The following is a 70,415-nucleotide window of genomic DNA, read 5'->3' on the forward strand; positions in this document are numbered from 1 at the left end:
TCCAAGACATTTCTACAACAATGCTGGCAGATGATGGGAGGGTGAGGCTCAGGGCTGGGACCTAATTTGATCTGATTTGATCATTATTTTGGTGAAAGTAATTACTTGGCTGAAAGTTTAATGGCTTGGTTTGTAGGCTGTGTTAAATGTCCCTGTGTAAAAAAAGCCCCATGAAAATGTCATTGACAACTCAATCCTTATCATATCTCAACCAGCAAGTAGTCGTCCTTGTTGTCTTTGTTGTCTTTGCTGTGTAGCAAAGTGGTTTTTCTGGTTGGTTGTGGGGAGGGATGGGTGCTTACTTAGTGAGGCTGAAGAGGGTCCTCTTTGACTGATACAGTAGTGCTGCTACTCAAAGTATGCAGAGTGCACAGCAACATCAACATCTTATTGTTGGAAATGCACTCTAAGGCCTTATCTTGGACCTGCATTTTAACAAGACCCTCCAGTGATTTGTGAGCACAGAGAAGTGTGAGCAGCATTGGTACAATGGACATCTATTATAGTATCTTCCCAGATTAAAATGGCACCCCATTCCCTCACCAGAAGAAGGGGGTGGGGCTGGAAGGCACATTGAATAACATAACCCCAGCTCCCTGTCACATTTGATTGGATTGGAGCTAATCACCTAGCCAAAGCTGGGAGAATCACAGCTTTTCTCTGGGAATTTGGATAGGAGTGTGTGTGTGTGTGTGTGTGTGTGTGTGTGTGTATGAGAGAGAGAGAGACATAGAGAAAGACACAGAGAGACAGAGACAGGGAGGACAGGGAGAGACAGAGAGGCATTGAGACAGAGAGAGGTACACACCTTCTTCCTGGGCAGCCAGATGTTTAACTTACACACTTGAGAATGGGATGTCTTTTACCAGCTACAGGGCCGTGAGCAAGGGAATGTGTTAGACAATGGATAGTGCTGGCGTTTATAGACCATAAACCATATAGCCCCATGTTGAAGCACAAGCTCAAATTCCACCATTGGGTTCCATGAGGCTACCCTGCTTCCTAATAAATTCCCCTTGTCAACCTAGCTTGGCTTGAGTTGGCTAACTATGTCAGCTGGGATTTGTGGTGGCAGCAATGGAACCTGACTCTGGCTATCTTCCATCGGAGAGAATCTCTTGGTTGTGAAGGCTCTCAGGGTCTCATGGGAGGCAGGTGCACCAAAGGAGCTGGGTGGGGGGCAGCAGAAGACACAGTCAGAGCTATGCAGCAAGGACAGTCCAGTAAACATGAACTACTGTCACCTGGAAGTGGTCCCAAGCTGTTCTTCTCACCCTCTGTCTCTCTGTGGCCCTGTGGCCCTGATGGTGTGGGGAAGGGACAGATTTAGTTGATTTGACTCTCTTGCGGGTGCCTGATAGATCCACCTCCACAGATCTGCACACACCCAGCGCATGGTAATTTCCCAAGAAAATTCGGTTATAAAGGAAGAATGGCTGCTGGACAGCCCCAAACTGCAAAACTCTGGGTCCTAATCAGAGCCTGGGGCAAGCACTTGAGTGGAGGCAATTTATTTGGGGATGATTCTAGAAAGTGGATGGCAGGAAGCAGAGAGTGAGCCTGGAAGGAGGAAAAGACAATAAAGGATGTTATATCTAGGTCACTTCTATAGGCAACAGGACTTGGCTGTACATTAAGAAGCAGGCAGAATGCCTTTGAGAACAATCCACTAGAGAATGGGGGGGGTGATTCCCATGGGACCCACAGGATCCTTCAGTAGTCACCCAACCCTACTATGCTTCCACTGTGCCTACTCCAGACTGAACAGGTGCTATGACTTAGTGGAAGCCCTGGGTGGAAAAGCAGAGGACACGGGCCAAGCCTCTGAGAATGGCCCTAGGCCAGCATCTGGAAGCATCCACCACAGCTGGGTAAAGCCCAAGAAGACTGAAGGAAGGTCTGTATGGTGCAAAAAGCATCTGTTGCAGTCACGACACACCGACAGGTCATGTTTAAATGACCTAAGTAACTAGGATGTGGGAACATAGTCGATGCCCCCAAGTTGGAATGATGGAATAATTATCTGAAAAATCATCTGTCAACGATGTGAAAATTTCCCTTTCGATCTTGACCAGTGGCATAAATTGGAAAATTGGGAACTTTATTCATAGAAACAAGCAAGGACAAAATCTCCGATCTTTCTGGTCTCATGGGATACTTTCTACAATTTCTATTCTATAGAAAATGTATACGGTAACAATTCAAATGCCATGCATCTCTTTAATAAATAAAAACCAACTGCTGAAATATTTCCAGCTTGATAGATTATTTTCTTAGTCCTTGCCTCCTGAAATTTAGGGGGAAATGAAAATTTCTCATTTATTTGACTGATTTTTAGTTTTTAACATGGTCAACAAACACATCTCTTTGACCTGGACCTGCCTATTCATAGTCAAAACCTCCACTGGGCCCATTTCTGTGATCCAGGGAGTCTGTGTGCAGAGAACGCAAGGCTCTGGCAAAGCTAGGAGGAGAAGAGCTGGCGTTGCTTGAGTTTTTTTTGACTGAAGGTTTCCTTGTTATTTTTGATTTGTGGTGTGCCTGGCTTCCCCCACATCTGTCGCTGTCATGACAGGTGCTCTCTGATTCACGCAGCACGGCACTGTCTCCCAGGCACTGCCGGCATGGAACGGCTCAGAACAAGCCACTCCCTGTGACTGGGTCAACTTTCAGCATCACTGCGTGTCTCGGCCCTGTCCAGAGATCTCTCCATGTTCCTGAGTGGGCTCTGAGACTCCCACATGGCTCAACCACCCTGAGACCACCCTGAGTTCTCATTCCAGCAGCTCAACACATCTCGGAAGGACGTGCAGTGAGGCCTCCACTTCTGGTGACAGCCGCTGTGAGAAAGCACCAAGTTTTGCCCAAATGACAGCAGCTCTGGTTGTCGTAGGGGAAATCCCGCTGTGTCTGTGTCTAATAGGGCTCTCTGAGTGTCAGGGGGAGGGAGGGAGGGCTCTTAAAGCCCAGCTTAAATGCCACTTCAATTCAATTCCATGAATGTTTGATGAGCCCCTGCTTCCCTTCCCCACACCCCATCACAATGAATTATTTCTCCCCCTGGGTCCCCTTCCACCCCATTATTGTGCCTATCTGGGTCCAAATGGAATTCCAGTTAACTGTGGATGTGTTCCTCCCTGCTGCTGGGCCGCCAGCTCCTTCAGTGAATGGTGGAGGGGATGTCCTTGCGTAGTCAGCTCTTCTTCCTGTACCGAGCTTGTGTGGAATAATAAACAATGTGTGTTTGAGTTTGAAATTGAGTAACAGTAGCTAATGTCACGTTCTGCAGACCTCATGGGTCCATGTCCCCCAAGACACCCCGTATCCCTAACCTCTTCTTCCTCTGAGTCTGGTTTGCTACCAATCCTGTGTTTGGGCCAAATAGAATTTTTTTTCTTTTTGGGTGGTGGGGTGTGGTAGATCACCCACCTCAGATGAACCTCAAGCTCCCACCAAGTGACCTGCGGCAGGCTCGGCCACCATGGAGCCAGGTGTGAAAAGCACCACGTTCCTGGAAAGCCCCTTCCTAGAGGAAATGTCCTTCTGAAAACTACTGGGAAGTTACATTTTTATACATAAATCATCCTTTTTGTGTGCAAGAGTTGCTTTAATTAAAAATATCTTATTGCTTTTATTTTATTATAGAAGTGGTGTTCATCACGGAAAAGTTGAGCCTTACAGTCAGTCACTAAAACCACCCACGACGGAGATATCAATCCTTAACACCCTGGTGTATAACCTTCCAAATCTGTGTGTGTGCGTGCGCACACGTTTGTCTGTGTGCACAAGCACACATGTGCTTATATTCTCTGTATAATAAAATTAAGATTCAAACTTTATTTTGAACAGGCTGCAGGAGCTTGCTATTTAAGGGAATTCTAAAGTAATTCCTTTGGGGACATAGCTCCTCTGGGATTTATTGGTGCTACTTGCTCAGGTAAAATCTAGAAGTCATAAACTGTTTATGGTTGGGGTGTGTATGTCTGACAGTCTTTGAAAATTTCTATTTCTGTCTCCCCCTCCATATCCATCCATCCGTCATCTATCCATCCACCTAACCATCCACTCATCTAACCTTCTGTCCATCCACTCACCTGTTCATCCATCTGTCCATGCATGCATCCATCCATCCATCATCTATTAGCCTACCATATATTTTTTAATTGAGTTGAGAGATTGACATAAAAAGGCAGGCAGAGAAGCCAGGGCTGGGTTGATCGAGTGCCCTCTACAGGGAGCCTTGCACACGCAGTGCCACGCATTTATGGGGTTCCCCAAGGGCTGGATTACACCAGGAAAGATTAACAACCCTGCTGCACAAATTAAAAATACTCTATTATTTGCAGCATGAAGCACACTAGCTGAAGATCGGCATCTTCTCTTTGAACAACATAATTGAATGTCTCTCAGCCTGAACCTCTCGCTGTATTGATTTGAATTAATTATTTGTGCATTTGTAATCTGGCTTCCCCAGCCCAGGAGTGCCCCACGTCACAACACTGCATGGCCACCTCCCCAGCTGTCACCGCTAATCTAGAAGCCTTTGACAGTTCTAAGGACAATTAATCAGTCAAATGGAATCAGTTTTGCTGATAAAGGAGAGCCTTCCCTGTAAAACTGACACTCCATTTTATAGGATTAACATTCTGAAAAGTTGGTGTTAAAAGTACCAATTCATTAGGACCCTATTTGGAGAAGCTGTGGGAGGTGGTGGTTGGTGGGATCAAATTTTTACCATTGAGGGTCTTAGAGCTTGGTCATTGGAGAGGAGCTTGACAATACCAAGCTTTTAGGGATTTAGGGAGCAGGACAATTGTTGGCTGTAAACAGGGCATTAGTGGGTTATGTAGATAAGAGTGTGTTGGTAGATTGTGCTGCAGACATACTGCAGACCTTCCAAAGCAGAATGGAAAATTTCATATACTATAATTTACTGAAAAAAAAAAAAAAAAAAGCACTGAAAAATCAACATTTGCAAGGAAAAGAAAACTCAGGTTATCTGCAATCCAATTTAACTTCACTGTGTTCTTAAATCGAAAACTGGATACATGTTCTACAGGAACATCAATTACCTGCTTTGGGAATGGAAAGTAGTTAACCCTAAAACTTCTTTTGCTTCAGACCCCTTTGGGAAGTATTCTGAACGGCACAATATCTTCTGGCCCTGAAAGGCTAGGAGAGTGGACACAGCTGTTGGAAGCTGCTGAGGGCAGAGGCAGAAAGGAGGCTGGCAAGGGGCCTTCTGGGGGTGGGGGCGGCGCTCACTGGCCCCAGGTGCTCACAGATTCCAAACCTGCATGAAGCAGGCCGAGTGGGGCAAGAAGGGCTTGTCAGGAAGTGGGGAGACCATGCTCTTTCTCAGGGAACAGCTGCTTGGCACCCATCTATTGTGACCACACAGTAATGTGGGCCCCATGTGGCCACCTATGATGATTTTCTCAAGAGAAACCAGAAATTTGGATTTTCACATGAGAGTTCCTGCTGTTGTAAAATAATAATCAACATCCTTGTGCAGGCCAAGCAAAGAAAGTCTGTGAGCCAGAGGTAACTCACGTACCTTCGGTCTGCAACCTCGGGGCGGGAGACTGAGGAAGATGTGGGTTTGTCTTGCAGCCTGTAGAAGGGGAGCGCTGAATGTGACTTCTCGAATTTAACAGAAATCCCTGATAGGACGCCGTCTTTGCTTCTTTTGTTTTTAACCTCATCTGGGTTGAACTGGTTGATCACGGCCCTCATTCGTGATAAGTTCTTATCATTGATTCAAGTGTGGTAACATTCACTCGTTCATTCAAAATGATGCAGTCAGTGCCCCACCTTAGTCTGAAAACTAAGGTCTTGACAATCCCCTGCATCCGGCTGTGGGTTCCTCCTTCACCCCATCTCTCTGCCTCCTCTAACCAAGATAACCATGGTCCTGTGGTTCCATATCCTTATTCATCACTCTCTTGCTTTCCTTTTAGATAGTTTTATCTCATCTATGGGTTTTTTAGAGAGTCCATCCATTCATCCATCCATCCATCCATTCATGCTCCATCTATTGGCTCTTGTTGGGTTTTAACTTTATAAAAAGAATATTATACTGTATGTAATCTTTTGGGACTTACTATTTTCAACTAATAGATAATAAGATAATAGTTCAATTTTGACTCTTGTGTAATATTCCCTGATGAGAATATTCTACAGCCTATTCATCTGATCTCTTGTTCACGGGAACTTGTCTGTTTCCAGGTTATGCAAATGGCTGCCATTAGCTTTTGTGTATACGTTCCCTGGTGCCCATGAGGAAGACTTTTTCCACTCAGAAGTGGAGTTGTTGAGGGATGCCTGGGTGGCTCTGTTGGTTAAGCGGCTGCCTTCAGCTCAGGTCATGATTCCAGGATCCTGGGATGGAGTCCTGCATCAGGCTCCCTGCTCAGCGGGGAGCCTGCTTCTCTCACTGCCTCTCCCTGCCACTCTGCCTGCTTGTGCTCTCTCTTTCTCTGATAAATAAATAAATAAAATCTTTAAAAAATATATTTTAAAAAAAGTGAAGTTGCTGGGCCACAGGGTATGGGATTTATGTTCCCACAGTCAATACCTGAGAGATCTTACAATCCACATCCTAACACGTGGTATTATCAGGCTTTCACACTGTTGATAACTGAGTGGCCATAATTATTATGGATTTGTTCTGCATTTCTGTTGTCACTAGTGAGGTGAGGCTGAACACCTTTTTCATGTTTACAGACCATATTTTTTGTGGCTCATGCTTTCTGTCTGTTTTCGCATTATGCTTTGCTTACTGATTTCCGGGAGTTCTTTGTACATGCTTGATATTAATCCTTTATTGGTTGCGTTTTGTAAGTCTCTTTTCCCTTTCTTTTTGGTGGCTTTGGATGAACAAATGCTCTTCATGATACTTGGTCACCATCATCCATCTCTTCTCTTAAACTTACCGTCTTCGGGAGTTATTTAAGAAATCCTCCCCCTTGGGGCGCCTGGGTGGCTCAGTGGGTTAAGGCCTCTGCCTTCGGCTCAGGTCATGATCCCAGGGTCCTGGGATCGAGCCCCGCATCAGGGTCTCTTCTCCGCGGGGAGCCTACTTCCTCCTCTCTCTCTGCCTGCCACTCTGCCTACTTGTGATCTCTGTCAAATAAATAAATAAAATCTTAAAAAAAAAAAAAAGAAATCCTCCCCCACTTCAAAATCTGAAAGATATCATCCATATTTTCTAAGATTATCACTGATTGATAAGAGTATTACTTATCATATGTCCCTTTAAAAAAATCAAGGGCAGGGAACAGATCTGATTTTCATTGGGTTTCTGTTAGCTGGTGGCACATTAGAATTGGGGTGCAGTCCTGTTCTCTGACTTGATATGTATTTTTAGTGCTCCGTGGCTCTTTGTCATTTAAAAGGGGTCCCTGCTGGTGTTGTGTTCAGACTTTATCTCATGTTGTGTCTGCAGGCACGAGAGGGGGTAGGTCCTTCCTACACATCATGGGTTTTCCATGCATGTGTGGGTAAAGGTTCTTCCTGGCAATAGAAGTCAGGGAAGCCTGAGGGGCAGCAACCCCACCATGCGGCCAGACTGGCTGAAGTTCCCCCAAGCATTGGGTCACTCCCACTGCTGCATCACTCACTGCAAAGAAAGCAAATGTGTTCTGAAGCAGTGGACCACTCAGCAGACGTGTGCCCACACATGAGGAACAAGTGCACTGAGTTTCTTGCTGCTTGTTATCCAGAAACAGCAGGGGGTGCACCCTCTGAAACGCTTGCAGCATGGATGCCCAGTGCCAACGGATATGGGGGGATGAGCCTGTCTGGGGAAGCAGTGCAGAGAGAAGCCGGAATCAGACCCCGCCCCCGACAGTGTCAGGAGCCCCTTAGCCACAAGCTCAGCTCACAGATGGCTTACTTGGTTATATTCCAACCAAGCTCAGTCTTGACCAATCACATGGAGCTCTGTTTTATGGGTCAGAGCTGTAGCTAAGAATGTGGGGTTGATACAGAACTGAAACTCAGAATGCCACTCCCTCTGGTCACGTCACCTCCTGTCACTTCTCTGAGGGCTCCTGTCCTTCCTGCAAAGCTTTGCCCTGAAATGCTGCCTTCAACACCATGGGGTAATGCCAACCAGTGCAGCCCTCATCACAACTGCAGAACGCAGGGCTGCTCCCCCGGCTTTCGGTTGTGTGCTCTCTCCAACATGTTTACACCCCCTCACCCCCTTATTTCCCTCCCCTAACCCCACACTCAGTCTCCCACTGGGGTGGACTTTGCCCTGCCATCACTTCCCTCCTCTCCCCTCCTGCCTCCTCACCCTCATTTTGGTGTTACTTACAATAATGACCCACACTTCCACAATCCCTTCTAGTCAGCTGGGTGGTCTTCACAGCCTGGGGCCAGAGTTCCTGAATCACCTGCAGTGCCTTCTTCTCAAATCAAAATATTCATCTTTGTCCTCATACCTGAGCCCGTCTGCTGTGGATTTGGGCCAAAATCCAAAGGGACAGGTGGTTTGGGTGGTGAGTCCAGTCCCATGGTTTCCATTTTGGGTGGGTGCTTGATCCTCCTGGTTTGTGTATATGCCAGAAAACTCAATGCAGCCTGTCCATTCTTTGTCAGCATCTCGGAGTGTCACATGAGGGACCTCAGGGAGCATGTGTGAAGGTTCTTGTTAATCCGCTTTATGGTGCACATGTGCACCCTTCACTTCTTCTTCCTTTGAGTCCAGGGCACTAACCAGCAGGGACATGGTCCAGGGGGGTTCCATGGTCAGAAGATTTTGTTTTTGGCTCTCTTGGACCCCAGTTCCACCTTGGTCTTGGTCTGACTTCCATTGGCCTCTGTTGGGGAGTTAAGCCCAGCCTCACCCATGACTTCCTTCCTAGAAATCCCTCGTCCCAAGGAGAAGACACAGAGCTTATTCCTGTGAGTGTGAGGTGATGCCCGTCTGTGCAGAAAGAGGGCAGCCCAGGAGAACAGTTCCCCAAAGCACATCAGCCTGTTCTTTCCCAGGCCCATCATGCCGGCAGAAACCTGGCTGACTGCGCATGTGCAGATGGTCTGGTTTTAGGGATAGGATATGGTTCCCCAATTCCGGGTCCCTGGACTGATCTGGCACAATGTTAGCCCACCACTGACACATCGTTTCCGTTCAACCTGGAGTCAGCCTAGGCGGTGCCGTTTTCTTTTAAAGCACAGAGGACCTGTATTTAACATGACATTAGCCCACTGCACTATTGAGTTAACTATAAAAGAGATGATCCTCTGGACAGAATCACTCTCCACCAGGCAAATGATTAAATTTAACTTAAAATTTTTTAAGACTTTTTTTTATTTATTTGATAGACAGAGATCACATGTAGGCAGAGAGGCACGCAGAGAGAGAGAGGAAGGGAAGCAGGCTCCCTGCCGAGCAGAGAGCCCGATGCGGGGCTCGATCCCAGAACCCTGGGATCATGACCCGAGCCGAAGGCAGAGGCTTTAACCCACTGAGCCACCCAGGCGCCCCACAAATGATTAAATTTAAAGCTTGATTGGTGCTGATCAATAGAAATGAAATGTGAACAACTCAATGTATCTGCCAGAAACAGCAACTAGAGGTGGTCTCCCCCATTGGCATCTCAGGGCATCAGTTCCACACGAGGGGTCTCTGCACTCGTGGAGTCATCCAAATGCACCTTCTTTTCTTCTCACCCCTCAAGTGAATACGGCAGTGACTTGCTGAATCAGTGGAGATAGGCTGGACTGTGCTGCACTAATAACTCCAAACTCAGTGGCTTGAAGCCTCACAGGCTGATTTGCCATGGTGCTGCATTTCCAGTACTGACCAGCAGCGGGGGCTGCGTGCACCATAGAAACCCAGGACCTGGGCCAGCTGAGTATTTATTTAGTCTTCAAAACCGCAGGGCTTGGGACGCCTGCGTGGCTCAGTGGGTTAAAGCCTATGCCTTCCACTCGGGTCATGAGCCCAGTGTCCTAGGATCGGCCCCACATCGGGCTCCCTGCTCAGCGGGGAGCTTGCTTCCCCCTCTCTCTCTGCCTGGTTCTCTGCCTACTTGTGATCTCTCTGTCAAATAAATAAATAAAATCTTTAAAAACAAAACAAAAAACTTGCTAGGCTAACAAATCTAATGGGTTCTAGCTATTCAATGCGATCCTATCGTGGAATGCATAACAGCCCCCACGTCATGTCTATTCCTTTAAGACATGTGACACGTACCCAGACACCTGTATTTCAGAGGCTCAAAGCTATCTCTCCATGCATATAGAAAGAGTATGAGCTTCCCCATCTTCTCCCGGAATTCCCTTCTCAAGCTAGCAGTGAATCCAATGTGAAATAGTCTTATCTAAGTGGACAAATACGTTGCATAATTACTTTAAACCAAAAGGGGAAAATTGGTTCTTGATTTAAATTACACTCTTCCCAGCGACCGTCGTTCCTTCTGAACCCAGGCTGGAGGCTGCTCTCGATCCTGGCTCTGTGAGGTCCCCTGTGCCTTGTGGAGGCTGGGAAACACTCTGTCTGCTCTTGGCCAGGTTCCCTGGGCTGTCCTCCATGCTGGGCTGCATCCTGCCAAGTGTGCTGCTGGCTTCAAAGAACAAGAGGTCATGGCATTCGGGCTGTTTTAGGCTCCTGGGCTTAACATTCATACATGCCTGCAGAAAGGTTATTTCAAAGTTGTTTTTTATTCAACTGTTATCAGCAATATACAATACAGTTTATAAACAAGTGTCTGGCCTTGTTTCCAATCTTTATTTAAAAATAAATATTATTGACAGTGAATTTTAATTATGATAAGATGTATCTTTTTTAATCAAAATGTCTCAAAAGAAATAATTTACTTTAATAAAAAAAGGAAAGTCCCCAAAGAAAAGAAGTAAATAAAAAATTCCTAAACACGATAATCTACTAAAAATATTTTGCTTTGTCAGAAAGGCTTTGACCCAACATTTTTACATAGTATCCTAAAGATAACTGCTCAACAGTTCGTGCAAAATGAAGACTTGGAGGAAAAGTTTAGAAAAGAAAAATACATTGAAGTAGAGAAATCACGGATCCCATGCATACCGCATGGCCCAAATTCCATCTTATTTGGAAACTAGATGCATTATTTTAGGTGTTCTACGTTTGAGTAACCTCCCCTAAAATAGGATTTATTCATTTTCCACGTGGACTCTGTCATGCTTCTCTCAGTCTCTCTGTGTCCATCTGGGGCTGCGGGCCTCACATCGGGTCCAGGCAGGTCGTGTGGGGCGGCTGAGGTGAGCAGGATGGCCATGTCTGTCAGTGCCCCACCAGCAGGCGAAGGAACTTATGCAGACCTAGCAGGAGCAGGGACAGGAGTGGGTCTGTGGCCGAGCTAGGGCCAGTGCCTGCAGGGGATGAGAAAATGGGCACAGTGAACGCCTGATGCATGAGAACCTAGTGGCCATGAGCAGACCAGAGAGAAGCTGGGCACGTAGCTGATGCTTGGTAGTGGTTCCCTACAACAATGAGGCATTTTGCCGTTTGTTGTTTTCAGACCACCCGTTTTAGACGCCTACTGTGTTCAGACAAAAGGTACCCTGGCCTGAAGCTGGGTGAGTTAGGTTGCAGTTCTCAAGTCCACGTTGTTATTTTAGCTAAATAAAAAGACAATATACTCCCCCCCCACCATTCCCCTCAACGTATACTGCAAAGTACCTTCTGCAGGGAAGCCCCAGCTTCCCCTCTTCTCTAGGGAGACTCCACGATTTCACATGAATCCAACCCCTCCAAACCCTGCCTGAATCGCACAGTTTAGCATTACAAATGCTTTCTTAGGCATCCTGATGTTTCCGAGTCCTCTTCCCATGTACAGTCAGTGGAGCCCTTGGGGTCAAAGTGGGGAGCTCAGAAATCACTGGTTGGTGGAGGTGAGGGGGCTGGGTTCCTGGAAGAGTGACGCCTGCACAGTTCTAGTGGGAGGTCACTTCCATCTGCTTCTCCGGTGCTGCCATTAACTCGGGTCCCTGGCCCACCACAGGAATGATGACATGTGTCTTCATTCTGCCTTTCCTGGGCAGCCTGCTCTGGCTTCCTGCCCTGTGTCATCAGGGTCTACGTCTACTGGAGGTCTCTGGTGTAACCTGGGACAGGCCTACCTGTGAACCCCAGGCTTTCGTTGGAAGGTGGGATGCCCCAGGGGTCCTGAGAGAAGCCAGTGTAGAAGTGCTGCCCAAACCCTGGGGAAAGCACTGCCCCTAAGCCCTGCTTAGGGTCTAGCTTTGTGAATGCAGTTTCTAACCCCAGCCTGTTCACTGGCACCCCCTGGAGGCCTCTCTCCTCCCTTCACTCCAGCTAACAAGCTGGGCTGCCGCTCTGCACCTGGATGGAGAGAGGCGGGAGGCCCTTCCCTGTGCCAAGCAGGCCAGGTTTCTGGTTTTCCTGACCAGGCTGGGCCTGAACCTATGACCTGCCCCTCTCTCCAGTTGAAAGAGCCAGTAATCTTCTATTCAAGGTGTTTCCCCCAATCACAAATCCATCTTGCTCTGGAAATCACTGTGTTCTGGGCCCGTCTCCCTTGGTAGAAGGAGGGGGATGGATCAGTGATCCAGGGGCCACTCCTGCTGCAGACTCTGGGATTCCATCTGCCCATTTTGGGAAACAGGCTGTGTTCGAACATCTAAATGGAAGGGGGTGGGGGCCATCTGTGGTACGCCTCTCGCCCATAGTGAATCGTTTCCAAGCACAGTCTGAGACCTTGCGGAGAAGCCAAGGAAGGACAGGACAAATCCAAGTGTGCTGACCTTCCTCTTCAGACACTGATTTTCCACACAGGTGTTGCTACTGGCCATCCTTGCAGCCTGGTCGGAGCGGTGCTGTGCATCTTGCCATCCATCAGTGAGGAGGACCAGGGTATGCTGGTCACTCCAAAGACTCGGTTGGGTCCTCCTTTGCTGCTTTTCACTGTCACACATCACTGGAAAGGATGAGGGTGGGTGTGGAGACGGATGTGTTGATGGATGGCTGGGTGCCTGGACTCAGGTGTACGGAAATGGGGGATGCAGTGGGCAGAGCGCTGCCTCTTGGGCACCCAGGTCTCACATGACCAGACTGGGCCCATTGGCCTCCAGATCTCCTGGCTCAGATCTTTGTGCTCCTGCAAACCCTGACACTCAGGCAGAGGCAGGTGGGACCACACAGCCACGTGAGGCATCGGAAAGCAGAGGGATGTGCACAGCAGAACAGAGACCCTCGAGGGATGCAGGGGCAGGAGAAAGGGCAACTGGGCTCGTGAGCCAGACAAGGTAAACGTCACCTGCGGAACTCTGTGCATAGGAGATGCGAGGAGAAATTTTAATTTTCCTCTAAATACTGCTGACTGGCCTTTCCCAGTGTCACACTATCACCTCCTCCCATTGCAAAGTTTTAGAATTGCACAAGACTTCCCAAAGACCCTGGATTAAAACAATCAGCCTGCCTTTCATTGCTGGGCCAGAGTGGAAGCAGCAGGGGCTGGTGGGTCCCGGAGGCCAGCGCCTGGGGCTGGCAGATGCCAAGGTGTCTGGTGTCTCTGCTGATGGATGTCTGTGGGGGGACAGCCAGGCTTTGGCTCCTGGGTGTCATGTCATCTACTCTCTGGCCTAGTGTCACCATAGAGTGGGCCCAGGTGGTGGTGTCGGGCAGTGGGCTGACAGCTGGGAGAGAGGCTTCCAAGACAGCTTGCTGTGTGACCTGGGTGTGACCTGTGTGACTTGCTGTGTGACCCTTTACCTCTCCGGGTCTTGTGCCACACTCCATAAAGTGGAGATGTGCATACTCATGGCTCCATACAGTTAACAAGCACTTGGCATGATGCACAAGGTTGGGGTCAGATCAAGCAAGGTCACAGTGGCAGACTGCAGGAATGACCACACTCTCCTTCCCTCATCTCTGCGATCCCCACAGCTGCACCCTATGGTGGTGTCCCTGACACCCCGGGCTAGGTCACATGACTTGCTTTGGCCAATGAACATTATCAAGTATGAGGCAAGCCAAGGCTTGCCCTTCTTCTGTGCCTCTTGTAGCCTGTGACCAAGCCTGGGCCAGCCTGCAGCAGGACAAAAGCCATGAGATGTCCCCGCTCGGCCTGTCTAGTTCAATCAGTCCTCAGCTGAAAGTTCAGCTGTGCAGAGAAGCATGAGTGAGCCCAGATGAGAATGGCAGATCACGAGCTAATGAATGGTTCTCACATTACACCAAAGCCTCCGAATTTTCGAGTGCCCTGTCACACAATCATGTAAACATCAGTGCCTCAAACACAGTCGGTTGCTTTGCAAATAAATCTTATCAAAAAGGGTGACATAATCACTTTTCTAAAAAGCCCTGGAGAAAAACAGAATGTGGGAGGTTATCGTTCTCTCAAGAGGAAAATTTCCCAAGAGAGAAGAAGCAGGGCAAATGATCTCCCCAGCCCTTTCTTACAAGACAGACGGACGTCCCTGGATCTTTGGTGGGAGAACGACTGAGTTTTTGTTTGGAATGTTTTGGAATGTTTTGTTTGAAGTTTTGCAATGTCTTGCCAATCCTCGCTGGATATACAAACACACGCCTGGCTTCCCGAATGAATCAGGGCCGACGGAGCAAGACTGACTTCCAGGCTGGCCCTGGAGGAAGAGGGCTCTTTACACCAGAAGGGGCAATTCAGGATTCTGGCAGTCCAGTGTCACCCTCCCCAGGTGCCAGCTCCTGGGAGGGACAAGGACGGTTAGCACGAGGCTGCTGGGCCCCCCTCAACAGCTGCTGCCCCCGTCCCTGTCTTCACTTTCCTGGAGTTAACCAGGACAGCTCACTGTGTCGGGGCCCACCTTCCCTGGGCAGGGCCGGGCATGTGCCTCAGCTGGGGTAGGATCTCCTGTACTGGCCTCTTTCATCATGCCGCGTGAGGCGGCTCTGTTCCAGGGGGCCTGAGGCTGCTGCGCAATGGGATGTGGGCCATCTCTGTATCTATTTCCTCCCTTCCCAAGGACTACCAGGAATAGCACTGGAACACAAAGAAGTTTATTTGTCATGATTAAGCTGGAAAATCAGGCTGCTTCCAATCAGGCTGGAAAATCAGAGGTGAGGGAAGCCCTCTGATGGGATAGTGGCTGATTCATTCTTTAATTTAACAAGTAGCACCGTTTTGCTAATCATTCTTAAAGAAATCAAAGCTGCTTTTGCTCTGTGAATATTAACTTTTATCCTTGAGATGGTGAGCGGGATAAGACGCCTCCTGGAGCCATTTAAGAGGCTCCCGAAGAAGCCAGTGGGGGCCCTCAGCCCCCATGGGCACAGCAGAGGCGCCAGCCAAGCAGCTTCTGACCGGGAAGTCCCACTTTTCCACGGACACAACAATGGCAGAATGCCAAACGCCCCGTCAGAAAACAGCACGGGCTCTCTGAGGCCATCTGAGGCCTTGTGACAAAGGTGCAGGAGGAGGTTTTTCTTGGGTCATCTCCTGGGACCCCTGCCCTGTCCACAATGTCTGGAGGCTGAGCCCATCAGTCAGGTTCCTGGTGGGGGAGGGCCTGCAGGGGAAACAGCAGGACGCCCGCACTATATCCCAGATGCCCACAGGCGTGGGAGCCCTGATGGGACCGCCCCCTCTCTGTGGACATCAGAAGCATGGTGAGCTGCTCCCCGGCTGGCCGAAGGGGTACGGCTAGCCAGGGCAGCCACCGTCCTCCCTCCATGCACCCTGCCTGCCCTTCCCGGGTTCCCTGGCCTCGGGGGTAACTTCTGCCCCGATGTGGTCTGTAGCACCTGCCACACAGCCATGGACAGGAGACAGCTGCAGGCCTGCAGGTGGCCTGGCTGCTGTTGTGGAGGGGCTGGCCTGAGTCAGCCTCAGAGTCCAGTGCTGCTCTGAGGCCGTTTTGTTTTTTGTTTTCGCTGTAGATTAAAAACCAAAATGTGGTCCTGGTTTGCAAAGAATAAATAAAGTTCAGATACATTTGAGGCCTGGCTCTACCTACCAAAACAGATAACTGGTTGGTTCTGGCCCTCACGGCCTGGGCTCAGTTGGAGGTTCACTCTGAGGGCTGACAGCACAATGCTGGGCCCTTCCTGGGCCCTAGAATATTCCATGCTGAGTACAGGTGGCCAGAGAACTAGTCTGGTTTCCACAGACAAGCCAGCCCACCAGAGAACAAGGGTAGCCTAACATAAGGGCTGTGACGAGGGTCGTGAGGACAGTCCCCTCCTCTAAGTCACCCAGAGCAAAGCCACAGGAGTCTGTTCTGCACTTTGTGCTGTCATAACACCTTTTTTAAATACGGGCTTCTTGGCTAGGAAAGTAGGAAGCCAAGTGAGTGACCTGGATGAGGCCTTTCAGCGCTGATGCCTTTCCCCTTTTGCTCTGCCTCAAAGTGAGAGGGGAGGGCTGGCCCCCAAGAGGCAGCAGCCTACGTGTGGCTGGTCTTTATGGGATGGCCATGGACCTCCATGTAGCCATGGGACAGAGGGCTGTCTGGCTGGAGCAGCCATGGATGGCCTGGCCCTCACTCCTGTTCCCATCAGCGGCCCCACTCCCTCCTGGACCCACGGCGGAGGGGGCCAAGCCCCGGCTGAAGGAGAGGGTCCCTCTTAGAGCATCCCAAGGCCAGGGTGCAGGGGGCTTCTCTCTGGGTTTTTAGGCGCTTGTGAAGTGGAGCAGAAAGGACATGTAGGAGTCACCCTGGCCAAGGTGGAGACGCCTGACCCAGAACATCAGGCCAGAGCTGTAGGCAGGGTCGGGGCACTCCTGCGGGCTGGCCTCTCCCTCTTCTTCACCACCCCACCCCCTTCTCCAGCCCCACCTCCCTGGCAGGAATCACCAGCTCCCACAGAGCCCAGGGGCAACAGCAGGGAAAAGGAGAGGGAAGAGGCCACTGGAGGCTCAGTATGGTCTGCAGAGGGGTCTGGCTTGGTGCACACAGTTTTAAAAATTCTAAATTATAATCCAGCATGCAAAACTGGGGAGGAAGCTTTTACATGAAAGCAGAGGTTTGGGTGTCTACTGCCAACACCCAAGTTCCAGCCACCCTGGGCACGTACTCCTCCCAGTTACACGGCCCATAGCTGGGGGCTCTTCTCAGCAGGATTCTGCTGCTCATTGCTCCCTCTCTATCCCCAGGTGGACCAAGGGTGGCTGCCAGTTACCCCCTGGCCCTCGAGCACTTGGGGCTCCCTTTGCTCAGCCAGCCTCGCTCGCCTCCACCACCCAGCCTGGCCCTCAGTGGCCCCTGACTTTTCAGCCCCCTAGCCAGCTCTGTGGCAGCATCCAGGAGGCCGGGCCTTGGTCCTGCCTCAGTTTGTACCTTGTTGTGTGAAGACAGACACTGGCCCTCCCTGCTCTGATGCTCCTGACTTGAGCATGGCCACCAGCACCCATGCCGCCGCCACGGTTCTCTGCCTCCCCACCAGACGCCATGCCGAGCAGGCCACACAACCCCGCCACGGCTGAGTGGGAAGAGGCCAGCCTTGCAAGGAGGCAGCTTCCCTTGTTGGCGTTTTAATTAAAGCCTCTTCATGGATATTTATTCAAAGGGAGTCAGCAAGGAATAACCAGGCACCAACAGAATTGGACAGAATTGATTTCTGCCATAAAATTAATGCATGCCGGTAACTAGGGCAGAAACTAGGCACAACCAGTGTAGTTGGGCTTTAAAGGAAACGGAGACGTTGGGAAGGAAAGCTGGGCGTGGAAGGAAGAGCTGCAGGAGAGCAGATGGGACGAGGTTCCCTTGGTCCCATGTTGATCCGCCCTGCTGCTTGGCCTGCCCCGGGCCTGGGTGGGAAGACAAGTTGTCCTCCGGCAGCCTCAGTGTCCAGCCAGTGGGAGGAGCCCTGGGGCGAAAGGGGCAGTGGCAGGGGTGGGACACTCGTTTTAGCACTTGCTTGCTGTGTCTTCTGTGCACGGCCCCCCGCGCTCCCTAAAGCATCTTCCTGTCTCCGTCACCACCCGTTGCTCACCTCCCTTCTTCAGACACACCTGGAGAGCTCTGAGGTGCAGAGCCCCTCTGCTATAGGAGAAAGAGCAACCATCTCAGGGCTACAGCTGGGCTTCTCTGTGACACTCCCTAACAACCTCACCTTTGCTGCCCCCCTGCCAGCCGACCTGCTCTCCAGTCCACCGTTCTCTGTGAGCACCTGCAGTGGACTCTGGGCTCACCCTGTGGCACCTTTGTTTCCTTTGTCTAGTTCTGACCTGTGCCTCAAGCCTGCAACCAGTGCCACGTCCTCCAGGAAGCCCTCCCTGAGTGCCCCGGCACAGAGGGTTTGGGACAAATGTCTGTACTGTTCATGTGGCCCTTTGTTTCTTTACCACTTCTCTCCCCATTACCATAAATGCCTTTCTTACAATATGTCCTGCCTTGGTGGAAGCCCAGACACCAGAGGGCTGGCCTCAGACCTCCTCCTCTCCTCTGCCTCGGCAAGCAGCCCCGCCCTCAGTGAGGAATGGCGATCTGATGTGGGAGTAGATGTCCAGCACTGGGGAGTGGATGGCCTGAAGCGGACCCAGCCAGGCCCAAGCAGAGAGAGGCAAGCACCTTCAGAAAGAGGACAGCAGAGCTGGCTAGCCCCTGTTAGGGCAGACACTGTCACAGTATGGTACATTAAATATAATCGTCCTAACTGTGGGAGTTGCTATTTCACTCTACTTCATGGGGGTGGGGGAAGGCGGGGGGGTATTGAGATCCAGAGCCCTGAAGTACTCAAGGCCTAGGGTTGCCAGAGAAAATACAGGACACCAGCTAAGTTTGAATTTCAGGTAAACAATGAATAATTTTAAGTTCATGTATATCCCAAATACTGCATGGCACCTACTTGTACTCAAAGGCTATCGTTAGTTTCTTGTGATTCAATTAACTGGGTGTCCTATATTTTCATTTTTTAAATCTGGCCTTACCAAGGGCCAGATAAATGGCAGAATCCAGACTTATACCCAGACCGTCCAGCTGCTGTCCACCACCAACCCCCTGCTTAGACTAAGTCTCAGAACCAAAGAGCAGGAGCGCTTCTCCCCATGCCCCCATGCCCCAGCTGGATCCCAGCCCCAAGCTGCTTCTGAGGGAGACGGCGTGGGGGGAGATGTTCTTCTGTATTTTCACCTTCATAATGGCTTCTTAATGTGGCCACAACTTTGTTGTGAACTCCCTTCCAGCTTCCTATTTCTTTTGGGATCTCGCTCCAAATGATCCCTTAATGGTGTCACTTAATGAAAATGGTAAACAAGTCTTTCTGTGTTGTCAGGAGGCAGAGCCAGGGATATCCCTGATCACGGTGACGTCAGGGTGCACCCTGGGCGGGGGGAGGGGGGCTCCCTCAGTGCTGGGCCCATCCTCATGGGGGATCCGCACTCTCTGTCCGGATTCTCTGAGCTCTGAGGCTGCAGGGTGCTAACAACACAGGATTCTGGGTTCTCTCCTTTTACCCTCTCAGTGGCCTTAGGAGGTAGAAGCTACTTTCCCCTCACCCAGGTGAGACCCAGAAAGGTTAAGGGGCTTGTTAAAGTTGCACAGCTGGTAGGCAGTATAGGTATAGGAGTTAATCTCTGGTGACTCCCTGGTAGCTGTGAGTGGAATCTCAGCTCCTTAGCCTGAGGGAGGCTCTTCCTGACCCCACTCAGGGATCCCTCTGCCTCATCTGCTTCCACAATGCTTCAGGTTCCCCCACCTCCAGCAGACTGAGGTGCTGCATGGAGGCCGCTCATGCTGTCCCCTTTACTAGACGGCCCTGCTGTCTCCTCTGGCTGCCCACAGCCCACTCCCCTTCCCCAGCCCAGCCCAGCCCAACCCAGAGGCCCTTACAAGGTGACCTCCAAGACAGTTCTCCTGTCGCATACTACCCTCTGCTGAACTGTCCTGGCCCACCCTTGCCTGGTCCCTCTGTAAGGACCTATTTAGCCAGAGGCCTCCATCAAGGTTAAACAATAACGTTGTTTAACCCTTAAACTCTCCCTGCTCCCCTTCCCCGAGGGGACTTACTTAAAAACAAGTCCCGGAAACCAGCCCCAGGTAACAAAGTCCAGATACAAGGGTGGGTCAGGCCAGGTGGAGACATGAGATCAGTGGGAGGTTGCATACTATCTCCCTAGCTACCAAAGAGTATGGGCCCCAACCTTTGGAAGCCTTTTGGGTGCCAATTCTAACCAAGTTGATAGGCTAGGTCAAATGTCTACTATAGGGTAGACTGTAATTCAGTTGCCTAGCTTCACTGTGCAGCTTTCTCTGTGTGTTACAATTTCATTGGCCACCTGTGCGTGGCCAGGCCCAACCGCATGGCCTTTGGCCTTAAAAGCTAGTCTGTGAAACAGAGAAATGTTGCCCTCTTTGTAAGAGGCGCAGCCCTGGCCGGTCAGTTTGATTCTTGATGCTTGACATGAAATAAAGCTTTGCTTGACCTTCGCTTTATATCAGTCTTGCTCCTTTAATCACGGACCCATTATTGGGGGACCTAACACCTGGACCCTCCCTCTCACCAAATCAGCTCTCTCCTGGCAGGGCAGCGATGTTTCTGACTCCCCACATCCACTGATCCCAACAGCCAGTCATCCACTCAGCCAGAGGCCACAGCGCCCTTTTCAAATGCAAAGTGCCCATCACACCCTGGCCCCCCAGGGGCTCCATCCCAGCTAGGAGATCTGACTCCTCACCTGGCCCCAGCCCAGCCCACCTTGCACCTTCCCACCTGCCTTCCAGCCCTGTCATCTATCGCACTGCTCACCCCGTGCCTGCCTTTTCCCCTAACGGGTTCCTCTGCACCCCCAAGGTCTCCCTCAGACACTGCATCCACTCGGACTCCATCTGGAGGCTCCCTGCCCCCTGTGGACTTGAGGGCAAGTTCCGATTCTCCCCAGCTGCCTTTGGGCGCCCGTGGGAGGTTCACCTTCTGACTCCTGTCTCCCAGCACCCTGCCCACACCCTGCAATGCTCATAAAATACAGGCTGAATGAATGAATGGACATCTTTCTTAGTCTAAGCATCCAGACATTCACCAGATGCTTCACATTTGGAATCTCATTTTTCATCTTCAAACACAAGCTGGTGCTGGAGGCCAGTTGCTACCATACTGATCTGACCTTTCAACTGCCCGAGACTGTGTGCGCAGGTCTCTTTGTCCAACTTTTCCTCAAACGAATTTCACTGTTTTACATTCATTTTCCCTTTACGGTAATTTCTTCATTAAAAATTTTTTGTTCTGTTATGTTACATGCAGTCTGTAAGCCACTTCAAATTCTTCCCTTAGAAGGTGACATATGACACTACTTGTATACCCTATGTAATTTGTGTATTTTTGTATTATATATATATATAAATATCTGGACTATATCCATTGCTTTTTAAATCTAAAGCAGTAGAACCCCCTTTTAAAGCTAATTGCTGCATGGAACCCTGATATTTCAAGCCATAAGAAAAACCGAACAGCTCTGGTTAAAGCCGGGGATAGGGCTGGAGCTCAGGGTTCCAAGGAACACAGCTTGAGAACCATTCACCAGAGGCTCTTCAGGACCCTTTCCAGATCTGAAACACACAGACCTGTGGCTTCTGGGGCACTAGGGTGCCTATTACACAGACAGGGAATGGAGGACCTGCCAGGGCTTCAAATTAGTGGACCCTGCCCCTCTTTGGGGTATCCTAGCCCCATCCATATCCCACACGTCCCCTCTACAGCCTTTGTGTCCTTTGACAGAGTGTGCCCCAGACACCCCAGGTCAGACAAACGTTGGGCACTCAATTCCAGCTCAATGAAGCCTGCTTAGTGTGTGGGTCCAGGACTCAGCTTCCTTGCCCTGCTCTATGGAGCGGGACCTGGACATGAGGAGAGGCCGGAGGGCCAAGGACGAAGGGCTAGAGGTCCCCGAGCCCAGCACTGCCAGGACACAACTGCAAACCTTTCTTCTAGGTTCTGCCTTGACCGTGACCAGGTATTTCTTTCTGTTTCACACTGACGACTTTTCTTTAGGAATACAATTTAACTGAAAAGGTTAACACATTTTAATTGCCCAGGGATAGTGCTCTGAAAATTCTTTAACATGTGCTCATTAAATAAAATTAGCACAGAGGAGCTGCCCAGGATATGTCACACATTAAAATATGACTCTGTAGACTAGAATGCATTATGAATTATTGCCTTGTGTATTTTTTGTTACATTAGTCTTTAATGCGAATATAGTTATTCCTGCCCACCTGGAGATTTGATTTTTTTTTTTTTTTTGATGCTTGAAAAAAATGTATCCACATTGAGTTTTGGATGGATAATAATCATCCAATCAGTCTTGGTCAGGCCGCCTTCACCAGAGTGCCCAGTGTCCAGCAGATGGAAAGGTCCCCCACTCTTGTCCTTCACCAGGGAGTGACGGTGGTGCCTTCTAAAGGCTGAAGGGATAGGGGAGCTGGAGCAGGCTGGAGACTAGCTGCGTCCACTTGCCCTGCCCATTCTTACTGTGCCTGGGGACTACAGACAGAAGCAAGGGCTCACATGGAATTCTGAGCTGAACCAGTTTGTGCCATGCCACTGCCTAGGAAACTTCTTCTGGAATATGGACTGCGCATGTAGTGTCAGGTTTGGGCAATGCCAACCCTGGGCATGTCTGCAGCCCCAACCCCACTCATTCTGTAAGACCCAACATGTACCCCACGTGTACCCATCTTCCCATTCCTGTTTCATCTACGTATCCACTCATCTTTCCTTTTATCCCCCATTCGCCCATCCATTCACCTATTCACATTCTTCCTTCCATCTATCTTCACCTACCCTCATCCTTCCATCCACCTACACTTTCACTCCTCCTTCTATCCATTCTCACTTCCACTCAACCTTCTATCCACCCACACATCCACTCATCCTTCCATCCATTCATCTACATGTCCACATGTCCTTCCAACTGTCTACATCTCTGTCCATCCTTCCATCCACCCACACTTCCACTCATCCTTCCATCCATTCATCCACACATCCATTTGTCCTTCCATCCATCCACCCATCTACACACCCACTCATCTTTCCTTCTGCTCATCCCTACCCTCTTACCATACTTTCACATCTTTCCCTTTACTCAGCCACCGGCTTGTTTTTCCACCCCCTACCAGTCCCACCACCTATCTAACCAAACAGGTAGTCTAAGACCCATCATCTCTTAGCTGGATCACTGCCTCTAAAGTGGCTTCTCCACATCCACTCTGTCCTCACCTCTCCAACCTCCACACTGCAGCCAGAGTACTGGTTCCAAAAACATCATCCCTTATCACCCACTTGCTCCCCATTCTGTTGCCCATAGGACAAAGTCCAAACTCCTATTTCTATCATAAGGCCTTATTATGGAGTAGGAGCTCTGAACTACTCTTTACTTACATTTCATTTCCCTCTGTTCCCTTTCTTGTTTTGTTGCCCCAACTGCAATAATTTTTTGTCAGGTCTTTGTACTCTCCTGTTCCCTCCTGCCATGCTACAGGATTTTTGCACACACTATCCCCTCTTCTTAGAAACCCAACCTACTCTCTTTACCCTCTCTCTTTACTCTTAACCATCTTTTAGATTATGGCTCATGCGTCACTCCCTCAGACACCCTGCCCTGACTGAGTCAAGTCTCCCTATTTTTAGCTCCTATAGCTCATAGGCCTCTCATTTAGAGTAACCAGCCATGACTGCAAATTTTCACTTGCCATGTGACTATCTGATCAATGTCTGCTTCTCTTTCTTTCAGACTCTGAGGACCTTGTATGTGTCCTCAATGCCTAGCACAGTTCCTGCACATAAAAGATGTTCAACGTACATTAGTTGAATGAACGAGTGAATGAATGAATGAACTAGTGCCAGGCCCAATAAACACGGAGTAGGGAGGATAAAGACCTGAGAAAGAACTGGGCCTGCCTCCCTGGGGTATCAGCCTGGCATCTGCCAGACACTGACTCCATGACAGAGAAGGAAATGTTGGGAGACCTGAGATAGCAGTGGAGCCCTTCTGGGTGCTCAGGGTGAATGAGACCCTTTTGACCGAGGGTCAGCAAAGCTCTCCTCCCTTCTGTGAAGTGATCTCTACTGGTCCCACCTTTTCTGAGCCCTACTTGTGCCCCAGCTGAGCGCTGAATTCATTCTCAGAGTACTTCTTGCTTGGTCTGACCACCACTGTGAGACTGTGAGCTCCTCCCTGAGATAGGGGCTGGGGCTCCCTGATGCTCTAGGCAGCCCCCTGCCCCTTGGCTCTGGCCAGACCAAATATAGTTGGCCAAGAGCCCCCTCTCAGGATGAGCCACGGCATGATGTCAGCTCTCCCTCCTTCCGGTTTATTAAAGATCCTTCATCTGGGCCAAGTGGCATTTCTGTGAGAATCAGTTGTAATAAAAGTTGCTATAAGGGGACTCACGTGGCAGCTGGGCTTTCCTGGTTAAAGAAAATGGATTTCCTCCTGAGGAAAGCTGATGGGCAGGGGGCCAGAAATGAGCAGAGTAAGGGGCTCTCTGTCTTTGCCGACAGACATTAAGAGTAGGTGGGCTTCCTTTTCGGTGAGTCTGCATGGGCTTTCTGTGCTGGGTGGAAGGAAGGCTCCCATGGGGCAGGGAGGGGTGTGGCTGGGCAGAAGGGGCCCTGGCCTTCAGCCCTGCAAATAGCCCTCTCAGGCTCCCAGCACCTCCCCATGGTGGTCTTCGTCCTACCTTCTCCCCACTGGTCCTTGGGGCCAACCAACACCTTGATTGGTCGTCATCAGGCACAGTGAGCCACAGCAAGGGCATTTGGTAGAGCATGAACATGAAAAGCAATGACAGGACCTCGTGTGGAAGAGCCAGTGCAAGCCCAAGCCTATGACAGTGGCCCCAAGCCCCATCCCTCCACAGGCGCCTCTCTGTGGGACTCCAGGCTTTCCCACAAAAGCGGTTCTACCTTGAGTGGTAAGAGTCCCAGCAACGGGGACGTGGGGCACCCCGTCCCCAGTGCAGGCCTGCTCTGGAGGCTCTTTGGCTATTTGACCGTCACCGAAGGGGCTGTTCCTTCTGCTCCCTTCTCCTGTAGAGGGGTCCTTGTCTAGTGCTACAAATACCAGGCTCTCCTCAGAACTTGGCTTTCCAGCCACCAAAGGGCCTGTCTCCTCCCATCACAATGGCCTGTGGACAGCAGCCTATACAACCCTGAACCAAGGCCAGGGATAACACAGGTGCACAGAGTGGCCTACAGGCAGGTGCACACACATGGTGTGGTTTAAGGTGGAACTTTAGAGAGAAGCCAGGATAAGCCTGTCCATGCTCACCAAGGAGCTCCTAACTCATCAAAAACAGCCACAGCCAGGCCAGGACGAGGGCGTAGAGTCCTCCCCACTTCCTACCTGGAAAAGGCACTGAAAGAAAAAGGACAAAAATAGCAACCCAGTGAGCCATTTACAGTCTGAAGGCACTTTCTGTTCTGAAGCTCCTCAGCTTCCTCCCATTGCCTTTAGCTCCATGATGCTCACAGCATGTGCAGAGGGAGAAATGTCTCAGAGTGAGGGCTCAGATCTGAGCACCATGAAAGGATCCTGGACAGTCAATACCATTTGCCCAAATAATGCGGATAACAGGAGTCAGCATCTACTGAGCCTTTTCTAGGCGGCAGGCCCTGCGCTAAGCTCAGCTCTCTCTGTAGATTATCTCCTCTGATGCTGGCACAGGTCCAGGGACCATCCAGACGAGAACTGATGTGGAAGTCACACATGGGGCACATGGATCAGGATTCGGATCCGAGCAGTTGGACTCATGCGGAAAATGGGAAGCACGGTACTTATGAAGGTTAGGGGGGATAAGGCACATACTGTGATATCTCGGCGGTCGGGGCTCTGTAGGGCCCAGAAATGGGGCGAGTGTTGTGGCACCCACCCCTGGATTGCTTATGAGCCATCTCACTGAACAGTAAGGAACGTTGGAAATGTCAGGAGGAAGAATGAAAATGTCTGAGAAAGGTGGCAAGGAAAGCTTCTTTCTGAATTGTTCTTGGCCTCCAGGTTTGCGCTTTTTCTCTTCCACCATAAGGGGCAGCTCTTGAGAGAAGTGACTGGGCCACGTCCCCGGGGCTCGCCCTTCATGGGCGCCAGGTGTCCAGCTGGGAGCACTCAGGCCACGCCCTATTTGTAGTTGGCTTCCAGACATGAGGGGTCTGTCCCCCACATCAGCCCTTCTGGCCAGGTGGTCGCTTCTGAGCTGGACAGAGCAGAGCCCCCGGGGGTGGCTGAAAGCTGGGGAGAAAGCTTTTGAAATGTCCACTTTGGCCCTATTTTGTGCAGACAGAGGCCCCCAAACCTTCCGCTTGAACCAGAAACACCAGAAGCCAGTCCAGAGTGGCTTTGATGTTTCAGTCCAAGGAGTGATAATGTGGAACACAACGACCAGTAATTTCCAGAAGCAGCCTCCCCAGGACTGCCAGCTGGCCTGCCTCTCCAGGAGGGCACAGGTCTCACGCTCTTGTCAGAAGCTGAGTGGCCCCTCCTGTAGCTATTTGCATGGCGAGCTGCTCAGTAGCAGCTAAACCCAGAGGTAGCCCAGAGGAGGCCGAATTGGTTAAGTCATCTTGGTATTTATAGCACACCTTCCCCAAGAGTAGCAAAACCACTGACAAGCAGGCTAGTTTCCCCAGAAGCCCCACCACAGGGTAGGTCTGTCACCCTTCAAGGAACAGGTGGGGATCGGCAGTTACGGGGGCCAGGCCTGTTTGCTGGTCATCCTAAACTTCCCTGCTGTCCTTACAGAAGACAAAGGGAAGCTTCTCACGCTTCAGATAGGAGTTTCTGAAAGATGCCTGGTAACAGTCAGCAAAGCTCGGAGGAATAGAAAAGATAATTCTTTTTTTCCTTCTGTGCTGCAAAGAAGTGTTCGAACCAAGCCAGCATCTCCCATAAAGCTCAGGAGTTTAGACCACAGCCAAGCCCTTGCCTCTGTCCACATGGGGCAGAACTAATCAATATCATATTACAAAAGCACTTGACCTTATTTATCCCCACAGATGCTTGGGGAATCCTTAATATTCAGAGCTTTAAAAGTGTTGCACCTGGCTTATTAATGAGAAGCTCCTTGGTGGGTTTGGCTCCCAGTAACATTTAGAAAGGCCGGCTCTCTACTTTTCTCGTGGGGGCTTCCCCCTGAGCTGGGGAAGGGGTTTGTGCCCTAGGGAGGGGACCATGTGATGAAGGGAGACAGGAGGAGTTATGCAGAACACCAAAAAGGAGGGAAACCCGGTGTGGGCGTGTGGCCCATAATCAGTGCTCAGTAAAAGGCAAGTTCTGTTCATCGTCATTGCAATCCATAGGGTAGCTGTTTTGTTCTTAATTTGGGGTCTCCCTTATGCAGAGAGAATGGCCACGCAATGAGCTGGCTAACCACTTAGTGGTGGACGAAGGTCATCCCATCTGGTGTGACTTTCTCAATTCATGTGGCTCAGGATGGGGAGGGAAGCAAGGCCTCCAGCGGCTTTCCCAGGACTGACCTAAGCAGGCGGACAAAGCTCCAGGTGCCTCTTCGTGTCAGAAACTGCACGCTCCCTATGGGAAGCCTCCTCTCATTGCCTTTGGTGGATGAGGAGACTTTGGAACTTCCACTGACACAGACTTCTTTGTGGCGGAGATCCACAGGTGCCCTTGACACTCTTGAGCTGGGTGCATGGCCACCATCGCTGGTTCCTGCTCATGGCAGTCACGTGACTGGCCCATGGGGCCGAGGGTGCCATGCAGCCGATAATCACGCACGTTTGCTGTCAGGGATCGTGCAGGCCTCTCTCACCAGCTGCTGAGGCTCAGCCATTTTCTTTATGAAATCCTTTAATTTTCTCTTTCAGGATGCTCAGGGAGCCTCGCCCTCTTCTCTGGGACAAATTTTGTCAGATTTATTTTCTCTTTAATTATGATCCTCATGTCACATCAGAGTTTAAGGGAAGAGTGAATTGTTTATTGAAGGCAATTGTTTTGGGGGTCTTCATGGGTCCGGGGAGATTGGGAACACCAGGTGACTCTCGCCTGGCCCTGCTGGCCTGGGTGGAGACTTTCCCAGCTCCACAGAGACTCTCCCAGGTTGGTCATCCCCAGGGGGCACAGGCTGAGAGTGAGGGCCTTCACCTTGTCCACAGCCCCCTTCTGGCATGGTTTACAGTTGCCATGGCGACACCCAAGGATGCTCCTCTCAATGGCTCCCAGCAGTAAGAGCCTCTTGAAAGCTGGCACACCCATGGCCTTGACTCTCTCTCTCATTAGTAATTGAAATACTGAGAGCCAGTTCCCTGTGTGGGCCCCAGGCTGCAGTTTGCCACATCAGCCGGCTCTCTGTAGGGGCCTGGGCGCCTCTCCTTGGAGCCAGAGCCTTGAGGCTAATTAGAGGTTCACATGCCACAGATCTGATCCCCAGGTCCCTGCAGAGGGGAACCTCTTGCCAACACACAAGCCATTGAGTTGCAACTGTATTCTTCTGAGGCTGCCGTTGGCTTCACTGTGGCACTGACGCTTTTCCTGATTAGAAGGGTTTGTCTGGAAGATACTCTGTTTTGTTCTTTCTCTCTCTTTTTTATTTTTTCTAGAAGTGGCAATCAGCAACAAAGTGTTCATAAAAAATAGGTCAGCGTTCAGATTAATTAGGAGCCAGATTTACGAGGACGTGGCTAAGCAGGGGCCTGGTCTCCTGTGCCAACTCCTCTGTGCTAATCCAGCCCGTGTTATTTTTAAGCACAAATATCAAAATGTCTCTTGACAAATGAGACGTGAAATGAATGAGTTTTTGGACATAAACTTTTAGTGCAAATATGTATTTGGCTGTGTTGGGCACCTATGGGGCACAGGAAGGGTCTTCTGGCCTGGCTGGGCAGTAGTTGAAGGACAGACATTCAAGTGAGTACCGACCTCCCCACCCCCTGCAACACACACACACACACACACACACACACACACACACACACACACCCCTTTCCTGGCATTGCTGAAGTAGCTTGCTTGAAAAACGGAGGAACACAGTATTGTCTGGGACTTCTTTCTTCCAGGAGCAATTGCTTTACCGATGACTGTCTGGGGAGGTGGGCTGGGACCAGTCCTGAGCCTGCCATTCTCAAACAGCCAGAGTGTTCCCTTGACCCAGGCCTGGAATGGCCTTTTTAGCTAGAAACTCAGCTTTGGGTTTGTCTTGGAATTGGGGTGTGGTGGAAACCCTCTTCCTCCATCTGAGAGTTGGGTTAACCCCGGTGCACCTCCCGAATCGTCATCCACCTCTCTGCACTCCACTCTAAGGCCCTGGGCTCTGGTCCCTCCAGGCCACCTCGTCAGAGTCCTTGCCCGTGGCTCTCAGGAGGGTTTGGCCAGTGGGAGGCCCGCACAGGAACTGGAGGGCAGGAGGAAAGTGAGGTCCTTGCTGGGCCATCCGACCAAGGCCGCAGCTCCCGTCAGGCAGCCCGCCCCATCTGGCCAGCCCCTCCAGGTTATACTAATTGCTCCCCCTTTGCCCCTTCAGGCCAGGGATGCTAACGGCTCCCACTGTCCCCAGCCCTGGGGACTGGCACTCATCTTTTGTTGGCTACCTTAGCCCTGTCCACACCTTCAAAAATTACTCTTGTCGCCTCTCCCCAGTGACCCTGTTTGAATGTGCCATTTGCTTTGCCAGCACCTGACTGATAAACTGTCAGTACTCCGTGCTTGTTAACCAGGTGGCAGCAGTCCTTGCCGGCGCCCTGTCCTCGAGGCTGCTGAAAACTGTGAGCAAGGGAGGTCAGGCCTGAGGTCACGGTCTCAAGCTCCCTGTCCGGCTCATGCTGCTGGCGGCTCTGGCAGATTGGCTGGCCGGCTGCATCCCAGGGAGGCTCAGCAGGACCCTGCATGGCTCAGTGACACACCCCTGCAGAGCGGTGATCAATGCCTGTCACCTAAAAACACCATGTTCAGGCTTTGTCCCACTGACAGCCCAAACCTGGGTGGCCTTGGGTGGTAGGCGGGATGGGACACATAGGACCACATGGGCCCCCTCCTTGGGATCCAGGCCATCTGGGTATGTTTGTGGATTAGAAATCAGCTCATATACTTCTCCATGGCCACAATGGGGCACAGAGGTACCCAGAGCACCAAGACTCTCCCAAGACCTTCACCTGGAGATGGGAAGATACAGGCTTTCTGGTCTTTTGGCAGAAGGCCCACCTCTGGCCTTCTGAATGGAGCTGGAAAGAAACTTGGGGTTCTTTCTGAGATGTGTCTATGCAGTTCCAGGCCTATTCAGGAGCCGGCAACTTATAGGGATGACAGAGACCTTAGGGGCCACCACACCCCCATCCTGGTGGCACTGCCCTATCAGCCCTGTTGGGAGTCCACTTGGGTGTGCTTTTCGGAGGGAATGCACACTACAAGCCACTCCATGGGAGGACAGAGGAGCCCCCGTTAAAATGCTGCCCTGTGGGGGGCAAGTGGCCTTGGGCCGGGGGTCCTGAGCACTACGCCCTCAGAATGGAACGGGTGTGAGACCCTCTAGATCTTCCAGAAAGGGCACAATCTGTGCCACCTTCCACAGTGGGGGTCCTGTTGTGGGGATGAGTGACCCTGGAGCCCCTTGCGGCCAGCCCAGAGACTGGATATCAGACCAGCGATGCCAGGCACACTCAGATCAGCCCTGGTTGGGCTCAGGGTGTCAAGGTTCTGGCTGGGGAGAGAATATTCAAGCAGGAATGAGCTTGTGGCCTTGGTCTCATTAATACCTTTTGTGAACACTATCAAGTTCGTTCTCAAAGATCTTTTTCATATGATGCTTCCTTGACCTAAGCCTTTAAAGGTCCCTATTGGATCCACTTAGCATCTAAGACCCTCAGCAGTGTGGCCTCCAACTGCCAACCACTCAGCTGCATCTCCCCCATCCCCTCCTCTCTGGCAACAGCAGGTAATGGCTCCAGTGATGATAATGAATATGTACATAGAAATTTCCACACTGAGCTCCCTCCGCAGTCAGGAATTCCCACTCTCTTTTACAGATGAGGACATACATTCGGAGCTGTTAGACCACTTGCTTAAGTCATTCATACATTAAGTGCTGGGAGCACAACTCACATCTGGCCCTGCCTTCTGAACTCTCTGCTCTGCCACTACTCATGGTCTATGGAACATCCCAGAGGAATGTTCCGGCCAGAGACACATGCATTTACTTGCTGGGGCCCAAGGGCATAGAGCAGAGGGTTTTTTTTTTTTTTTTTCACCAACACAATTAAGCCACTCACTCTACAAGTCAATAAACACTTTTCCAGTAGACCTACTGTGTGCTAGACAAAGATGGCTAACCCCCTAAAATTTATGTTCCCCTTCCACTGAGAAGAGACAGGACATGAGGTCGGAAAGCAGCTGCCACGCTGAGGGCTACATTTTCCAGCCTGCCTTGCAGCTCTGTTGCCCCACGTGACTGAGTTCTGGCCAAAAGGTGAGAAGGAAAGTAACCTTTACCACTTGTAGGCCTGGTCTTTAAACACTTGCCTTGCCATTCTCTACAACAGCTTTGCTCCGAGAGAATTCACCCCTACCAAAATGATTTCAGTGGCCATTCTCTCAGTCTTCCAAGAACAATACAAACTTAGAACCATTCTAAATGTACAAGAAAGAAGTCAATTTGTTATCTACAATGTATGCCTCAGAGCATGAGGGCTTGGTTTTCTCAGGGAACTGGATTGAGAATGTTGCTTCTGTTTACTCCCATCTGTTGGCTGTAAGTTAATGCCCAGAGTGACCCTGGCAGGCATATTTTGAAGATGGGAAAGTGCATGTCAGCCTGGGTCCCTGAATGAATTCACGGAACAGAACCTCTATCCCACCCCACCCCACCCCACCCCCAACTTCAGAGCAGCATGAGACGTGAACCAGAAATAATACAGTTGAATTGTGTTAAGCACTGGCATTTTAGGGTTTACTTGTCACAGCAGCTAGTGTTATCTCACACTTACATAGGGGATAGAAAATTCCAAGTCAGGTGGGGAAGGCCGGGGCTGTTTGGAGAGGAGCCCTCCACAGATCTCAGCTCACCCACCTTCTCCCACAGCCTGGGGGGAAAGTCTTGTGGGGAGCTGTGTGGAGCTTAAGATCCAGCCAGAAGCCTGAGCTGCACGGAGAGACCCCCCCAAAGGGCACCTCAGATTCCGTTGGAGAGCCCAGGATCCTGCCTCCTTAACCAGCTCTATGCTGCTGGTGAGCGGCCTGCACTTTGAGAAGCACGAGCCTAGGGCACAGTGTGCTCCATCCCACAGCGACGTTTATAGGCCACTGTCGAAGAACTCAGACACCTAGTGCTGCAAAGCCAGTAGAGATGCTCTCTCTGGGACTATGCATCAAACAAGTCTGGGGTCCTGCCCCAGAGCTGTCTGTCCGGGGCAGTCAGTCTGTTTTCCCTTCTGCTCTCCAACTCCCCTCTCTCCTGTCCCCTCACCATCTCTCCCAGCCCTTTCAGCTCCCTAGGAAAGCAGGTCTTAACCTCTGGGTGCCGGGCTAACCATGGCAAGGCTCTATCTTCACGCCCCCATTCCCCAAGAAGGCCCAGAGGGGACTATTTATAGCAGAGCCTGTGCCTAGGGCCAGTCTGGACTTAGCCAAAGAGAGCAGAGGCTGCACAGCCAGTCTTACCCATAGCCTCCGACAATGTCTGCTCTAGCAATCAGCATCCAGACGCCCACTGTCTGAGTTGTAACCACCTCCTCCCACTCTGGGCGCTAGAGCCCTACCCTCTAGGCTCTCAGGGCTCCAGGAGAAAAGGGTCCAGTTCTCCAAACTCAAGAGAGGGCTCCCACACTGCAGCCACGGGTGTACCGGGAGATCGGGACAGGCCGGCCCCCAACCCCTTCATAAATACACATCTTGAATGCTTCTGAGCAACCAGCAATAAACAGTAAACTCAGGAAGAGAGGGAGACCAAATGAGGCTGCGGAAAACTTGCCCCAGGCGCACCCAAGTGCACTACCAATGATCAGGCAAACTCAAATGCCAGAGTCCCTCCCCTACTCCCCCCGCCCCCCGTTCCGCAGCCCCCGCGCAAGCGCGCCCCCTCTCGGCACCTTCCCTTACCTGAGCCGTGCCTCTGGCGAAGAAGGACCGCCTGGCCCAGTGGCGGTGACGCCGACGAAGCTGCGGCCGCAGCCGCGACGGTGGTCGTGGCTGCGTGGGCCGCGGAGGCGGCTGCCGCCTCGGGGACTGCGGGACCCGGGGCCGCAGGAGGACTCCCCGGAGGCAGGCTTTTGTCGCCGCGGCCGGGGTCGGAGGTGGCGCGGCCCGCGGCGCCGGTGGCACCCACGTTGTTGGCGTTGGCGGCGCTGTTGGCGCTGTTGGCGCCGTGGCGACGCGGGCCGCTGCTCTGAATGTGGGACACGGCCTCGGCGGCCTGCATGTTGGGCGGCGCAAAGCGCGAGAGCACGCGCAGCAACGCCTGGGCCTTGTGCTCCTGCGTGTCATCGTCGCTGTAGTCGGACACGCGGCATTCGTACACGCCTTCGTCCTGCCGCCGCACGGCGGACAGCCGCAGCCGGTGTGAGATGTCATTGCCCTGGACGCGCACGGTCTGCAAGAGAGCAGGCGCTGGGGTCAGAGGCTGGGATGCGCAAGCCCACAGCAAGCTCTCCAGCAGCGTAGTGCCGCCGCGCCCCACTTCTGCTTTTGCGCCCTCATGCCGCAGCACCCCAGCACCTCTCGCACTCAGGTCTGCCCCTGGTGACTCAGTTTTTCTTTCATCCCCCGTCTTCCCAGAGGCATGGGACTCCCAAACCTGACTGGCGCCTGGATGGCCCTACCCATTGCTCCGTGTCCCCATCATCTTAAGCGAATCCATCATGTTACATCCGCTGGCCAAACTATGCTCCTGTCCATCAGAGAAGCAGAACCCACCCCTCCTTCCTCCTTTCTTCACCTTGGAAAATTCTGGCTTGGCCTCCTGTCGCTAAACCACCGCAGGGCCTTAAGCCCAGCCCTCCACATCCACTTCCACCAACGTTCCTTTACTCTGGAATCCAGAGGGCCTGGGTTAGTGCCTGAAGGACAGCCACTTGGCTCTCAAGAGTACACATAAATATCTGCTTCCCCTCTCCACCCTGCCCTTCACAGCTAACCCTCCACCCTTCTGAGGATGTAGGCAACGCGGAGGCTGCTGCTGGGCTCCCCGGGCTCTGCTACTTTTGAGTCTGCATTTCAGAGAGGCAGCCCGAAGCTTCCTACAAGCCCACCTCCCCCGCGGCCTGTTGGATACGGTGGCAAGCAACCGCTTTGAGGCGCTCACCTCGGAACCCAGCGCATGATGAGGCCCCAGTGGTTTCCAAGCCCTGATATTTCCACGCTCCAGGTAGGAGAGCTTGGGCGCATCTCCTCCTTGAGTTATAGATCCCAAGACTCTGGCCCCTAGCAGCTCCGCCAATTCCCCTTACCCCTCCCCGCCCCCCACCTTCCCCCAGGACCTGCCGACAGCACCCGGCACCGGACCTGAAAGCCACGCAAAGGAGAGCAATGCGGTGGAGGGCGCTACTTGGGCGCCCGGTGTGTGGGGATGGGGCTGGGGGCGGGAAGGCCCACCAGTTGGCGAACGGGTCAAGGCCAGCGCGCTCCAGTTGCTGGGAGATAAGCCAGCAGAGGAGAGGCAAGCCGATGCGCAGGGGTCTGGACGCGCCAGCCGGACGAAGGAGAGTTTTACAGGTGAGCGCCTCACAGAGAAAGGAGATTCAGGCCTGGGACCCTTGATTTACACAAAAACGAACCGGATTCCACTAGCGGCGACCGATGGCGCCCCGACATGCCAAGCAACCGACAACGCAAGGCTGCGAGCACGGCCCTACATCGCGCGGCCGCTGAGCCTTTCTAAAAGAGAGGAAAATGTGGGGCGCGAAGCGGCCAGAAGGGGTCTCCCGCGGCCCGCGCTGGGCTCCACACTTACGCTGATTTTAGTTGCATCCTTATTTGTTACCTAAAATGCAAAGAGGAAGAGAGACACATTAGGCTCTCGGCCTTCAGGCTCCGGGAACTCAGATGCGCCTCTGGCAAGGGGACTCTCCGCGGGCGGGCTAGGACTCGAAACCGCTCGGGATGTAGCCAGGCTGAAGTCACGAAGGACATGAGGATTTCCTGGAGTTTTACCCAGAAGGAAGCAGGGCTTGGAGCTAGCATGGTCCCTGGCGAAGGAGAGGCTGCCCTAGCACACCTGGCCGCCAGAGAGTAAAGGCTGGATTGCCACCAGGGTGGGAAGAAAGGCTCATCTCCCTCCCCCCGGAGCATCATCATTCTCTGCCGTGTTTCTCTAAACCCCGTGGAAAGCTGGACGGAGGGGCCCGTGTATCCGGACAGGACGCAGAGGGAGACGTGAGCAGTAACTCTGGGTGGGACCCTGGGTAGAGAGTAGGTGTAGCATGTGTGTGTGTTAGACTGTATGTGAGAGGCCGGTTTAAGAGGCAGACAAACGGTGGGGGCCTTCCCTCCGATCCTGTGGGGGTTGGAGGTGCACTGCGGGCTTCTGGAACCCTGCCCAGAGGAGCTTAACTCCTTGGCCCTGTGCCCTGGGGACCTCGGAGTAGCAGAGGGCAGGGAAAGCCTGGCCCTACTAAGTGGTCTTCCTTCATCACCCACTACCCGCCTGACTCTGCGGCCGGCAGCCAGCAAGCAAGAGCAGACGAACTGGTTGAAGGGTTGCTTTTAAGAGAATTTTAAAGGAAAGGAGAAGGGAAGGGATTACCAAGACCGTGCTGTTGTTCAAGATGCTGCGGGAATGGGGGTTGTGGGAGACCGGCTGCTCCACAGGGCGGCGCCCTGCCTTCCTTGCCCGGGTTGCCCCAGCCGCCCGGGTCTGAGCCGGGTGAGCGCCGGCGCCGCGTGGGCGGCAGGTTACCTTGCTCCGGGCGCCGGGCACGCTGAGCGCCAGCTCGTGCAGCAGCTCCCGGGGCGGCTCCTTGAGGTACCACCACTGAATCTCCAGCGAATACGAGGTGGCTCCGCTAGCCCGGAAGGCGCAGGGCATTTCGATGTCGTCTCCCTCCCGTACTGTCACATCTTTGGGGACTTCGGTAAATGTAGCTGGGGGCGGGGAAGAGAGAGGCGTGACCAACTGTGGGGCGGGGGCCTGGGGCAACTCTAGGCGAGACTGTGCGTCCCGGCTCGCTGGCCTTTGTGCTTGCCACCCCGTAGCCACAAGCGTGGCCCAGGAGCTAGCAAAGTTCGATCGAACAGCTGCTCGGCCCCAGCAGAGACCGGCTACCGCGGCAGGCTGCTTTCCTCCGGATCCGGCGGGGCGGCACGGGCAGCTTGTGCTTCTACCCGGCTCCCAGCCGCACTGTCAGAGCCAGCCTGGGGCGCGCCAACTCGCGCGCCCCGAAAGCCGCCTTTCCGCCGAAGCACCTGTCCGGCTTCAAATGACCCCGGAGAGTGCTCCACCGCTGCGGCGACCCTTCGCTGCTCTCCTCCCCCTACCCCTCTGGGCCTGGGCTGCACACCGGGATTGCTGGAGACCATGAAGCCTTCCCCTTCTCTTCCTTCTCCGGCTCCTTGGTGACCGGGACAGAACGGTTCTGGCGGCCCCGGCAAGGACTCCCCCGCCCGAGACCCCCGCGGCAGCAAAGTTCCCGCGCTCACCGTCGGCCACGAAGAGCAGCAGGGCGTGCAGCAGCAGCGGCGGCAGGTATCCGAGGGCTCCGAGAGGGTTCCGCTGTTCCATCTCCCGCGGGGGGCGCGGCGGCGGCGGGGGCCCGGGCGCCGAGAGGCAGCGGTGGCGGCAGCGTGGGCTTGGATCCGGCTCGGGGCTCGGGCTAGGACGCCTCGGAGCCTGCCATGGCCCCGCGCGGCGTCCCCTCCCCCGGCCGCCGGCGGCCGCCAATCAGCCCAGCTCCCTCGCGGGTTTGCCGGGCGCGGGTTCGGCGGGGGCCGCTGCGCAGGGGGCGCAGGACGCGAGGTCCCGCCGGGAGGCTACTGGTGATCTGTCCGTGCTTCCCTCTCTCGGGCCGTCCACAGGACGATGGGGCAGCTCAATTCAGTCTCTGCCCGGCGGGCCAGGCAGAGGCTGGGCCGCCCCGAGACCCATCCCTGGCCAAGGGAGTGCGCGCCTCAGAGCCGCGAGCTTCTGCCTCCGGTCTCGTTCTGATTTGACTCCCGAATGCCACCTCCTCCGGTTCCCGCCGAGCTCTCCCGCGGCCGCCCCCGCTGGTCCCTCCGCGTCTCTTTCCGCAAGGCGAGTGGGCGCTCAGCCGCGGCTTGCAGACCTGGCGTCCGACCCAGTGCAGCGCGGGGAGAGTGGGTCCGGCGTAGCGGACCCAGAGCCGGGGAGAGGCGGGGAGAGGGGGAGGGGAAGGAGAAAGGGAGGGGGCGGTCAGTGGCTGGGCGCGGAGCCGCCTCCACCGCTGCATCACCCCCGCCCTCCTCTCTTCTTCCACAGCCTGTACCGCCCCCGCCCCGGAGGGCGCCCCCCCACCGCGCGGGGGTCGCTTGGAGGGGCCACAATCTCTGTGGTTGAAGCGCAGCCCCGCCCGCACCCTCTTTGGCTGGGGGTCCTCCCACCCAAACTCTCCCTGGCTTCTTCCCAATCTTCCTCGCCCGAGACAGCCGCTTATCCCTGTGCCCCGCGGCCCTCTCCGCAGACCCCCGCCCTCAACTCCTTACCCCAGTTTGGGCAAAGAGCTGCACCGCTCTTTGTCCCAGGCCCAGGCCATGGCTGGTGGGTGGGCACCGGGGGCCAGGGAGAAGGGCGGAGCGCTGTGCTGGGCTGGGGACGAGGCCGGGTGACGGAGGCGACGCCGGGAGTCTGCAGTGTGCGAGCGAGAAGTGAGCGCAGAGCGCCCGGCGAGCAGGTGCCTGTGGCGCGGAGAGCGCACGAGCGAGCCAGCTAGCAGCGGCCGTGAGTGACGGCAGAGGCGGCGGGGGTGGGGTGGGGTGGGGAGCGCCCAGCACGACTCAGGGCTCCGGAGGTTTCCGAGCGGGGGTGGGGTTCCTGCACCTAAATCGTTGGCCCATGCATGCCCACTCGTTCCTCGCCGTTCGCGGCCCTCTCTTTACCCGTGCAAAGCTAGGGGATCCTAAGGCGGCAAGAGGTCGGGTCCAGGGAGCTTTCCGAAGCCCATCCCCCGTCCCTGCATCTCCCCCCCACCCCCCGCCGCATCCCTGTACCTCTCCCAGCCTTCACCAGGAGCTTGTCCCTCCCCAGCTCTCTGCGGGAGTGCAGTCTGGCCTCCAAGGGGGAGTGTAGGGCCGGCTTCTGGTTCCGATGGGCACACAGTTGTAGGGGCAAGTCCCGCAACTGGGCTTGGGTCTCTCTTGCTTCCCTTCCCATGGGAGACCTGAATCCCAGATTTCAGTTTCTCTGTCCCTATCTTCCTGGCCCCAACCTCTCAGCTCAGTCCTACAGGAGGCCCCCACCGGTGGATGGTTGACGTTTCTGTTTTCCAGCTTGGCTTGCCAGCTTTCTGGAGGCACCACCAGAGTGTTCCCCAAGAGCCAGGGAGAAGGAAACCCAGAGGGCAGATAGTTCAGGGCAGCAGATCTGGTGCATGCTGCCCAGGGCACACTCTCGGTGGGGAAGTAGCTTCAGTCCTTTCCTAAGCTTTGTCTTACCAATAGGATACCCCTGGACACTGTGCCCTTTACCCTTCCTGGGCCTGGCTTTCTGTATCCTCATCTGTGACCCAGGGAGTCATTCCCACCCCCTCAGGCCATTGCTGCTCCACTAGGGAGCCCTGGCTGAGAAGGGAGGAATGTCGAGGGTCTTTCTCTTATTTCTATAGTTTCTCTGCAGGGACTCCAACCCACGGAGGCAGTTGCCAGCTGCCTTCGGTCATTTCATCCCCCTAGGGCCAGGGGCTTCCCGTTAGAAATCCCACCTCCCTTTAGAACCTGCCTTGGGTTGCTGAATGGAAGACCCTGTGGGCCCCACTGCTGTCCTTAGTTTCTGAACGGAGGGGGCAGACTTGCACTGTGCTAAGGAGATTCAGGACCTTGAGGGGATTCTAGGAAAGCACATTCATTTGGGGATTGATTCCAGGCAGAGCTCCGATGGCAAGAGCTAGCCCACAGGGCAGGGGGCCTGCCTGGGGACACAGCCATCTCCTGTCCTGACACCAGATCCAAGCAAAGATGGATGGCCAGTGATCAGGGATACACGAGGGGAGAATTCCCACAGGTAGAGGGAGTTATACCTTGGTTCCCCATTAGATCTGTGAGTCTTCTAAACCTGAACCACCTGTGGGGTAAGCTATATCTTGACTGCTTCATGAGCTGGTGTTATTATTAACAAGAATAGTGGCCATGTTCTTTCACATGCTTTCCATGTATCAGGCTCTGGTTATATACTTTCCATGTATTAGTTCTCACTATGATATTGGATCACTCTTTCTCTGCTCAAAATCCTACAGAGGCTCTTTTTGCACTCAGGATTAATACCAGAGGCCTTACAATGTCTGACAAGGTCAAACTATCTGCTTTTGTCTTCCACTCCATCACTATGTCTTCATACTTTTTGTGTCCTTTCCCTGATGACTCTCTCTAGCCACGCTGGCTTCCTTACTACAGTGCAACACACTGTGGTCCCACCCCAGGACCTTTGCACCAGCTGTATCATTTGACTGGGATGCTCCTTCCCCACACCTACTTCACAAACTCCGACATGTTGTTCTGGCTTTAGTTAAGAAGTCGCCTTCTCAACTAGGATCCTGGGACCACCGTTTTTATACTGCTGTCTGCATGCTCTCTCCCCCGGCACTCCCCTCACCCTGCTCTCCTTTTTTTCTCCTTCCCTTAGTTCTAAATGCCTTCCAACATATGGTACAACATCCTTATTTTTTGTGTTTCTTGTTTGTGGCCTGTAGTCTCTACTAGGATGGGGTTGTTTCACTGCTTTGTTCACTGACACATCTCTGACACCTAGGTGGGGTATGGTATAGAGTAAACCCTATAAATATTTGTGGAGTGAATGAAAGAGCTAATTTAACCCCTGTAACAATTCTGTGGGGGTAGACACTGTGATTTCACTGTATTTTAGAAATGTTGTGGCTGAAGCTCAGAGAGCTTAAGGAACTAGCCCCAGGTCACACAGCCAGTAAGTGGCAGAGTAGAGCTTTGGCCCAGGTCTGTCTTAGTCTGGGGTCCTAATTCTTAACCTAAACATTCAACTTTTCCCTACTCCAGGTGACACTCTGGTCTCTGTATGTGCTGTTGGTATGGAGGGCAGGGTCTCCCTGTCCTTGGTTGATGGCCGCCTGACCTGCCTTGCAGCTTCTTCCTTGCTTTTTGAAAAGTGCACAGGGGTTCTGTATCCAGCGGGTCTGTTTTTTCTTCTGTCCCCTCTGGCAGCCTGGGAGGTCGGCCGCTGTGCCTTCCCTCTCTGTGTCTCTAAGGCCCAGATAGGCCAGCCCTTGCTTAGGCTCAGTAACATTGCAACTAGGAGTGCTGTTAGTTGTGGCGGGAAGGGATGTTTGGCCTCTGCCCCGCTTTCTGCAAGGGAGCTGGTTCCTTCTCATTGTGTCGAGACGTGGGAAGAGGTCTCAGTTGGGGGCTGTAAAGAAGGCATCTGTGATGGAGCACGTGTGTGGTTTCTCTGGTTCCCTTCTCAAAAGGAAACTTCTCTCTGAGGACATGGTAACTCACCCCACTCACCCCTAGCAACTGCCAAAGTGTCCCTTGGGTCCCCACAAAGATGCCCTGTTTAGAGGAAATGTTGGTCATGTGACAAGAAGCTGGTTTCTTCACTGGTGGACTTCTAAGAGCATTTCAGAAGGTTGTGTCTCTGATCCTGAGTGTCCATGGGTGGGTAGTAACAGTAGTAGTAGTAGTAACAGTAACCGTGGGACCCCAAGGTTTTTCTCTCCCTCTGTCCATTCACAGGCTCCAGAATGCCTGCAGGATCATAGTGTACAGGGACCTGGAAGTGGGCCCTCCTGTGGCGTGACCACTAGGCCCTCCCTGTCCTGGACTCACCCATGCTGGGTGCTCGCCCATGGTCACCCTTGCCCTGTCCTGCCTGTTGTCATCCGCGCTCCCGTCATCGGGCTGCCAGCTGGGGTGTGTGGCGCTTGTCAATACCATTTTGTGGATGTATTCACTAGACTCTCAAAGGCACTTCAAAAAGCACCATTTAAAAAGAGTGCCCAGCCTTTCGTGAAAGTACCCTTAAATTACAGCCCTAAGTGAATATGTTTCCTGGAACTCACTTTCAAAATATATTTATTTTAATGCTCAGGTCCTCTTGGAGTTTTGGTTTCGATATTCGTGTCTCAGTGACCTTTCCTGTCCTCCCCATACCACACACCGCAACATTGATTTGGGGTAATGTATTTTGATTTTAAGATGCAGCCCATCCATAAACTTTTCTATCAATAATCCTGGCATACTCTGTGTACCTGACAGCTTAAAGGAAAATACCAGATTTATGGGGACTTTTTTTTTTTTGGCCACTTTAGTCATTCAGTGGCCGTCACTGTCAGGGGATAAAGGCCTGAAGTCCAGCCCCAGGACTACTCCTCTCCAAGGGCAAACCTCAGGTCAGTGTCTCCAGATGGAGGTGGCAGAGGGTGGCCTTCTCTGCACCCTGGCTGCCCCTAAGACATGGGGGGAGGCAGGTGGAAAAACTCGTTTTGGGTCCTGGGTTCCTGTTGTCCTCTTCTACCCCTCCTCCTTGCAGGAGGATGAGAGCGGGGCTCTGGCCCCTGCCATCCCAGGGAGACAAGAGAGGGTCCTTGGCTCGCATCGTACCTCAGGGCCGTCAGGGAGGTGGGCCTGGCCTTGCCCCTGGTCCTGCCCAGGCGCACTCTGAGAAGCAGGCTTGGCTCACAGTCCCAGGTCTGGCCTGTCATTGCTGCGTTGGTGTCACTGCTCTGGGTCCCCTGTGCCTGGGGCTGCTTGTTTGCTTGTCAGAGACAGGATTGATTAGGCTTGTGGATTGCCTGGAGAGATGGAATGAGAGGAGAAACTCCAGGCAGAGCCTGCTTCGCCTCAAACATTTATCCAGCCAATGTGTCCTGAGAGCCCAGTTTTCATTTACCCTGCACATAGGTGTCGGCGGGGACTCTGTAGGGTGTGGGGAGTCTGTAGCTTCCCGCCTGCAGGGAATGGGCATTTCAGCCCAGAAGGGGGCAGAGATACACCTGCAGAGGAGAAACAAAACCTAAGCCTAATCGTTTTAGCTTTGTGTAACCTGTGACCCGCGGCCCAGACACACGCGCACACACAGACGTACCTAGTGGGAGCTCGTGGGCAGAGAAAGACCTGTAGTGGTCAGTGAGGCAGAGCCCTGGGGGAGGCAGAATGTTTCAGGCAGATGACACAGCAAGTGTGAAGGCCAAGGTTTGGGCAGGGTGGGCACTTGGAGGGAAGAAGGTGGCAGAGCCTCCTAGGAGAGGGGTGCACAGTGGGGCTGGGGGGAGGTGAGGCAGGCAGGTGAGGGCACACATAGGCTTCTAGCCACATGTGGAAGGACCTTGAGGTGCAGGTAGGAAAGCCCCTGAGGCTCAGGTTCCCCAGCTGCAAAGTGGGATTTTTAATTCCTGCCCTAGCTCCTCCCTCTCCTGCATATGCATCCTCTCTCCCATGCACACGCCCGAAGGTGCTGGGCCAGGGTTGGCAGGAATAGCAGGGGGGCAGGCTCTGAGGCTTCAGACCCTGCTCTGAAGAGCTTCATGGGAGCAAGATCCTGCTTCGTGGCTTGGTTATTGAGGGCTCAATGAAAAATTAAGTCAAAACCAAACCGAACAAAACAAAGCAAAGCAAGGTGGTGTCCAGGGTTGCGGAATCCAGTGGGCTCCTGTTCATACCTTGGTGTTGCCTTGGCCTCTTGGAGCCTCACTTTTCTTACCTGTAAGGAGGGTATCCCAGCTGTGCTAAGTGCAGGGGGAATGGGAGCATTGGCTTTTGAGCTAAAGGGCCTGTGAGACTCAGGACCAGAAGCCTTGGTCCGCATTCTGAAGTGTGTCCTGCTGGCTTCTGGGTCAGGAGGTTGTGGGTGGGGGACCTCAGGGAACTGCCTGGCCACCCTCAAGCCTGGGTGCCTGGGCGGGTCATGCGGCCTGCAGGGAGGTGACCGGTGGAGCTGAGTGTCCCCTAATGGATCTTATTATAGCCTGTCTGTGTGTTACTTACTTAATTTACTTAAGTTACTTACTTAAGATTTACTTGCCAAAGTAAATCTTACAGACCCATGAAAAGTTTATTTTTTTTAATTTTTAATATTCTCAGTACACTTGGGGTTTTATTTCCCACTAGATCTATTAGTTTAATTTAGTAGAGGACAGACTGTATACTTAACCAAAAATTGCTTTGACATTATGGAGAATTAAGAGGCCGGGGCCAGACGGATCTGAGCAGATCGATCGGTTTGAGATAAAACCCTGTTATTTCCCTATGTGCTTTCTTCACCTTAATGGTGAGGATGGTGATTAGAAACACAGAGCTGGCTGTAATGGCCAGGGGTCAGCCTGAGGGTCAGGGCTCTGGCTCCAGTGCTTTCTCTGGACCCACAGCAAGGTCTCGAGACCCCGCGGTGAGAGGTTGTTTGATGGTTCCAGGGGAGATGTTTTTGGGGGCCAGAGGTGTCTGTGGCAGCCTCCCTATGTCTGGGATTGGGAAGCCTTCTGAGGAGTTGGCCTCATGTGGACCAGAAAACACAGGCCTGGGTGCAGTGCTAGGGGGGCAGCGATAGGGTGATGGAAGCCTGGTAGGACAGGGCCAAGTCTCTCCCTGATGCTGAGCTGAGCCTTAGCTCCCCATCGGAGGGCACTGTGATCCCTACCTCCCAGGGCTGTTGTGGGGGTCAAAAGAGCTGATGTCCACAAAGTAGCTTTGTGAATTGTCATGGGGGAAGACTCGTCATTATGGTCCTGTGTCCCCTGCATTTTGGGGCCCCCAGAGCAGCTCAGGAAATCCCTGTCTGACTATCAGATGGTTCTATTTCCAGGACCCTAAGGTTTGGGCATCTTTCTACATCTTTCCGGACTGCCACCTAGAAGCTTCTGAACAGAGCAACCCCACGGGGGACCTGGAGCCATCCGGAGGCACTGCAGCCCATGGGCGGTTACACCCCATGGCCGAGTGGTGCCGCCCTTGGTGCCACATCTTGTGGCTGGCTCTGGAGAGTGAGGGAACGGAACGGGCTCTCCGTCCCCCACCTCCATCCTGAGCTGACGTGGAACCTGAGGGTCCGGCGAAGGGTCACCTCCAGCCCCACCTAGGAGTCCCAGGGCTGGACTTCCTGCAGTCCAGTTTGCAGGCCCAGCCCTGTGGTCTTGCCCCACCATCCCTGCTCAGCCCAGGGTATGCTCCCTTGCCTACCCACTAGCTCTTCTGACTGACTCCTGCCTCCAGACTCTTCCTCCAGGAAGACTTCCTCATGATCTCCTCCTCCCGTCCACACTCAGAACCCCTCATGCCCCCAGGAAACTCTCACTTCAAGAAGGCTCAGACCTGCTATCATCTCTCAGGATGACTCCATGAGGTGCTGGCCTCCACTGGGGCTCTGTGTTGGGGAATACTCTGAGGCCGCATCTGGGCTTTGCCAGGAAGCATGTTGTCATGGTGAAGTGACATGTGCCATTGCTGTGGGTGGGGGGCGGGAGGCACACGGCAGCATCTACCAACTCTGGAGTGGCTTCTAGGGCTCCCTGAGCTCTGGAGAGGGCTTCCTTCTCTCATTTTCCCCTTGAGGCCAGCACCTGTAGGTCTGTACCTAGAGTTGGCAGTGTTTGAGCGTAAACATGAGAGCTCTTGGGTCCCCCTCCTTGTCCAGGTACAGGGGTAGGCACAGGTGCCTGGTTCTGGCAGTGCCTTGTTTGAGCCTGTCTCCGTGCTCCTGCCCAAGTTGGGTTACCTGCAGAAAAAGAACGCTGGTCTGGACCTACCCAGACACTTGGCCTGGCATGTAGCAGGGACTCAGTGTGTGCTGGACCACAGGAAGCTGAGGCAATTGCACAGTTCCCAGTGCGTTTCTCAAAGGAATGTCTGTTGGTCCTGGTTTCCTCCTGAATAGGGGCTCCTCCCCACTGTTGGGCTATGGTAGGTGTACCACTGGGGTCAAGGGAGCAGGCACAAGCTCCAGGTTTGACATTATCTTTGGCTTCAGAGCCCCGGAGTGTCTGGTCTGGATGGCCCCGGAGGTCAGCTCATCTCTCTTGCTGGGGTGCACCTGTGCAAATGCATGGGTCCAGAAGGGACAGGACCGCCAGGCAGGGGCGTCCACCCTGGCCTGGGCATGCTGGGCCCTGGCCAGCTGTGCCCCGGCCCTCTGTGCTGATGCCCAGGCCTGGGAGAGGCTCCTCGGCACCGCCGTGACCTTCACGCTTGACTTGCCCCTTTAGAGGTCCTCCTGCCAGTAGACTGGCAGCTGCCAGAGCCTCTCGGTTTGTGAAATGTCAGTGGTTTAATATCAATTCTGGAGGTTTTATTGCCCCCCCCCCCGTTTTCCAATGGGATTTTGATCCAATCAAGGCCGATCCAGAGTGACGGTAGATTTGTGTTCCTGTCCAAAGTTGACAAGAGGTCACCCTGCCTGAGGAGCCGGGGGCTGCCTTGGCTTTGCACGCATGTGATTACTCTCCCGTCCCCCTGGGCTCTGGAGCTGGGCCACGCTTTCCCCCAGGAGAACAGTTGCAGGTGGGTGAGGTCCCTACGCCCCCTGGGGCCTGTTGACTGGGCCGGGCACCTGGGGCTTTAAACTCGGGCAGTCGCCAGCCACAAAATGCCCTGGTTTTGTTTGCAAAATGTCTTTGATGCTTCAGACCAAAATTAATTTTTCACAGTAATGTTTCAAAATGTCATTTTTCCCTTTCCAAGAAAAAAAAAAAAAGCTGTTGTGTAAGGTTCTCTGTTTGGGAAGAGGTATGAGGCTGGGGAGAGACCAGGCCTCTGTCCACACTGGCCTGTGCCCCTTTCCTTTTCTCTCTGGCTCAGCTCCCAGCTGTCCCCACAAACAGAACACCCTGTCCTGCTCATTTCAGGTCAGGGAGCTGGCAAGGGCAGAGAACGGGCGTGAGAATTTTTGTCCAGTTGTGATCTGCTCCATGCACTTTAGAGAGGTGGTTTTCAGAGTTTCAACCCAGCCTGGCCAGCCTTTTTAGACCCCCTGGTGGGGGTGCGGCTCAGAGAGGGCTCTGCTGCTGGGTAGGGTAAGGCAAGCTGGAACAAAGAGAAGCAGGCTCTGGTGGGTGCCCTGGTGGGCATTGACACTGGGGGTCTCCGCAGTGCTGAGGCAAGAGGGAGGTGGCATGGCTTCTGGAACCCCTAGCTGGGGATGGCTGGGGCAAGACCATGGTGGCCAAGTTGTGGGGAAGGGGCTGTTGGAGGGCACATTTGTGCAAGGTGACAGAGCTTAGGATGACAGAACAGGGGGTGCTTGGTGGTAAGAGAGTGGCAGAGTGCGCCTCAAGTAAAGCTGGAGGCTTGACAAAGGGGCACAGATCTCCCCACACCTGCACCGCATCTCTGGGCAGTGGGGAACTGGGAGGACGGCCACCCCTGGGTCCTGGCTCCAGGCATTGCCGACTTCTGTCACTGTGCTCTTCTGGCACACACCCTGCGGCCTGTCCCCTCAAAGAGTATCTGGTGCAGGCTCACTCTCCACGTGGGTCCTGGTCTTCTACCCCAACCCTTTTATCCAGGGCCTGGGGTCCCAGGGGTGTGCTATCAGGATGCAGGAGGTGGGCACATGCTGTGTTATGTGTACTGACAGCATGGATGCAGGGAGGACATGTGTGTGTGCGCACAGGTGTACCTGTGTGCATATGGTGTGCCCTCATGTGTGTGCAGATGGGGCACTGGTGTGCAGACAGCTGGCCTGTGTGTGTGTGCACAAGTGTACCTGTGTGCAGACGGTGTGCCTCTCATGTGTGTGCAGATGGTTCACTGGTGTGCAGACAGCCTGGCCTGTGTGTGTGTGCACAAGTGTACCTGTGTGCAGACGGTGTGCCTCTCATGTGTGTGCAGATGGTTCACTGGTGTGCAGACAGCCTGGCCTGTGTGTGTGTGCACAAGTGTACCTGTGCGCAGACGGTGTGCCTCTCATGTGTGTGCAGATGGGGCACTGGTGTGCAGACAGCCTGGCCTGTGTGTGTGTGCACAAGTGTATCTGTGTGCAGACGGTGTGCCTCTCATGTGTGTGCAGATGGTTCACTGGTGTGCAGACAGCCTGGCCTGTGTGTGTGTGCACAAGTGTACCTGTGCGCAGACGGTGTGCCTCTCATGTGTGTGCAGATGGGGCACTGGTGTGCAGACAGCTGGCCTGTGTGTGTGTGCACAAGTGTACCTCTGTGCAGACGGTGTGCCCTCATGTGTGTGCAGATGGGGCACTGGTGTGCAGACAGCCTGGCCTGTGTGTGTGTGCACAAGTGTACCTGTGTGCAGACGGTGTGCCTCTCGTGTGTGCAGATGGGGCACTGGTGTGCAGACAGCCTGGCCTGTGTGTGTGTGTGCACAAGTGTACCTGTGTGCAGACGGTGTGCCTCTCATGTGTGTGCAGATGGGGCACTGGTGTGCAGACAGCCTGGCCTGTGTGTGTGTGGGTGTGCAGACAGCCTGGCCTGTGTGTGTGTGCACAAGTGTACCTGTGCGCAGACGGTGTGCCTCTCATGTGTGTGCAGATGGGGCACTGGTGTGCAGACAGCCTGGCCTGTGTGTGTGTGCACAAGTGTATCTGTGTGCAGACGGTGTGCCTCTCATGTGTGTGCAGATGGTTCACTGGTGTGCAGACAGCCTGGCCTGTGTGTGTGTGCACAAGTGTACCTGTGCGCAGACGGTGTGCCTCTCATGTGTGTGCAGATGGGGCACTGGTGTGCAGACAGCTGGCCTGTGTGTGTGTGCACAAGTGTACCTCTGTGCAGACGGTGTGCCCTCATGTGTGTGCAGATGGGGCACTGGTGTGCAGACAGCCTGGCCTGTGTGTGTGTGCACAAGTGTACCTGTGTGCAGACGGTGTGCCTCTCGTGTGTGCAGATGGGGCACTGGTGTGCAGACAGCCTGGCCTGTGTGTGTGTGTGCACAAGTGTACCTGTGTGCAGACGGTGTGCCTCTCATGTGTGTGCAGATGGGGCACTGGTGTGCAGACAGCCTGGCCTGTGTGTGTGTGTTGTATATGGACAACTGGCATGACAGCCAGCGTTGATGTGTGTATATGGTGTGCATATGCCCAGACAGCCCGTGCACAGACAGTGTGCATGCATATGGACAGTGTGTGCAGGCTCGTGCACCATGCACAAAGGCAGGGTGACAAGTTGCAGCCACGTGGCTGCTGGCCCTCCTATGGGCATTGAACAGGAGCCCAGAGACTGCTCTGCCTGGCCTCACCTTCTTCTATTCCTCCTCCTCCCTTATTCCTTCTCTCTCCTCCTCCCTCTCTCCCACCCCTCCCTCTATTTCTGCTCCTTTCTCCCCTCCTTCTCTCCTTTTAATGGCACACATCCCCCCGGGACTGCAGACCTGAGCTGACTCCCCTCCCTGACTTGTTCCCCCTTAGCCAGTCCCCCTTCTCCTCCTGGCTGCTCTTAGGGCGTGAGTGGACAGGGACTCTGGGCAGGCCCTGTCTTAGCTGCGGAAGAGGGCCAAGCTGTCCATGTTGCAGGAGTGCCTTCTGTCCCCGCATGCTTCCTGGAAGCTGCACTCCATATCTCTCTTCTAGGGGCAAGGCCTGAAGCCTTCAGGGCCCAGGCAGACATGTAAAGCGGGAAGGGGCCGTTGGGGGAGATGCTGGGGAGGAGCCGGGACTGGGGCCACCTTTGCTTTCGTGCCCTCGGTCTGTGGGACCTGATTCTTCAGTGTTTCTGGTGAAGCTGGCAAATCCAGGTTTCTCTGCAGGATCTAATTTTTCAATGTTGGTTCCACTACAGAAATAAACCTCTGGGGTCTGTTGGCTACACCCTGGCCTACAGGGTCCGGTTTTCCATGTCAGTTTAGCATGCCTCGTCCCCGGCCAGCCCCAGCCGCCGCCCCCGCCCAGCAAGACTCTGGTGTGGCCCTAGCCCAGTCTCCCCCACGCCTTGTGGAGACACGGACAGAGAGCGGGCAGCACCCTTGTGTACCCTCTGGGGATACTTGCGAGACTAGAGATTCCTATGAGACATGGCCCTGTGGAGTTTTCAGACTCACCTGAAGTTTCTGTCCATTTCAAGTTTGGGTGAGGATGTTCTTGAATCTGACTTTTTTTTCAGTCGGAGGTCTCTCACTGGAGCTGGCTCTGCAGTTGCCTTGGAGGGATGGGGCCTGGTGCTGGTGCCAGCCAGGCTCCTCGCCCTGTCACCCTCACGGCCACCTGTGTCTAGAATTCCTCCCCCACTTACAGGTGAGGAGGCTAGGCTCACATGCGGGAAGAAGGGTCCTGCAGTGCCTGCTTTACTCCTCATTCCTGGGCTCGAGAGGCCCAGGCTGGCGGGGAGGAGGGCTGGTCTCGTTCCTGGGGCCTTCCTGCTGAGGCTGACAGAGACCGCCACCTGCCTTTCGCTTCCCTCCCTCGGGGGCAGGTCCGTCTGCGTCCCGGTTGTCCAGTCCTCCTACGCCTGCCTCGCACCCCATTCCTTCACCGCAGTGGCACCTCAAACCTCACAAACCTCAGGATGTCAGTGTTCTCAAGTTTAAGGGACACTGTTGTTCTCAGCTTGAGCTTCTACACACTCGGCACAGCTGGGCATGCTCTTCTTTCTCACGCACATCCCTTCTCCTGCACTGGCTGTGCCACCTGCCTCCCCGAGGGCTGGCGGCTGTCTTCGCCCAGCCTCTGAGTCTCGGAGTCCTCGTGGCTTGGGCCTGGGCCCTCTTCTCCAGCTCCGGTTGGTGGTGCTCCGCTGTGGGTGTGCACTTCTGCGTGGATGTCCCACGGGACCTGACAGCCTGGCCCTCTCCAAAGCCTGGTGTCCTGTGAACCTGGGAGTTCTCTCTGGCTTAGCAACTGGCCTGACTTCCCTGCAGCCCAGCTGGAGAGATCACAGCGCCTTTCTCTCCCTTGCCCCCAGGAGGGAGGGAGCGGCTTGTGATTTGACCCTTGAGATGTCTCTCAGATCACCCGCTTCTCTTCACCTCCTCGGCGGCCGTCCCGTCCTGATCCTTGCCACCCCTTGCTGGTTGATGCTGAGGAGGCCCCTGGCCCCTGGCCCTAGCACTCACTTCCCATGGGGAGGAAGCCCAGTGAAGCGTTGCTGGGGCTCTCTGCTGAAGCGTGGTCCTTCTGGTGGTCCCTCAGGCTCTGTGGCTGCTGGCCTCCATCAGTCCTGAGAGGTGTTGCCCCTGGGGACCAAGAGGGCCCGCCAGGCCCGTCAGGATGTCCGAATTCTTCGCCCTCCTCCATATAATCATCATTACCTTGAACAAACATTCCTTGAACAAACAAATGAGTGAAGGCATAAATGCATTTACGCCCTAGGAGAGAGTACCTAGTGTCATTCTCCCCTCGCAGATGAAAATCTGAGCTGTGGCCCAATTTAGTAATAACATAATCAAAGGACCTGGTACTGGTACGAGGTGGAGTCTGGGCAAAGCCTGTTCTGCCAGCCACCAGAGGCCACCAGGACCCCTCACTCAGGCGCCTGTGGTCTCTCCCATCTTCCTTGCCTGTCAGGGGATTTCCTCTCATAGCATCTCAAGTTGGGGGCTGTGTAGACACAGCTACTGGGTTAGTCAGTGCAGACTCTAGTGAGAAACTGGGTAATTATTTCCAAAAATATTGACTTGTAATGTGAAGAAAGCTCTTCTCCATGCCACCCGTCAGCAGAAAATTGCCTTTGGTATTAACATTTCATCAACCGCATAATGTGAATTGATGTAAATGCATAATTAGATATAATAGCTTGGGAAAATTCACTCTTATTTATAAAATTGGGCTTGTTAAATTAAAATGGGAGCTAACGATTTCCATCTCACTCTTAAAACATGTCCGAGGCTTTGCCTGCCTTGCTTTGCAGAAGCCCTTTATCAGTGGGTGCCTGGGTACACGGGCAGCTTTGTAGGGAGACTCCGAAGAAGGGGACCCTCTGAGGAGGCGTGGACGCCACCTGTCCAAAAGGTGGCTCACTAGTATCATAAACGGGTATCTTAAAAACATTTTAATCAACATGCAACAAAGGACAAGCCCTGAGGAGAGAAGGCTGGGTGACACTATCCTTAGCCCTCATTCTTCTTGTTGGACGGGGGCCAGACCCCGTCCTGCCAGAGTCTGAGGATGTCGTGGGGGATGGGAAAGGTGCCCGGTGTGCAGGTGCGGTGAACACAGCAATGGGCTCCACGAGTGTGGAGAGCTTGCAGAGGGCAGTGGGCAGAGAAACCTCCTCATCCCCGTTGATACTTTTCATTCATTCAACAACCGCTCAGTTAGCATCTCCCACCCGTGCCAGACCCTGTGCCGGGTGCTGGGTATCCAGAGAGGGAGAAGGTATGATTTCTGATCATTTGGAGCTCACCCCGTAGGTGGGAGGGCAGGGATTTAAACATGTCTTTATTTTGGTGGCGAGTGACAGAAAACCCATTCACACCATGTAAAACAAACAAGAAACAAATCTATTGATTCGCATAACTCAAATAGATTTCAGGCACAGCTTGATCTAGGGACTCAAATGAATCAATCAGCATGCTTGTTCTAGCTGTTTCTCTCCCTTTCTCTTCATGCTAGCCTCATTCTCTCCACTCTTGCAGATTGCAGCTACCCTAAACCCACCCCCCCATTGCGGGAAAGGGCGATACCGGCATGCTGTTCTCATTTATAAGGAATAGCTGATTTTAAAGGAAAAAACCCTACAACTCTTACCATATGGAGATAATCGCTTCCCCCACACCCTGTGCTTACGGGGGGTGTGGGGCTGACTCCACTTCTCAGCTTCGGAGATGTGAACGTGACTCAGACCTTGCCAGTTGGAACACTCGGACCCCCGTCTGTGGAAACGAGCTCAGGGACGCACAGGGTCCTGGCTAGATGTAACGTCCATGCTGCAAGGAGGAGTCTGGCCAGAATCATCAGGAAGGTAGCATGCTCTGGTCCCCACGGTGGTGGGCTCTGTGGTAGCCAGAGCCATCCCTGACCCTTTCGGGAGAAACCAGAGCTGACCCATAGAAAGATCATCTTAGGATGTTGTTCGTGTCCCTGGCTCAGCCAGGCCTGGAGAGAGGTGCACCCCCATGCTCCTCACTTCCATGGCCAGTCCCTTCCTTTTCTGTTTGATGCTCCAGGACTCCAGTTTTCTGTCAGCTACGACTTGAAGAGTCCTGGCACTATCTGTCCAGGTCTTTCTCCCCGACTGAAAATCACTCCCCAAATAGCGATTCATAGTTGTTTTTAATAAGGCCCAGTCCCCTTCTAGAAGCTCCCCACGATGTGCTCATGGTTTCCTCTTCCAACCCTGTTGTTACACTGTCGGTCCCTCTTCTGTGCCGACTGTGCCCTCCTGGGAGGGTGGATCTCTGTGCTCTGTCGCTGAGCCTGGAAGGGCCTGGCACTCATGAAGGTCGTCCAAACTGTCTTCACCCAGACCTGGAACCTGCAGTAAAGTCCCCAGGGGGATAAGCCTGCCCCGGGCTGCCCTGGGGAGTGTGTGTGTGTGTGTGTGTGTGTGTGTGTGTGTGTGTGTAAGAAGGAACTGGTATCAGAATGTGTGGATGTCTTAGGATTCCTTATTTCTAAAGAATAAGGTATATGATTAATGATAAGACCCAAGGAGGAAGAGACCAAAAAATGATCTGCCTTGGACAATTTTCGTCAGTTTTCAGAGGGAGGGCTCGGAAGGCCGTCATATTCTGTGACGGTGCTCTGGGGCTCCCAGGACAGAGTTTGTCCTAACTCGGCAATCAGCGCCATCTTGGGGGCCTTCTTGGGGCCTCGGGGTTCACACATGTGCCTGGTTGCCCGCGGTGCTCCCTGGAGCGTGCTACCTGCCAAACAGAGGCAGGGTCCTGCTGCAGTGCCATTCAGACCACGTGTCCTGTGTCCTCTGTCCTGGGTCCAACATCCCTTCCTCTTCATGCAGGGCAACCAGCCTTCCCAAGGAAATGGTCCACCCCCTTCCCTGCAGGATCATAGGAAAAACGCTCCAACTCCCCCTTTACAGTGGAGAGCATGGGGCCAGGGTGGGAAAAGGACTGGCCCAGGTCACACAGGGGTCAGGACCAGAGGCTGGGCCTCAGGCCCCAGCCAGGGCCCAGACTAGGAAGTTTGTTCAAGAGCACTTGCTGCCTTCCACTTCCTGGCCCCACCTGGCCCATTCCAGACCACAGAGGGGACCTTGAGGAGGGGTGTTTACAGCTCTGCTTGGGCCTCCCGTGGCCCCTTTCCTCCTCCTCCTTCCCCTCCCCCAGGGGACACAGGTCCCCTTTTCATGTGGGAAGAAAGCTGCCCGCTTGTCTCCAGGAACAGCTGGGCCTTGTCCCCTCAGCTGCGGCTTAGCGCCTGCCGCGGGCCGCACAATTCCGGCTGTGTCCTGGGGAGCCAGGGGCCAACGGAAGCGCCTTGGCTCAGGCCCAGGAGCCGTGGGGGGCATTGGGCCTGTGGGGCTGGAGGCAGGCCCCAGGGAGCCCATTTCTCCAGGGCATCTGCTTTCTCCCATAGCCCCTCCTATAGGACCCACACTGGCAGAGGAGGGGGCTCTGAGCCTCCTTGGAAGGGATGCTGAAGGCCTGTTCCTTTCTCACTGGCCTCCTTGCTCTCAGGGGACGCGAGCAGCAGATGAAAGCAGCTATGGATTTGCTCCGCTGTTGGTCCCCTCCTCTGAGCTCAAGGCCCGCAGTGGGCTGGACGCTCTTCCGCAGGGCACAAAAGAGGAGAACAGGGAGAAACAGCTGGGCCAGGGGCAGGTTCTCAGCCTGGGCCCCAGTGGTGGGCTGTCCCACCCGCAGCTCCAAGGGGCTGGGCAGTTCCTGCCACGGTGCTCCTGTCAGGGGCAGAAGTGCTCATGTTCCTCGCCAGCCAGCCTGCTTTGTCTCCCTCTGAGATGCAGAGCCCCCTGGGAGCCCCGGCTCTGACCCCAGGTTCCCCACAACTCACCATCGCCCCATCGATGGAGGGTTTGCTCTGAACCTGCTCTTGGACCAAATGCTCCACAAGCACCTCCTCACTCCCGTCATGGGGAGGTGGGGGGCATGAGATCTTATTGTTCTCATTTTGCGCGGGTTCTGCACGCACAAAATGAGGACAATCCCAAGACTAAGGATGGTCAGGTAACTTGCCCAAGGCTACACAGCGGGCCAACCTAGATCTTTCTCGACCCAGAGCCTTTGCTTAGAACCAGTAGGCTCCGCGGCTTCTCTGGGCTTTGGCTCCGGCTGCTGATTCTTTTGTCTGTAGAGCTGTTCTCTCTTCAGATGACAGCATTTATTGAGTTCTTACCCTGTGTGTATTCACAGTCTTACATTCTGGAACGGGGGTCAGAGAAGGAATATGTGGCTGAGAGAGAAGAAAGCATGTAGTGCTCACTGTTATGCAAAGCGTCTAACCAGAAGGGTAATGCCTGGCCGTGATGGGGGCTGCCTTTAGCAGGCCAGTCAGTGAAGGCTGCTCAGAGGACTGCGATCTGAAGGACGAGACGGGGACGAGCTATGAAGAAGCCGCACAAAGTCATGCTGGGCAGAGGAAAGAGCTGGCAAAGGCCCTGGGGCAGGGGAGGGTGTGGAGTGGACTGTGAGTCTGGAACGACAGGCGTGGGCATGGAAGGGAGCATAGGAACACTCCCAGGAATGAGGGAGAGCCACCCTGTGGCTTATATCACTAGGCTCCATTGTCCTTTCTGGACTTTGGGTCCATAACTAGCTCCCTGCTGTGCAGGTATCAAAGCGAGACACGATGGGGCGCCTGGGTGGCTCAGTGGGTTAAGCCGCTGCCTTCGGCTCAGGTCATGATCTCAGTGTCCTGGGATCGAGTCCCGCATCGGGCTCTCTGCTCAGCAGGGAGCCTGCTTCCCTCTCTCTCTCTCTCTCTGCCTGCCTCTCTGTCTACTTGTGATCTCTCTCTGTCAAATAAATAAATAAAATCTTTTAAAAAAAAAAAAAAAAGCGAGACACGAGTCTTGGCAACAGGCAAGGATCTCTACTCAAGCAGTCAGAGGACCGACATGGGAAGGATTGTTGTGCAGTATTTGGTCTCTTAGAGCAGAATCAGTCCTGTTGTGGGAGATGGGTTTTGGGTGTGTTTAGCAGTCACAGATATTCAGAGTCCCCCTGGTAGGTGGTGAGCTGCCTGTCACCGGTTGAGTCCAAGGGGAGCTATGCTTGGAGTCAGAATCCAGTAGACCAGCCAGCCTTTGGTGATGGAGCAGGGGTCTTGAGTACTGAAGGGGGTGCGACTAGCCCACATGGAGGTCTTTCTTCGTGGTCTCTGTACTGCCCGAGTGTGGGAGGATGTCGACACTGGACAGGGTGCTCGCTTCCTCTGGCCATGGGCCTCTGCGTGGCTGGGGTCCGATTGCAGAGCTGGCTCTGAGCTCCGGGCTGGAATGCGCCTGGTGCTTGGTGAATTTTGTCACTTGATTGATTTCATCCTGGCCCCAGAGGGAAGTGCAGGGAAGATTTCTTGATTTGAGAAGACCAAATTAGGAACAGATGTCTTTTCTAGCTATTAATAGGCGGTTGGGGAACAATGGGGCTTCTTTTTAAAGGAGCCCACAGTGTGAGGGTTGCTGCTGTCCATTTGAATGTTTTGTGTTAGAGCAATTCATAATTGGTGGCAGTTGGGGAGTCACTTGCAGGGAATGAATGAGCCTCCCCCGCCTCCCGTGCTCAATTCTGTTCGTGAGCCAGAGGGTCCAAACTTAACCTCTTCCCAAACTGTTCTAGTTCCTAGTAAGGGCCCAGAACACCCCATGGTTCTGATAAAGGGGTACAGCCCAGAACGATTTTCCAGAGGACGGGGGGTGGGATGCACAAGACATGCACAGGTCAGCCCCAGTCATCTTTTCACTCTTCAATAGAGAAGTCTGGGCTTTGGCTTTTAGGCAAATGAATATAAACCACTGTGAAAGCTATTAGTAGCATTATTCACAATCACAATTGTTGAAAATTAAAATTGTCCATTACTCTGTGTGTGTGCTTTCTCTCCCAATTGCAATTTCAAAACTAACATCACTTAGCTCATTAAAAATAATACTAGTGAGGAAAATGCTTTTCTTCTTAAAGAAAGTTCCTTAATATTTTGCTGTAATGTATTCCTCTGAATAAAGTAAAGTTAATTATGATGCAGACGGGAGAATTATCTGACTTGATTTAACTTGGTAGATTGAGTCTCTGTCCCCGTCCTGCTGTGCACACCGACCCCGGAGGAAGATTGTACTCTGGGGCAAGCGCTGCTTCTTGGGCGTGTAGCTTCACAAGCTCAAGGAGACAGGCAGGAGCCCATCGGGGTCACCCAGCACCCCTTGGTGGCTCGTGGACATTTCTGAATGAAGCCTGGGCTTGTCCACTAGGACTAAGCCCTAGTGGGGGTCCACTATCTCTGCGCACTTGGGGGTACTCTCAGCACTCTGGAAGTGCCTGCTTGGGGAGTGTGTCTGCCACCAGTGGTGTGTGTTTCCCCGGCTCATTCACAGTGGGTCCACATACCAGCAGGATCTTACCCTTTGTACCTGCAACTCTGCCTCCATGTCCTTCTAGCCATGGAGAACATGCCTGCACAGACAGGAGACAACACCCCCAGAAGCAGCTTTCAGCAGTGATGACAGGACCCTAGCTTCACGTCTTGTGGGTGGGGCTGCTCTGTGGTGTGCTCTGCAGTGACACAGGGTGCCCGGCAGGTGGCCTCATCCTGCACTGTTCCTTCCCAGCCCTCTCATAGACACCTGGAGCTTAAACTCTATCTCAGGATCGGCTCCCAGGGGTGGGGAGTGTTAGAGTAGCAGACAGGATGGAGGACAGCTTGTAGGGCATGGTCAGGGGGCCCGACGAGGGTCTGCCTCTGCACACCTGTTTTCCTGCAGGTGTTATCTGCCCTCAGCCCAGTGCCAGGGCTGGGCAATGTCTGGTGATTTGAAGGGCACAAGGGATGCATCCCTGCAGGCTTCTTCTTCTGCACCCACTCATCACAGTGCCTGGTACGCTGCTATGGACTGAGTGTATCCCCCCCGTTTCATCATCTGTTATGTTGACACTCTAACCCCAATGCCTGCTTAGATTGTTTTTGGAGATAGGGTCTTTAGGAGGTAATGAGGTTAATTGAGGTCCTAAGAGTAGAGTCCTAATCTGATGGGACTGGTGTCCTTATAAGAAGAGGAGGAGTGATCTCCACTCCCTCCCCACACACCCACGCACAGAATGGATGTCATGTGAGCACACGGAGATGGTAGCCTCCTGCAAGCCCAGAAAGGAGCCTTCTGCCTGAAACCTGCCTTGCTGGCACCTTGATCTTGGACATCTGGCCTCCAGAACTGTGTGAAGGTAAATGTCCGTTGTCTAAGCCACCCCAATCTGTGGTATTTCGTTATGGCAGCCTCAGCCGGCAAAGGCACACACTCATCGAGGCGACTGTGTTCCTCTGCGGCCAAAGCTTTGAGCGCCCTGTTCAGAGCACATCTGTCTGGAGAGGGGATCCTCTGCCTCACCACCCCCTCTCCACTGCCTGCCAGCTTCTCTGCGGTTTGGGATGAAGCCAGGAAAAGCCCCCATTCAGATATTAAGGGTAAACAGCCCTCACACAGGGTTAGCTCTTGCCAGTGTAGGAGCCCCGATGAAGAGGGGCTTCTAAATGTGCCTGGCAAGGGCATCCTTCACTCTGCTGGAATGCCAGGTCTGCCCCTTCTGTAACATCAGCATCCTTCCTCTTCGGCGATCTCGAACCCTCCATCAAGCATGCGGCTCCTGGAGGGAGGTGAGGTTACTGCTGGTGGGGGCGGGGGATCCAAGCCAGCGAATCAGCAGAGCCAAGGGAGGGGCCCCACTTCGTATGACCACTTCCAACCCTAGGAAGCTGGGAGCTGTGAGCCCTTGGCGGCCACCATCCAGCCATAGCGAGGAAACATGTGTGACAGCATGCTGCTCACGTGGGGGGAGCTGGAGAGGACAGAGGGAGAGAGAATCCTGACAACCCCACTTGTTGTCTGGCCCCGCTGGACCCCAACCTTCCTGGGGCTTGACTACTGAGCCCATAAACTCCCCTGGTCTGTCTTGGATGGTTCCTGCCACTTGTCACCAAGTGTTCTGACTGCCATGCCCACACGAAGATGTACTTGTCCAGCCACGGAGGCCCCTTGCTCATTGTAAACGTCGTGACTGACTGCAGATCTGCAGAATGTCCTCTGGCAGACCTGCCGTGATTCGACTGTCCAGTGGATACCCCTTACCACCGAATGTCTCTGACCAAAAGTGGTCCCCAATCCAGCCAAGAGACCAAGGTAGCCCCCAGGAAACCAGACTAAAGAGAGAATGCAAAGGACAAGAGCTGTGGCCCCTTCAGTTGCCATGGGGCACCATGTCAGAGGAAGTGGTGTGGTGGCAAGCTGTCAGCTCGCTGTTCGTGGCACCCACTCAGCACCCTCTGGGAGAAGACACCTGACCTGAGCAGAGGGAGGAGTTGGGACAGTGGGTAGAGTGCTCTGGGCACTGGGCCAGCAAACCTCCCTGGTGCCCAGGGCCATGGAGAGCACAGAGCTGTGTACGGTGTGGCCTGCAACAGTGGTCGGCAGCGGTGATAGGCAGTGATAAGGAAAACCCGTGGGCCAGACTTCTCCAGACTGCAAGCCTGCCATTTCTCCCCGTTCACACACATGTCGTCATCAGACCTTATGTCGAGGCCGTGGGCCACCATGGAGGTAAGACGGACGCAAGTGGCCATGATGCCAGGTAGGAAGGGAACCTGCTCAGAAGGCTCTGAAGTCTCCAGGGACCCCAGGGCTGGAGTGGCCCCATGCACAGATGTCCACCTGGGTTGACATTTGGCTCTACGACGTGGCCAATAGATGGCTGACTCAGTGGTCACAGCGTGTCCTGCGCCTGGACTTCCAGATCCACCTTGGCCCATTTCTCAAGCCCACACTGCATGGGAGTCTGCCTAGGGAGTCTGTGAAGCCACCTTCCCAGCCATGCCCTCTGCCCAAGTAGGGCGCCTGCTCAGCCAGCCTTCTCAAAAGCTTTGGCCTCTTAAGAGCCTTTGGAGACCATGTTACCAGTCCCCTGCCTCTGGACAGGTGAATGCTTCTGGGCTGACGGGCAGCCCCAGTGACCAGCCTCACTGACTTGTTCCCAATCTCCACTTTGTTCACTGAGGAAGTCCCTCTTGCTATGCAGCCACATACCACCGTGCTGCAAAGTGTGAGGACTGTGTTAGAGACTTGTGTTTGGGCTGAGGCTTTTAGAGAAGAAAGAATCACCCGGAAATGGCTCCATCTTATTACCTTTGTTTTTTTTAACAACCAAAGTATGTCTTTTGACCAAAAAGGAATCATTTTACTTCCCACCGTTCTCTGCCTGTGCAGGGAGGGGTTCTGGCTCCCGAATCTGCTTGGGTCAGGTCTCTCTGATGTCTGGAATCTCAAGGAGTTTCCTGGAGACAGATGGCATTGATTTTGCATTTGTTCCACCATCCCTATCTCTCACAAAATATTAACATCAGCTTTTGACATGGAGCTCCTGAAAAATATCAGAAACAACTTGATCTGTGACTTCATAAAATATTTGATAACATGTTAGACAAGGGGAATGTTTTAAAGAAGACACTAATTTTTAAGCAATTGGAGAATTTTGAAGACTACCCAAATTGTTGCTCTTTTTTGCATATAATCTTCTTGCCTCTTCTTGTAGCTGATATTTTGACAACTTGTGTTTTAGTAACTTCAGTATGAGAGGCCAAATTCGACCAGCTTTGGTGTAGCAGTGCAGGGAGGAGCTCTGGGCCAGGAGTCCGCAGGCGAGGCTCTCGGTGACCTTGTGCAAGTCACTTCCGCTCTTTGGGCCTTAGTTGCTCCGTTGCTGACGTGCAGGGCAGGACCCCTTTCCTTTCGATGTCCCAGGTGCCTGCATGCATGACTTAGAGTTTTCTAAGGGGAGAGTTGATTAACTCTCTTGCTTGTATGCTCTCTCTTTCTCTTTCTCCCTGTGGACAAAGAAGGTCCCTGGACCTCATTGAACTTGAATATCTGAGTGGCTGTCCTTATCACACAGATAATGAGGCAGACCCCATGGCCCAGCAGAAGAGGTCCCCCAGGACCTCCTGCTCAGTCCTCACAGAGTCCCAGGGCTGATTGCTAGGGAAGATGGGCTTATTTGCATAGCCCTCCAGTTCCCAGTCACCTGGAGTGTCACACCCAGATCTTAGCTATAGCAATGGGTTCTCGATTCCAATAAAATGGATTGTGACACTCATCGCCACACAAGGACTCCATGGGAAACCCCATTTCAGAAATGGACAGCTAGGGTCCAGGTTGAATTCAGCCTGGAACTTAGGAGGGGAGAGCGAGTCTTCCTCCCCTGGGACCCTGTCCCCAGACTCTACAGCGTGACCCTCTGTCAATTCTTCTGCTCAGGGAAACTGAAAAATGCCATGCCTAGTGCAGACCCGTGAGGAAGGAAATTGGCTTGGACAGAGACATTTAGCGCTAGTTACAAGGTCAGGCTACTCTAACTGACAGAGATTGCACACAGTGGTCTGATGTCCTGAATGCCCAGCCCTGGGCCAGATGGCCTCTTCTTTCTCTTGTTTAGAGGCATGATCCAAAAGAATGTGAGCACGGTGCAGCAGGGACCCTCCAGCCTTAGGTTCCTTGAACCCAGAGGCAAGAATAGTGCTGGGCACACAGAATATGCTTCCTTCAATCGCTCGTCCGTCTGTTACTCAGTTCCGAACACTGGGCCGGGCTGCGATGTGGGCTGAGGATGGTCAGAGATGAGCCACATTCAGCTCTTCCCCCTGAGCTCACGGTTAAGTAAGGGAGAGGCGGGCCCCATGGCAAGCCCAGGGAAGCTGGGGGTGAGCCAGGAATTCTGGTGCAGGCCCTTGCAGGCTCCTGGTGGGGAGGAGTAGGCTGGTGCTTCTCACCAGCACCCCGCCTCATTTTCTGGGGACCCTTAGGGGCCTTGAGCTCCAAACTCACTGTCCGCAGTAATAGCAGCCTGTGGGGCTGATCACACCAGCTCTCCCACAGAACTGCCTTCCCTGGGGAAGTCAGCCTGGGTTTTTATCAAAGTTCCCTTTAAACCTGATGCTTGGTCGAAACTTCTGCTCTCTACCCCAGGATTTCCTTCCTGGAAATTAGTGGGAGAGCTGCAGCCCTCGTAGGTCCTTTGAAGCAGATGTTGGCTTGGCTGAGAGAGCACCAGCGGGGAGCCTCTGCAGCACGAGGCTGGTGGATGGATGAGCACATGTCTTGCTCACGAGGGAACTGCTGTGTGCAGCATGTACTTCTACCTCCGGGCTGGCTCAGGGGGTTTCAGCTACTTGCCAACCACTTTACTTGACAGTTAGCCTTGGGAATAGGATGTGCAACTGAGACTTAATCAGGACTATGGGCAAGAGCTTAGCAGGGAAATATTTATAGGACAAAGGAAATCCCAAAGTCCAGCTAGAAGGGCCTTTGGAGGCTGCTTTGTTGGGATGCTTGTAGTTGCAGCTGATAAAGACCATTATATACCTGGATTAAGCAAAGAGGGCAATTTATTGACTCAATAACTAAAAGACTTAACCTTCAGGCATGGCTTGATCCAGGGGTTTAACCTCTCTCTATTTCCATGTGTTTGTCTGTTTTTCTTTGAGATTAATCCCCTTGCAGGCTCTCCCATATGGGTGCCCTTGCTGTCTATAGGTCGTCATCTGAACAGGTTAAGCAGCCCAGGCAAAAAGAGAGCCCACCAGCATTCCCTAGGGGTTCAAGATAAAGTCTCAGGAATGAGTGCTATCCAGCAACTTGAGTCATGTTTTTGTACCTGAATGCTTCTTTCCTCTCTTCTTCCCTCCCTCCCTTTCTTTCTCTTTTTTCCCTTTAAGAATAATGAATTTATTGATTTTATTAAAAATTATGTTAACATAAACAATTCAGGCGTAAGAAAGAAGGAAAAAGAAAAAAGAAAAATTAGGTGGTGGTCATTCCAGATATCTCTCTAGGAATATATACAGATATGTAAATAGAAGCAGTTTGATAAAATGAGATTATTTCACACAGCTATTTCACAAATAAAATCAAATTTTGCTTGGATTTAATAGCAGCAATGGGAAGCCTGAAGTGACAGTGGAAGTGTTTAAACTTTAGAACAATGTGTCTTCACCTCAGAAAAACATCACTCCTAAATGAGTCCCTAAGATTAAAAAAAAAAAAAAGGATTATGAAAAACAACGTGAGCCAAGAGTCATTTTAAGGATATTTCAATTCTAGACAATTGCAACTCGCTCCTTACTCTGAAATATGAGGGAAATTAGCAGGATTTGCTCCTTTTTTCCGGATGATTCTTTGTCTCTGTTTGTCTCTGTTTGCTAGCTAGATTCTTCTTTTACCTAGTCTAAGTTTAAAATGTTTGGGTTCTCTTCTACAAGCTTTCTTTTTTCTCTGTTTTATTGTATTCAGTGGTTGTCATTTTTTTTCCCATGACTTTTCCACTTCAAGGGTTTTTTTTTTTTTTTTCCTTTCTATTTGGATGTTTGGTTTTATTGTGAAATAGCTATTTTTCTTTCTGAGAATCATGGGTTCTGTGTTGCCTGATTTCTTCATACCGGAGAATGACTGTCTTCTGATTTTTAGATTTCAAGGACAGCTGGAGACATGCATAGTTTTGCCTTTAAAAGTGCCTTTGTGTTGGAGACTTCCAGGGTTGAGGATTCCTTACCCTGACCTCTCCATTTTTTTCTCTAACGCTATCATTTTGCCAATTTCCTTTTCCTTTTGTTATACCTTGCCTGTCTTTAACTATCAATTAGATTTTTAAAGGAAAGTTCCTGGGGGCTATGTTCCCTGAGTTCTTTCGTGTTCTTTGACAATGTTTTCCTGTTGCTTTTTTGCTCGAATGACACATGGAATGGTCATAACATTTCAGGTTTATATTTTAACTGCAAGTTTATGGACATTTTTCTTTCATCCACTGCTTTGAAAATTGTTGAGGAAAAGACTAAACACAGCATGACTTCACAAACCTCTCTTGCCCTGAGAAAACTTTCCTTTTCCTCTCTGAATGCATGAAGATTTATTTTCTTAGTTAACCATTATATTTCTTGATAGCTATCCTTTTAAGTAATTTGTTCCTGAAGATATTGTGCCTTTTGGATGTAAAAATGAAGTTCCTCATCTGGAAAATTTCCTGTATTGTATCTCTTGTATCTTTGAATATCTTTCTTCTTTCAGTTTTTGCTCTTGTGGTCAGGTTATTCAGGAAATGGGTGAAAAAAGTGGAAAAGTTCCCAAGCCCATTTTGCAAGGTGAGCCTATGCCTGGCACCAACATCAGACAAAGACAACCAAAGAAAACTGTGGATGAACCCCATTTAGAAACCAAAGTTATGTATAAAATATTAGTACATCAAATCAAGCATGAGATCATAAGAAATATACAGCGTGTTCAAATATGGCTTATTCTAGCAACAAAGGACGATTCAACATTGGGAAATATACTAATGTAATTACTCCGCTGGCAGATTAAGTCATGTGAGTCTCTTAATAGAGGCTGAAGCAGCATTTGATGTAATGTGGTGCCCACTCCTGATTAGAAAGAAACGACGATTAGCCATCTTAGCAAACATCATACTTAGTGTCCATTTGATGTAATGCGGTGTCCACTCCCGATTAGAAATAAAAGACGATTAGCCATCTTAGCAAACATCACACTTGGTGTCCATTTGAGAGGGAGCCTTCATAAGTCACGGTGGCTATAAAAACAATTCAGATTTAAGGATTTTTCAATTCTAGACAACCGCGCCTGGCTCCATACTCTGGGTTCCAGCTTGCCTGGGGGCGTGGGGGTTCCTGGGACGTGGGACCTCCAGGGCTAGAACTAGCAAACATGGGGATGGTGGTTGCCATATACAGAGCAGGTGGGCAGTGGCTTGGGCGACAGAAAAATAAAAGAATGATGAAGCTGTTCTTCAGAAGAAAATGAGACTTTTCTCATTCCAGAGAGGGAGAGGAGAGAAGACAAAGAGGAGCAGGGAACAGGGGAAAGAGACAAGCGGGTGCCAGGGTGGTATTGCATGGGAGAGGAGGTATTGCATTGGGTCTCTGGATTTTGTGCCAAGGATGGCCTGGGGACAGGGTGCCTGAGGCTGATGCGGAGCTCTGCATTCACCATGGAAGACTCAGGGCACCGTTTCCCCCTCCTCCCTGTGCTGGATGCTGTGGGTGCCCCAGCCAGACTTGGTTATGGGGCTTCTGCCCCCTTTCTGGGGAATTGCCCAGAGCTGATTACAGCCACTGATCACCACAGCCTCCACCTGGCTGAGTCACCCAAGGGTACAAAAGGCCAACCCCCTTCCTGTGCTGCTGGGGAGCTAACCCAAAGCGAACCCTTCAGCAGCCTACCACTTCTGGGGGGATGTGCCACTGAGGACGGGCCAGCTGTCCCACTGGCGTCAGTGCAGCACGAATAGAGACTGTGCAGGGGAGTGGGATCCCCAGGCAGAGGTGACTGCAGGGGTTTTCAGCGATCTTGGCGGGGATCCTCATGGATAGTGGAGTTGGAATTTGGATCAGTCATATCTAGACCTCAGAGAAGTCTGGAGCCTTCATCTGTCTTACGTAGATGGAGACTCAACAGGGCCAAGCTGCCATGTCCAAAGTCACTCCAAAGGAGACAGAGAGCTGAGATTAGGACCCTGATCTGTGAGAGGCAAGGCTGGGGGCTCTAAGCATTGGGTGAACTTGCTGGATGCTGGACTTTGGGCAAGTTACTTCCCCTCTTTGGGCCTCAAGTTCCCCAAGGTGTCTATGAGGCCAGTGGCTCTCGGGGGGTACTTCTACTTCTTAACTCAGTACTGGAGGAATCATCATGCTTGATGGGGCCAGGTGAGGTCCTGGAATTGATATAGGGCAGCAGGTGGGCTGGGCTATGGCTAGAGTGAAGGGGGAGCTGAGAGCTTGGGGTTCACCAACAGCTATAACTTAATGTGCACATTTTTCTTTAAGAACAACATTTGCTTTTAAGTAGGTTACACTTACTGTGGCTTGTTTGCATCCTCCTTTGCTTGGAAAGCAGACGCTTTCTTCAAAGCTAAGCTTCCTTCTAGTCCTATGGGATTAGCACACTCTCCAGATTAATGGTGTCCAAATTAATGCGATTTATCGTCATGGCTTTCAAAAGCTGTGGTCTGCTTGTACAGCTACCTTTTCTTCTTGGACCAAAATTTAGGACACTCGGACCAACAAAAGAGACTTTTCTCAGTGGTACATTTAACTGCATGACATATCTGACAAAGTTATGAGAAGCCCAGCACGTCGAATAAATCACTGCTGTCTGATAGAAGAGAATGGTATCCAGTCTCCTCTGGAAGCCCAGGGTTGGGTTGGTTGCCATGTTGATGTCCATTGTGGAATAGGAGCGATCCGAGACTCAGCTGAGGGATCCTTGAGAAGGTCCGGAAGGCTGAGTGCTCCTCAGGCTTCCGAAGAGTAAAGACAACAGATTCTACGCATCTTCTAGTGTGACTGAGTGCCTGACACGTGCAGATGCATATGTGCCACAGACGGGGTTTCTATGAACCAAATAAAAAGCAGCTTATGAATCCCACCCCCTACCCCCTACCCCAATCTCTTGTCTAGTGTGTTTAATGAGAACCAGGTGAGAACTCCAGCTTGGGTCATATTTGGATGTATCTTCATCTTCCATGAAGTCTGGGCTGATCTGATGCCCAAGACAAGCCCACTGAAGAATTAGGGATCTTCAGGTTCTCGTTCCTCCATTTCTGGGCTCCGCTGGCATCAGAAAGGGATCTCGTGACCTCTGGCTCCCCACGAGGCACCCACAGCTCCCCTCACCACAATCCTCAGGAAATTGAGTCCTTTCACAGTGTTATTTAGCTCGAAACGATTATATAATTACATTTGTGAATGTAATCCTGTAGGGCCTTATTCTAATTATAGTCCACAATCCCTTTCAGCAGCTTTCAGAGAAATAATTTTTGTAATAAACATGGGGATTCTTGACTGCAAAAAGTCCGAGATGCCTGGGCATAGACAGTCGCATCCACCTGCTGGAATCCACACACCCTCGTGCTTTCTTAGGAAGCGGAGCAAAGGGCCCAGTTCACTGAAGCCTCTCCCCAGGGATGGTCCAATTCTGTGCATGTCTGAATTATGGATCCCCAAGCATCTTTGAGAAGTTCCTATTCTCCCAATAACTTTGCTCAGTTCCTAATTGCTCATTATGCATTCTTTAAAGGTAGTTTTAGGTGAATTTTTGAATATGTAAATTACATTTCAATAAAGTTGTTATAAAATAAAGTAGTTACTAAGTTAATTATAATCAATATGTAAATGTATCTACCATAGAGGTAATCATTGCTGTGGGCCCAGAGCAGATCCCGTGAGATTGTAATGACCTGGGAAGGTCTAGAGGTGGAGACCAAATGACTGTAAGGTTTGATCAGCAGTGGTGTCCAAAGTAAATGCTGGTAGCCATTTGTCTACAATGGGCTAAACTGTCTCTTCCTTTTCCTCCTCCCACCACTCCTGCCCTCTTTCCTCATTACATCTTAGTTTTGGGGGCTTGTTCTTGGATAGAGATGGAAATTTTCCAGTGGGCCAAAAGTTTTATAGACTTTGTTCTTTGACATGCACTTACTTTAGGGTCAACATGATAGTAGGCTTCCTGGAGGGTCCCGTGAGCCCTGATTTCTGGCCTCTGCACCACTGGGGTTCACAGGCTGCTGGGAGAGAAGCCATCGTCACAAACACTGAAGCCCCAAGAGCAGACTCTCCTTCTTCAGTCATTCCATCTGCAGTCACAGGTGGAAGGGAGTCAGCCTTTCCTGCATTCTCAAGGGCATGGCTAGCACTGAGGGTGAGGTTCAACGCCAAACTTGTCTCTCATTTTCTACTTTCTGTTTGACCTGAATCAGAATTTCTGCCCTCATCATGGCCTTTTCCACCCATAGGCATTTTTGGAAAAAGTATAACTTTAATATTTAATCATTATTGATTATGAGTATGAATCCACTTTATCATCATCGTCATCATCAATCTACCTTTTCGGTTAATCTGTGTTGGTCATAAACAGCTATATATTTATATAACATATATATGGCATTTCGGTTTCTGAATCTGATAGCTGCAGTTAATGTGCCAGAGTCGAGGATGGGCAAGCACCAGATCAGGTTTTTCTGAGTCTCACTGGTCAGATTTACTTGCTGGGTCTTTCTGAATGTGGGTCGATGTTGTTCATTTGCAAGTTCTGGTCTGGCCCTGGCATTGAAGTGCTTGCCCATTTCATGTCTTACGTAGAAAACAGTTTTTACCTAAGGCAGTGTCCCACAGTGTTTATTTCAATAGATTCTAATATAAAAATGGTCTAGAAAAGCATTCATGTTGCATTATTTTATACAAACCGTCCTCGTGAAAAGGAGGTAGGAAACTTGGATGCCCCTCCTTTCTAGGTTAGGACAGAGGCTGTTCCTTTCTCCTACTTTCTCATGCTACATTTTATCTCTTTTTTCTTTTAAAGCTTATTTATTTATTTGAGAGAGAAAGAGAGCATGAGCAGGAGGGAGGAACAGAGGAGAGGGAGAAGAAGACTTCCTGCTGAGCATGGAGCCCAATGCAGGGCTCGATCCCAGGACCCTGGGATCATGACCTGAGCACAAGGCAGAGGCTTAACTGACTGAGCCACCCAGGTGCCCCTTATCTGGTTCTTTCTAATGTATTGAGTTGAATGCTCAGTTTATTTCTTGTATTCTTGTTAAATAATGAAATCAACCACGGCTATTAATTTTCCTTTGTGTGTATTTTTGGGTGAATCCCTTAAGCTTTGATATGATGATATGAGTGCCTTATTTTTGTTCTTTTCTAAATAAGATGCAAATTCTATTTAATCCAAGAGTTTTGTGGGACAGTTTTAAATTTAAAAAATTTGGAAAACTCCAAGGTATTAGGTTTACATCTTTATTATTCTTTTCTAGTCTTACTGTGTTGTGATAAAAAAAAAAAAAAGATTATGGCCTAAGTAACTTTGGGAATTAGAGTTTCTTGTGGTCAAAAATATTTATTTTTGTAAACCTATCATGGGTGCTGGAAAAGTGTATTCTCTATAGGAAATAAAATTTATTAATTTGTAGTCAGGTTTTTTATATTTTTGCTCATTTTGCTTTTTGCTAACTTTTCTGTCCAAGGCAGACCAGGTGGGCTGAGTGGCAGTTCTGGGTCCTGGGAGCTGCTGGCCTGACTGGCAGTATGGGCCTGTCCAACCATTCTTCCCTGCAGTCCTTTGCAGAGAAAGAGCTCAGGATTCAGACGACCTGGATTTGAGTTCTGGCTCCAGCTGCCCCTCGCCACTGTGGCCATTTGTGGAATGGGAATGGAAGCATGAACTTGGCAAGGCTGCAGGGAGTGTATTGGGTAAGAGAAGGATGAGGAGAGAATGTCCGCCTGGCTCCTCCCCCCATGCCTCTCTGGGGGCTGCCCCTTCTGTCCCGCTAGATAAGAGACCATTGTAGGTGAAATGATGCAACATCCTATCCAAGAGGGCCTGTGTGGCTAGGCATACCTCCAAGAAGTGATGCAGGGATGGTGCATTTCAGGCATATTTGAGTGGTTGTGGGGCTGCTTTTCTGGGATTGCCTCTCAAATCTCACCAGGCAGGAGGCTCTCCCTTGATCTCTAACTTAGGGATCCTGCTCAGGCCAGCCTGACTGGCCCAAGGCCAGCAGTCTGTTCCTGGCAGTCCCACACAGCAGGTGTGAGCCAAGCAGGACTTCTGACCTGGCAGCCTCTGTGCTGATGGGGAGCATGTGGATGTGGGAAGGATACAGCCACCTAGCAGTCGGGGGCAGGGTCCCAGGTCCCCAGTTCCCAGGCCTTGGGGTTCGCACCCTGTGTCCTGCTTGTCCCAGCATCACTGCCATCCTTGAGCACCTAGCGCCCAGGGAGGACTAGCATGCAGTATTCCGTGGATGCTGGATCCAGGAGAAGCTCCCCCACTGTCCCAGTTCTCCCTGGGGCATCTGAGGGCTGGAGCTGGCCACACCAGGTAGATCAGAGTCTGTTGACAGCCTCTAGTAAGGGCAGGAGCACAGCTGACAAAATGGGCAGCCCTAAATCCTGCAGAGATGAGGCCAGGAGAGAAGCTAGGAGCCCCTAGAGGCCACACCAGCCAGGCTTACCCCAGGATCCCCAACCTCCACTGCTTTTGGTCTGGGGCCCCGACCCTCATTTTCAGGCCAGGTCTCACACTGGTCCCCGTACCCTCCACTCCATGGCCTGGAACCAGAGGCCTGGGGTGGTATCAGCCCTGTTGGGAGGCCCTGGCCAGCTGTTCCACTCCCTGGGCCTTTACTATATTATCTGCAAAGTGGGGCTCCCTGCAAAGTGGGGTTCCCTTTCTCCCTCCTCAGGATCAATGCACTTGCGGCTGAGAAGACTTTGGGCGGGGTCTGGCACAACAGTGAGAGCCTCTGTGGGGCAAAGAGGGTGCTTACCAGCTGCCTGCACCCCTCACCCCAGCATCCATCCTGGCACTCGGCCACTCCCGGGTGGTCTCAGAGGAAAGCACCCTCATCCTGGGCCACCTCAGCCCCTGCTGGGGGAAGCCTGGGACAGCCCTTCAGAGAATCAGTTTGGCGTCTGATGGACCTCAGTGAGTTCTGTAGCTTCTGAGCCTCAGTCCCCTCACCTGGGAAATGGGGGGGTCATAGCATTGCCTCCTTCAGAGGACAAGTGTGTGGGGTGTGCTCACCAAAAAGGCTCTGCTGGGACATCATCCTATCATCCTCAGCATTTCCCCAGGCAGTGGGCCAGCTCGCACACTATACTGAGGGCCCCGGGGTGGACACACAGCCCTTGCGACTCACTCTCTCTAGGTGTTTTTTCTTTCTTTCTTTTTTTTTTTTTTTAAAGATTTTATTCATTTATTTGACAGAGAGATCACAAGTAGGCAGAGAGAGAGGGGGAAGCAGGCTCCCTACTGAGCAGAGACCCCCCCCCCCCGACGCGGGGCTCGATCCCAGGACCCTGAGATCATGACCTGAGCCGAAAGCAGAGGCTTTAACCCACTGAACCACCAGCCGCCATCTCTCCAGGTTTTGTGAGGACATGAAGGCATATTCCTGGGGCACATAGTGGGAAATAGGCTGGTGGGAATTATTTTAGTATATTTTTAACTAGCGGTTTTTTTTTTTCCTCGTTTTCAATCTATTTCCACAAATCTCTCCTGATACCAAGCTCTCTTCATACACCTCTCCTGGTCACCTCTGGCCCTCAGTTTATCACAGTCCTTGTTCCAGTCCTTCCTGGAACAGTAAATCTGAGTCCCGCGGCCCCAGCCAATGAAACACCCTGACATGAAATCGTTTCCCTGCTCTCCCCCTGGAAGTCCCTACAGCACCTCCAAGCTCCTCCTTGCCCAGGGAATAAATCAGGCTTCCTCCTGTTTATATGGAGGGGCTGGCGTTCTCTTTCGGCTCATCTCTGCAAACCGGAGGCCAAGGAGAGAACTCCCAGGGTTGGCTCTGACCTGGAGCCGT

General features: G+C 52.4%; 1 protein-coding gene across 1 annotated transcript; it reads right to left on the reverse strand.

Annotated features, from left to right (window-relative positions):
- Nucleotides 1-11,272: 11,272 nt before the first annotated feature.
- On the reverse strand, nucleotides 11,273-36,579 carry LOC111139389 (V-set and transmembrane domain containing 2B). Its single transcript, XM_022491635.1, has 5 exons — nucleotides 36,498-36,579; nucleotides 35,758-35,942; nucleotides 34,813-34,842; nucleotides 32,964-33,453; nucleotides 11,273-11,361 (listed from the first exon to the last, which is right to left on the reverse strand). The coding sequence occupies exons 1-5, from the start codon at nucleotides 36,577-36,579 to the stop codon at nucleotides 11,273-11,275; spliced, it is 876 nt and encodes a 291-aa protein (XP_022347343.1).
- Between the last annotated feature and the right edge of the window lie 33,836 nt (nucleotides 36,580-70,415).

The sequence above is a fragment of the Enhydra lutris genome, unplaced genomic scaffold (assembly GCF_002288905.1).
Source record: "Enhydra lutris kenyoni isolate GAN:26980312 unplaced genomic scaffold, ASM228890v2 scaffoldscaffold104, whole genome shotgun sequence".
In the NCBI taxonomy this organism is placed as follows: Eukaryota; Metazoa; Chordata; class Mammalia; order Carnivora; family Mustelidae; genus Enhydra; species Enhydra lutris.

Bases quoted from the DNA above. Each gene is read 5' to 3' on its own strand.
- LOC111139389 (XM_022491635.1), bottom strand. From the start codon at position 36,579: ATGGAACAGCGGAACCCTCTCGGAGCCCTCGGATACCTGCCGCCGCTG. The intron at 33,454-34,812 runs GTAAGTGTGGAG...GCTCTCTTGCAG, and splicing joins AGGATGCAACTAAAATCAGC to ACCGTGCGCGTCCAGGGCAA. The intron at 11,362-32,963 runs GTAAGGGAAGGT...CATCCCCTGCAG, and splicing joins TCGCCAGAGGCACGGCTCAG to GCACTGGCCCTAGCTCGGCC.